Consider the following 72,089-nt stretch of genomic DNA (forward strand, 5'->3'; position numbering starts at 1 on the left):
TTAATCTTTCGTATAACCAACAGAGGGCGCTGTGTGATACTGCAGTCACTGTTATTCTTTGACATAACCAACAGAGGGCGCTGTGTGATATTGCAGTCACTGTTATTCTTCCATATAACCAACAGATGGCGCTGTGTGATATTGCAGTCACTGTTATTCTTTCATATAACCAACAGATGGCGCTGTGTGATATTGCAGTCACTGTTATTCTTCCATATAACCAACAGAGGGCGCTGTGTGATATTGCAGTCACTGTTAATCTTTCATATAACCAACAGAGGGCGCTGTGTGATATTGCAGTCACTGTTATTCTTTGACATAACCAACAGAGGGCGCTGTGTGATATTGCAGTCACTGTTATTCTTCCATATAACCAACAGATGGCGCTGTGTGATATTGCAGTCACTGTTATTCTTTCATATAACCAACAGATGGCGCTGTGTGATATTGCAGTCACTGTTATTCTTTCATATAAACAACAGAGGGCGCTGTGTGATATTGCAGTCACTGTTATTCTTTCATATAACCAACAGATGGCGCTGTGTGATATTGCAGTCACTGTTATTCTTTCATATAAACAACAGAGGGCGCTGTGTGATATTGCAGTCACTGTTATTCTTTCATATAAACAACAGAGGGCGCACTGTTATTCTTTCATATAACCAACAGAGGGCGCTGTGTGATATTGCAGTCACTGTTATTCTTCCATATAACCAACAGATGGCGCTGTGTGATATTGCAGTCACTGTTATTCTTTCATATAACCAACAGATGGCGCTGTGTGATATTGCAGTCACTGTTATTCTTTCATATAAACAACAGAGGGCGCTGTGTGATATTGCAGTCACTGTTATTCTTTCATATAAACAACAGAGGGCGCTGTGTGATATTGCAGTCACTGTTATTCTTTCATATAAACAACAGAGGGCGCTGTGTGATATTGCAGTCACTGTTATTCTTTCATATAACCAACAGAGGGCGCACTGTTATTCTTTCATATGACCAACAGAGGGCATTGTGGGATATTGCAGTCTCTCCCCAAGTGTACTGTTGGTATAGGAATGATTAAAAGTGACTGAAATCTCAGCGACTCAGGTAGGGTACCGCTGACCAGTATAAGCCAAGGTAGACTTTTTCAGCACATTTTGGATGCTGAAAAACTCGGTATTTGCTTTTTTCTTCTGATTGTTTGCTGCTTTCAAATAGGGGTCACTGACCCCTTCTTAAATTCAAATGCTCTTTAAGGCTACAAATGTATTGTTACTGTTACTTTTTATTACTCACCTTTCTATTCAGGCCTCTCCTATTCATATTCCAGCCTCTTATAATTATTCAAATCAGTGCATGGTTGCTAGGGGAATTTGGACCCTAGTTACCAGATTGCTAAAGATACAAATGGAAGAGCTGCTGAATAAAAGGCTAAATAACTCAAAAAACACAAATAATAAAAGTGAAAACCAATTGCAAATTGTCTCTACATCATACGAACAGTTATCTTAAAGGTGAACAACCCTTAAGTGAAATTTTAATATATCATAGAATGGCCAGTTCTAAGCAACCTTTCAATTGGTCTTCATTATTTTTTTTTTTTAATATTTGCCTTCATTTTTAAGGTGAACAGTCCCTTTAAGTCAAGAGTTAAACAGGAAATACAAAGAGAAACACCTCAGAGCTGAGGCATAAACAGAGGTGGGACAGGGGCCTCACAACCTTGTCCATAACAAACTGCCCCAAGGGAAGACTTCTGACTTACTCTGAAGAAACTACAACTCCCAGAAACTCCACCCCCACCAAAACTTCCAGCAGGAACCAGAGGGCTGCAGATTGGCTCCTCGTGGAGGCTGAACAGCTTCCTCGTTTCTGCGCATGCGCAGTCTTCCGCTTTCGCTCGCTACCTCACCTGTCAATCACTGCGGAGCCTTGAAAGCCACGCCAAACTCGTCGCGACGGAGTGGGCCGAATTGTCGCTGCACCCTCAGATCTATACGCGCCGTACGTCACTCGCCTTCGTCGAACGTAGATGGGCGGAGCTGCTGTCCTATCAAATATAATTTAATAAAAATGACGTAAAAGGAGGAGGTTCTAGGGGGGGTAGCGATTGACAACACGTTTCTCCAATCCGCGTTAGCTTTCTGCCGCTTGCCGCCAATAGACCGTGGGGTTTGACAAAGGAGGGCGGAGCCGTTGGTTGTGGCGAGGCTGAGGTTGGCCGGGTGGAAGAGCTGCGCGGTTCGTTGTGTGAGGAGCGGTGTGTGTGGGCGAGAAGGGAACATACGGATAACAATAATATATAGAGCAAAGGGAACAGGAAGCCGGTGCCCGCTGGCGCTGAGGGACTGTCTGTATGAGCGGGGGCTTCCTCTGCCGCCATCTTGGTTCGGGGTCGTTGTTGCGTATTTCCCCCTCCTCCTTCTGTCCAGTTAGGCCTGACCGGCCCGGGGAGCCGCCACATCTCCAGGTAATTGCACTTGCCGCCCTGTGGGTCTCTGCAGCTTAGTCTGTGCTGAACAGGCTGGGAGTTGTAGTTCAATCAATGCGAGCTTGAGACTACGTGTTACCGATATACAAGCGCGACTGGTAACTGCTTCTTGTATAGATCAGACACCTCCACTTTATAGTTATTATTATGGGACTTGTAGTTCTGCAACATCGGCCCAGACTGGACGTGGTTTCTCCCACTTCTGCCCTGAGCTCGTTTTATCACTGGAAACATTTGCTGCTGAGCTTTCTGCTCTTTAATTGGGCAACTTTCACCCATTTCATTGGACTTTGTAAAGGCCCCAAAATATCATCTGTCTGTGTATAATTGTATCAGTCCTAGACTTTGTGAAGTCCTGTAACTGTCTGTGTCTATTTCATTTCTGCACATGGGCCTGGGCTTCTCATTGGTCCAATCTGTTCCAGTTTGGTGCTGCTTAAAGGGGGAGCTTGCCCTTTAAGGGTCAGGCCACACGAGCAGATTCGGGGAGATTAGTCGCCCTAGCGAAAAATCTCCTCTTCCTCAGGGCGACAATCTCCCCGAACTGCCTCCCCCTTGCCCTCCTCCAGCTAAAATGAAAATCGCCTGCGGCAATGCTCGCGCTGCGCTTCATTTTCCGAAGTTACCCAAAGTTTCTCGTGAGGCAACTTTGGGGAAACGAAGCACCACGTGTGCGTTGCTGCTGGCGATTTTCATTTTGGCAGTTCGGGTAGATTGTCGCCCCGAAGAAGGTGAGATTTGTCACTGGGGCGACTAATCTCCCCGAATCTGCTTGTATGGCCTGACCCTTAGATAACTGTTAGTATGCCATACAATGGGCAATTCTAAGCAACTTTTTCATTGCTGTAATTTTTTTCTTTTTTGAAATATTTGCTTTCTTTTTCTGACTCCAGCTTTCAAGTGGGGGTCACTGACCCCCAACAAATGCTCTGTAAGGCTACACATTTATTGTTATTGAAGAGAGTTTTTCTTTAGAGCGAAAAGGAAAAAGTGCCCCACATGAACGAATTACTAAACAGTTGGTCACTTCAAAATCTTTTATTTCTCCCCACCTACAAAAAGTTCAAATTTGTGCGATTGGTAACGGAAAATTAGTACCCCACCAGGGTAACGGGTCTGCTCCTTGCCGTTAGTAGACCATGAATCAATACGATAAATACAGTTAATCGGTGAAATAGATACTCAACTACTCTACTAACGGCAAGGTGCAGACCCGTTACCCTGGTGGGGTACTAATTTATCAGTTGCAATCCCACAAATTTGAACTTATAGTAGGCGGGGAGAAATAAAAGATTTTGAAGTGACCAACTGTTTAGTAATTAGCTCATGCGGGGTACTTTTTCCTTTTCTCACTATAGAAAAACTCTCTTCAAATCGGTTTATACTGACCTTTGTCAGACCTGTGCTATAACTAAGTGGGTATAATTATAAACTGTTTCTACTCTACTCTCATAATTTGCTACTTTTTATTGCTCATCTTTCTATTCAGTCCCTCTGCTATTCATATTCCAGTCTCTTATTCAAATCAGTGCATGGTTGCTAAGGTAATTTGGCCCTTAGCAACCAGTTTACTGAAAATACAAACCGGAGAGCTGCTGAAAAAAATCTAAATTATTCAAAAACCACAAATAATAAAAAATGAAAACCAGTTACAAATTGTCTCAGAATTTCACTCTCTGCGTCATACTAAAAGTTCATTTAAAGGTGCACAATCCCTTTTCTAAGCCCCCAATTTCTAAGCAAGTTCCCATCGTACTTTTATGTCTATTCCTATTCTCTGCCCCTGTTATTCAACTATTGAAACAATGCAGCAAAAGCCAACAGAGCCGCGAAAAGCCATGCCTTCTGCTGTATTGCTTCAAGAGTCAGAACCTAAGGTGCAACAAGGGCTGCTTTGCATTGCCATTATTTTGCAAAAAGCACAGCATTTTTTAATGACTGTTTATTGGAGGGTTGCTTGGTTTCCTTTCTATTTTTATGTCTGTGTTTATTCTTTCTAATGCAGTTTCATATGCAGTTGGTCTATTTATCATGCTATAACGACGAGGAGATTAATGGCCACACATTGGAGGGAAGTAATTAAGCAAATCTTTTGAAACTTTAGAAACCAAATAAGTCTGAAAAGTGCCAGTACCTGCGCTGTCATGCCTAAGGCTGATGGATTAGGCTACTTTTTCCACTGTCTTGAATACAGTGCCAGCAAATATGAGCCTTATGCCATCAGCCTCACTCAAGGGAAAATTAACCCCAACAATCTATAGGAAACCGTTACTTAAGGGTAAGGCCACACTAAGCGATAGCGCGGCGATTTGACTCGCGGCGACTTTTCGCCGCGACTTTTAAACGGCAATCGCTGGCGAAACTTTGGCGCTGGCGTCTATGGGGAATCGCTGCGTAAAAACACACGCGGCGATCTTTTTTCTATTGTCGCTCGAAATCGCCTCGCTAGGATTAAAAGTCGCGGCGAAAAGTCGCCGCGAGTCAAATCGCCGCGCTATCGCTTAGTGTGGCCTTACCCTAAAGGGGTTGGTTACCTCCAAACACATTTTTTTCAGTTCAGTTTGTTTCAGAAAGTTCAGCAGAAATATACACTTTTTTTCAATTATTTTTCTACTTGTGATCGTTTTTCTAATATTTAAGTGTAAAGTTTCATTTTCAAGTTTCACCTTTTTCAGCTCTGGGAAGGGGGTTGCCAGCTCTTTAACTGATCAAAATTGATGCATTTAGTTGATACATTCGTTATCTCTGTCCCTGCTGAGCAGAATCCCTGAGCTTGGCAGCTGTTAGATGTGATTCCATAGTTGCCAATATTCCACAGATACTGCTGGGAAACTAAATGTACCCACTAAATGTACCCACTAAATGTACCCACTAAATGTACCCACTAAATGTACCCACTAAATGTACCCACTAAATGTACCCACTAAATGTACCCACTAAATGTACCCACTAAATGTACCCACTAAATGTACCCACTAAATGTACCCACTAAATGTACCCACTAAATGTACCCACTTGTAACAGTTCAGAATCTGCTCCTGGATCACTGAGCTGCCAGACTGAAACCCCAGAGGCCGGAACATTAAACTTTAAACTTCAAGTTTGGGAATTGGGAATTTTGGGAAAGCGGTAAAAAATAAAAGATGGAAAGCAAATGAAAAAATTCTTTGTTTATGGTGAACAATCTGAAAACAACAACAAAAAGTTTTTGGAAGCTGAACAACCCCTTTAAAGGAGAATTGAAACGTTTACCAAAAAATTACCCCTAACCCCCACCCCATGTAGACCCCCCCCTCCCCAGCAGCTGCCCCCCCCGGAGAAATGCCCCTAACTTTATTCTTACCCCTCGGTGCAGATTCGGGCATCAGAGTTCACCGCAGCCATCTTCCGGCTCTTCTGCAATTTCCGTCTATTTTGGCGCATGCGCAGTTATCACAACCCGGTAAATTTCTCCAACTGCGCATGCTCCAAAATAGATGGAAATTGCAGAAGAGCCGGAAGATGGCTGCGGTGAACTCTGATGCCCAAATCTGCACCGAGAGTTAAGAATAAAGTTAGGGGCATTTCCCGGGGGGGGGGGCAGTTAGGCTGGAGGGAGGGGGTCTACGTGGGTTGGGGGTTGGGGTTTTTTTTGCTAAAGGGTTGAATTCTCATTTAAGGGATCGGGGTGATGCACAACAGTTGCAGAGAATGACTGGGCTATTGACTTGCAGTGACAGGAGGGAAGGTGTGTAACTTATAGCTGATAAAATACATTTATTTACTTCCTGATAGACCTCCTGCTCCTTAGAAAAGGCTATTTTGTATGAGGCTTTAAGTAGCGCCTATTAGGGTTGCCACCTGGCCGGTATTTTACTGGCCTGGCCAGTAAAAATGATGGTTGATCTCAATGTTATTAATAGGGAAAAAAGATAAATATATAGGAAGGCCGGTATTTTTTTTTCCAGAAAAAGTGGCAACCCTAATCCCAATGTGGGGTTTGCTTCTATTGCCCATGGGATGTTTGCAGTCACACTGTCATCCAGAGCGAATCAGCAGCGGTTGAAACATTACTGTTTTTTATTATAGGAAAGAGCTGTAGTGTAAATGTATTATTCTGGACCTGAATATGTATCTAAGTGGTTTCTCATTTTGTCAGCATGTTATAGGCCTGTTTTCTTGTACTCCTATTGTATGCCCCCTCCCCCAGCCGTGTGTTTACATTCTTGGCTGACCCTCCCCTGGTGTTTTTGTGCAATGATACAGACACCAGCCCTCCTAGCCCTTCCGCTTGCTGTACATCAGTGATCCAGTGTGGCTATTGAGCCAGTTTATTTGTTTGGATTATGCACAGATTTATCCAGCAGCAAATCTCCTCTTCTTCAGGGCGACTAATCTCCCCGAACTGCCTCCCGCCTGCTAAAATGTAGAAAGTTGACTCACGAGGAAACTTCGAGCGACTTCGGAAAACCAAGTGTTCCGAGTACCATCCTGCTGGCGATTTACATTCTAGCCGTCGGGAGGCAGTTAGGGGAGATTGGTCACCCTGAAGAAGAGGAGATTTGCTGCTGGATAAATCTGTGCATAATCCAAACAAATTGGCGACTAATCTCCCCAAATCGCAGCATGTGCCCTGACCCTAAAGGTACATTTTGTTTACTCCATACTTTTAATAGACTGCAGACCTCTATACTATATGTATCTACACCGAATACATATGTACTGTGGTGCTTGAAAGTTTGGGAACCCTTTAAAAGAATTGTTCAGTGTAAAAATAAAAACTGAGTAAATAGGCTCTGCAAAATAAAAAATGTTTCTAATATAGTTAGGCAAAAATGTAATCTAATGTTGCTGGAGTGACTGGATGTCTAATAACATAACAGAACACTACTTCCTGCTTTTCAGCTCTTACTTTCCAGGCAGTAACCAATCAGTGATTTGATCGGGGGGCACATGGGTTATAACTGTTGCTTTTTAATCTGAGCTGAATGCTGAGGATCAATTACAAACTCACTGAACAGTTATGTCCCATGTGGCCCCCCCTTATAGTCACTGACTTAACTCAGAGTTAGAGAGCTGAAAAGCAGGAAGTAGTGTTCTGGCTATTATGTTACACATCCAGTCACTCCAGCCTTTATACATTACATTTTTGGCTAACTATATTAGATACATTATTTATTTTGCACAGCCTATTTACACAGTTTTTATTTTCACAATGAACTGTTCCTTTAAAATTATGAATATATGAATGTGACCTCAAGCATCATCTGATTTTTAAACAAGTCCTACAAGTAGTTAAAGAAAACCTAGTTAAACAAATGAAACACAGATCATTATATTTGGTCATATGTTATTGGATCATTTTTTTTCCAATAAATATCTTGTGTGGCAAAAGTAAGTGAATCCGTATTCAGTTACTTTTGCACAGTATTTGGTTTGACTCCCTTGTGTGGCAATAACTGCAAATATGTAGAAAGTGTCCTATTTCAGTATGATAAAACTTATATTAAAGGGCAGATTTGACAAGAGTAGAATAGTAAATCTGAATTTTGGAGGTTCAAAATTCACACATTCGAATTCTAATCCCCCTATTCGAATGTGAGATTTATCACACCTCGACCATGGAAACAGTCCTAATTCAAATATTCGCCACCTAAAACCTGCCGAGTTCATGTACAACTCAATGGCAGAGGTCCGTTGAGCCATTTGGAGATGTTAATAGCCTTCCTGATGTTTGACTTTTTTTTTCTGGAGACAATTTTGATTTGTACGAATTGAATACGATTCAAATATTTGGGTCTGAACCATTCACCCATTCGATCAAATTTTTTTCTTAAATAACCTCCCAGTTGAGTTGTGAGTCTATTCAAAAAAAAAAAAAATTCACATGAATTTGAAATTCGACCTATGATAAATGGGCCTCTATCTGCGTTCGATCTAGGGTTGCCCCTTTAAAACCGAACACATAAGGAACATACAGCCTGCATGGCTAATTAGCAATTTATTTAGATGAATGGCTGCACATAAATCAGTTCAGTCTGCAGTATGCATCTAAACAAATAGCTAATAAGCCATGCAGGCTGTATACTCCTTCTGTGTTCGGTTTTAAAGGGGTGAGGTGGCAACCCTAGTTACATCACCTTTATCAAAGTACAATTCATTGCTCTTTGCAGCATTGGACTTTTCTGTCTTCCAATGGCCAAGTTAATAAAATCAGAGCTATTAAGCCTACCTGTGAGCTGTGATGGCTTAATTGTGCATACCCCAGCCAGTGTGGATTGTGTTTATTTGATACTCTTTCGTTTGTGGCTTTTATTTCTTAAAAAGCTTGAAGGTTAGCATCAGTGTGGGAAAGTGCTTTCTGCTTTCCATGTCCAATATTGGTCCAGTCAGCAGCCTGTGTGTTGAAAAGCAGCAAAATATTTATGGAATTTATTTATAGCAGTAAACCATGCAGAGAAACAAACTTAAAGGAGAACGAAAGCCTAACTGAAGGAATAGGCTAGAAATGTTGTACATTGTTTTGTGCTTCTGTACCAGCCCAAGGCAACCATAGCTTTAGTAGTAAAGATCTGTGTCTCTAAAGATGCCCCAGTAGCTCCCCATCTTCTTTTCTGCTGATTCACTGCACATGCTCTGTGCTGCTGTCACTTACTGAGCTTAGGGACCCACTCACAATATACAGTACACATAGAATAGAAATGCCACAATATAAGGCTGATTAGTAATTAATACACATAATTACTACATGGCAGCACAGAAACCAGTGCAATTAGCATCAGAATTTAATAATCGGCAAACCTGTAGCATCATCTTATATTACAGCCACTGAAGCTCATTTTCTGCTGGATAATTAGTGACGAGCCCTAAGCTTAGCTTCTCAACAGCCAATCAGAGCCCACTGAGCATGTGAGTGTCACAGACACTTTCCAAGATGGTGACCCCCTGTGACCAGTTTGAAGTCCTGGATCATTGCTGCTATTGACAAGCTCAAACTTTAGCCTCGTGCAATATAAACAGTATGGCATTTTAGGCCATATTCATTTTAAGGGTTTACTTCTCCTTTAAAACCTTTAATTTTACTTCGTAGGTTATTTTGTGCAATTGCGAGAAGGCAGTTAATCTCCCCAGTTTAACCCGTTGTATAATTATCCCCTTTTATCTATTAACCGGATTTAGACTCAAGTTCCTTTTGATGGCCACCATTTTTTTCAGGCCCATATTGGCTCATAACAGTGGTTCCTATACAGGTGTAGGACCTGTTATCCAGAATGCTCAGGACCTGGGGTTTTCCGGAGAAAGGATCTTTCCGTAATTTGGATATTCATATCTAAATTCTACTAGAAAGTTATGTAAATATTAAACTCAATAGTCTGGCTTTGCTTCCAATAAGGATTAACTATATCTTAGTTGGGATCAAGTACAAGATACTGTTTTATCATTACAGACAAAAATGAACTTATTATTTTATTATAATGGAATCTATGGGAGATAGCAATTCCATAATTCAGATCTTTCTGGATAACAGGTTTCCGGATAAAGAATCTTTCTGTAATTTGGATATTCATACCCAAGTTCTACCAGAAAATCGTGTAAATATTAAATTAACCCAATAGGCTGGTTTTGCTTCCAATAAGGATTAATTGTCTTTGTTGAGATCAAGTACAAGCTACTGTTTTATTATTACAGAGAAAAAGGAAATCATTTATAAACATTTCGATTATTTGGATAAAATGGAGTCTATGGGAGACAGCCATTCCCTAATTCTCAGCTTTCTGGATAATGGATCCCATACCTGTAATATAAAATACTTGCATTTAAACTAACTTTTACTATGTTTTAGAATGGTCTGTTCTTAGCACCTTTGTTATTGGTTCTCTATTTATTTATTTTATTCTAATACTATGAGTCTACTATTCCTTATTTCTCTGTTCATGCCCTCTCTTACATTCTCTTGACCATTGCATAGTTAGGGTAAATTGGACCCTAGAAACTAGATATCTGCTTAAATTCCAAACTGGAGAATTGCTGTGAAACAATTTCTAAATTAATTAAAAAAAAAACTTTAACTTGATGGATATTTTATTTATTTATTTTTATAACAAAGCGGTTATAGATTGAGCTGAGATGTATATGGTACTTACATTTATGTCTTTAGTCCTTACCTTTGCTGCCCTAATAAAGGTCTTTAAATTCCTGGGAGCAGCCCTTTGCATCACTAAAGGTTGCTGCAGTAAGGAGGAGACTTGGCATTTCTGCAGGGTCACTGTCTGCAGTATTTTTCTGCCAAATTCCGGAGCTGCCCAATACCCTAAGATAATGATACTAATCTCATATGAACCCTTTATTTATCTAGATATTGATTGATCTTTATAATTTGACTTTATGTAGTGATGGCACAGTTACACATCTCTTTATCGAGATTGATCCTTGTTCACATCGGTCCGTGACCTAATAGGGAGAACATAAAAACTAATTGCAGATTAAAGTCAGAACTCCAGCTCTGCAAGACATCTCTGTTAACCATCGAGCCACCATGCTATGTTCATTTGTTCAACTTTGATCAGTGGCACCGATTAGAGTCCTGAAGTGGGGCGGGTACCTGCGTGTTAACCACAAAAACTTTCGGGTAGAAGTTCCGGGTGCGACTATAAACCCGGGTTTGTGGGTTGGGCCGCGGGTCTTCTCAATAGCGACTTCTACTCCTTTTTTCTGATCACGTCTACTTCCGATGATGTCACTTCTGGTTTACAATGACAGCACTTCCTTTTTTACTCCTTTATTTCTGACCATGCCTTCTTCTGATGATGTCACTTCCGGTTTATCTATTGATAATTATTTCCACTTATGAGATAAATGACATTTTGCGTGATACTTGTCAGTGTGTTTTATAGACTCATTATCATGCTTTGGAAGCATGTGTGCTTTTCATGCTAAATGGAACCGTTTAGTCTGTGTTATTTTAGAAGTGGTTAACCCCCCCCCCCGTATCGGAACAGTGGGACAGACACTGTTCTAAAATTGACGATTGACCCATTAGTGCTGTTTACATCAAATTTTTTACTCTAATAAATTTGAATGGGAGATTATTTAAGAAAAAAATGTAACTTCTAATATTTGATCGAATCGTGCCAACCCAAAAATTTTAATCATCTTCAAATCTAATTTTCCCTCTGGAAGAAAAACCTTGAATGTCAGGAAGGCAATTAACATATTGAAATGGTTTAACGGACCTCTGCCATTGACTTGTAAATTAAAACTCTTTCCATGGTCGAAGTGTGATACATTTCACAATCAAATTGGGGAATTAAAATACAAATTTGTGAGTTGACATAAAAAAAGAAAATTCGAGTTTGAATTAACTATTCGACCCTTAATAAATCTGCCCCTAAAAGTTCATTCTTAGGGGGAACTTCCCTCTAATTATTATTGTGCCATTCTTGATTCTTTTGCGAAAAGGATGATATAAAGTGCTGTGTGTTAACATTTAAAAATATATATGTATACACACAATTTTACATTTCCTTATTTTAAAGGTTTACTTATCCTTTAACAACCAAGCAAACTTTACATGGGCATAACTGGCTACTGGGCCTGAAAGCAAAAAACATGGGCTTATAGATTGTGCACTAATGCAATTCTTCTAATGCCTATTTGCATCGCGCATGTCTGTTGCCTTGACTTTTACCATAGACTGGAATAAAAACGATATCCCTTATAAAGATGCCCCCCAACGTCCTTGCAAGTAATGTCTTGCAAACAATGTAGGTCTCTATAAAAATATATTGCATAAAACAGCTCATATGTAAAACCCTGCTTCATGTAAATAAACTATTTTCATAATAATATACTTTTCTTGTAGTATTTGTCATTGGGTAATCATAAATAGAAAATTGCCATTTTTAAAAAATAAGGTCACATGAACCAATTAACAGACAGAGTTCTGTTTTTTGCTTCTACACTTCTTCCTGTTACAGCTGCAGTATTTCTGGTCAGGTGATCTCTTCCTGTTACAGTTAGAGCTGCAGTATTTCTGGTCAGGTGATCTCTTCCTGTTACAGCTGCAGTATTTCTGGTCAGGTGATCTCTTCCTGTTACAGTTAGAGCTGCAGTATTTCTGGTCAGGTGATCTCTTCCTGTTACAGTTAGAGCTGCAGTATTTCTGGTCAGGTGATCTCTTTCTGTTACAGTTAGAGCTGCAGTATTTCTGGTCAGGTGATCTCTTTCTGTTACAGTTAGAGCTGCAGTATTTCTGGTCAGGTGATCTCTTCTTGTTAGAGCCGTGGTATTTCTGGTCAGGTGATCTCTTCCTGTTACAGTTAGAGCTGCATTATTTCTGGTCGGGTGATCTCTTCCTGTTACAGTTAGAGCTGCGGTATTTCTGGTCGGGTGATCTCTTCCTGTTACAGTTAGAGCTTCGGTATTTCTGGTCGGGTGATCTCTTCCTGTTACAGTTAGAACTGCAGTATTTCTGGTCGGGTGATCTCTTCCTGTTACAGTTAGAGCTGCAGTATTTCTGGTCGGGTGATCTTTTCCTGTTACAGTTAGAGCTGCAGTATTTCTGGTCGGGTGATCTCTTCCTGTTACAGTTAGAGCTGCAGTATTTCTGGTCGGGTGATCTCTTCCTGTTACAGTTAGAGCTGCAGTATTTCTGGTCAGGTGATCTCTGAGGCAGCACACAGACATCACGAAATGGTGGTTCAAGGCAAGAGATGTAAAAGGACAACATTTACTTAAATATATAGACCAGTTTGGTAAGATTCTTTAATATGCCACTTAATATGATGTAAATTATCTGTTACTTAAGTATTCGTTTTGGGTGTGTAGTTTTCCTTTAAATATCTTTATTGGCAGTTGTTAATGTCAGAGCCGATGGAAATCTAAAGAGCCCAAACAAATGAATGACTTGCAGTGTACGGTAACCGCAAGCTAAACTTAGATCTCTTTGTTTCCTATGGGCCAGCCTGCTTTGCCCTTTATAGTTCACATAGGAAACAATAAAACTTATTTTTAAACGGTCATACGTTGTTCCTGTAGTTATAACTCAAAAACACTTATTTTTTTTGCTATATTTTTTTAAGCACATACAAGTTTTGGTTACTTGCCACATAAAGGTTTGTTTATCCCATACCTGTATCATGTTTACAAAGGAACGCGAGTCCAGAATTGTCACATGTATGTTTGTATGCTGCTTTTAGTGCTGGTGGCTTTTGTTTTGTATATGTGTAGAAATGTGGGATCCATTATCCGGAAACCTGTTATCCAGAAAGCTCCAAATTACGGGAAAGTTTTCTCCCATAGACTCACATTATATAGTGAATAAAGTACCCCCTCTTGTAAAATATAAGGATATTATAAGTTACCGAGGAGTTTCATGACCATATAAAAACACGAAGCCGAAGGCCGAGTGTTTTTATACAGGTCATGGAACTCCGAGGTAACTTATAATATCCTCATATTTTACAACTGGGGGTACTTTATTAATTATAATACACAAATTTTAGTGAGTCATGTGACAGAAATGACATCACTACTCACCGTTTATAACTGATGAGATCACTACTCACCGTTTATAAGGATATAATTTACAAGATATTCATGGCTTTTGTGTATTATAATCAAATACGGTAACCAAGATTTGTAAAATTGATTTCCTTTTATTGTAATAATAAAACAGTAACTTGTACTTGATCCCAACTAAGATATAATTAATCTTTATTGGAGGCAAAACCAGCCTATTGGGTTTATTTAATGTTTGCATGATTTTCTAGTAGATATGAAGATCCAAATTCAAATTGCTGTAAGATCCGTTATCGGGAAAATCCAGGTCCCAAGCATTCTGGATAACAGGTCCTATACCTGTATATACTTATTTTTTTTTTTTTTACAAGTCCTCTGAATGCAGTTTTTATATTTATATATAAATCCCCAAAATCACAGCACTCGCGATAAGTTGTCTCTCATTGCCTGGGTGCACGCCACAAGTATACATACAATCCTCCAATGAAGAAGCCGCACTCACAGGACCTATCCAAAGTATAAACAATTTATTCTATATATATATATCTCAACGATGCACACACATATAGACACAGACAGGCGCACGCACACCCGTGCACGCCCGCGCGCATACATTTACACACGCGCACACACGTTTATACGTACGCGGTTACGCTCGCTACACGTATAGGCGCGTGATACACACGCACGTATACACACACGTATATATAATTACAATATTAATTACAGATTCTATTATTTAGATGTTTGTAATTCTACCAGCAGTAAGATATTACTAAGCGAATTCTGCAAGAAACCGTCTATTTTATCTATTTTCTTCCTGTTTTCCCTTTTCTCCTAGATAAGAAGCAGATCTAAATCCTATAGCAGCAGTGGCAAAACATGTCCTCGATTTTGCCATTCACCCCACCAGTTGTGAAGCGCCTGTTAGGATGGAAGAAGTCAGCAAGCGGCACCACTGGAGCAGGTGGAGGTGAGCAGAACGGTCAGGAAGAGAAGTGGTGCGAGAAAGCCGTAAAGAGTTTGGTGAAAAAACTGAAGAAAACGGGACAATTAGACGAGCTTGAGAAAGCGATAACGACACAGAACTGCAACACAAAATGCGTGACAATACCAAGGTAGAATGTTCAGATGCCCTCTTGTGATGTGATTAAGAGTCTTTTCATGAAAAGAGAATTTAGCAGATTTTGTTTGTTGTGCGCCCCATTGTTCAAGAGACCAGGCGTTGTTGCTTTGATTACGTCATATTTATTTCCTTGCAGTTAAAAGATGCTTTTACCTAAATGCATGTAATTATGTGGAGGGGAAGTTGTACTGACTTTTGGTATGATGCAGACAATGACCTAATAAGACGATTCGCAGCTGGATTTTGTTTTTTTCTCGAAAAAAATAAATAAATAAAAAAAAAAAATATATGTATCAAAAGGGAACCCATTGCAAAAATGAAAGTTTGATATAAGCTAAATAAGAAACTTTTTAAATACAATCAATGAAATATTCTGCATCGTTTCTGAAATAATCAAGTTTATCTTCACTATCCCTCTTTTGTCATCTGTTTCACTTCATTCTCTCTTCATGCAGCAGTTGGGTGTCAGATATTCACTGACAGTTAGATCCAATATATCTTATAGGGGGGCTCCTTTCCTAGCAGATGTATTAGAGCTCACTCAAATAACTGATTCCAGTACAAACAAAATGTAACAAAATAACTGCCTTTTGCACAAATTCTGCATGTAGAGAGACATGATGTCTGGTGATTTTAATAGAGTGAGCTCTAATACATCTTCTAGGCAAAAGGAGCCCCCCCTATAAGATATATTGGACCTAACTGTCAATGAATATCTGACACCCAACTGCTGCATGAAGACAAAATGAAAAACAGATGCTGAGAGAGGGATAGTTTAAAATAAACTTGATTATTTCAGGAACAGTACAGACTTTTTAATCTATTATATTTAGAAAACTTCTTATTTCATTATGATGAAGCTCATATTAAGTTTTCATTTTCACAATAGTTCCCCTTTAAAAAAATAAAAGGCTTTACACTTTACTCTATGTATAATGAAGAATAGTAAAATATCTTATATTTTATTTTGTAATGAATAAGACTAATTACTTGGTTCCATTTACACCTTAAGTTATTCTAATAATGACCTTCCTTTGTAAAGTACCATATACTGTCAATGTGTTCGTTCTTGTCCTACTTTTGGTCAACAAAGTTGACATTTCCTTTGGTTATGGGTTGGAGCATTTTCTTTTTATTTCCTTGGTCAACACCTCAGTGGAACTTTTGTACTGAGAATCAATCTAGCCAGCATTTAAATAACCCACTAGACTGCACAGATTTGTCTCCGTTACCCCTGCAATGCTGCTCATGACACGATTGTTGATGTTTTATTTTCATTTGGGAGATTCCTGCTGTTGCAAGCCTCTGTGGGGAAAAAATGGAGAATGTGTTTCGGGTGGGTGGTTAGGTGGTATGTAATCTTGTTAACATTGTGAACATCAAGTGGGAACTAAAAGGTCAAAGGCTTTTTGATCACTGCTAAATATATAGCTGTAGTTCAGCAGCGGTGCATTTTTTAGGTGATAATTGATTAGGTGCATCACACTTAGCTCACCGTTGATTTCAGTGGGAAGTAGGTCACAGAGCATTGCAGCAATCAAGATGCACTGTGAGTAATAACCCTTATTAAAGTAAATGGAGAAGATAAGTGAAGGGGACAACGAGTACATTACAAGCCTGTGTTATATAGCATTTTATAACATACTAAAAGGTAACTTAAAGGTGACTCACCCCTTCAACAGACATTCTCTTTTACAGCTGAAAACAATGTTCTATGCGGTACAATATGGTAGAAAGTAGGGATGGGCGAATTTGACCCGTTTCGCAAAAAATTTGCCACTGGCGAAATGTCGCCAATGGCCATTAAAGTCTATGGGTGTCTAAAAAAAAAAAAAAGACGTGGGTCAATTTTTTTTTTTTGACGCACAACGCCATACAAGTCTAAGGGCGCCATTTCCGCAGCGAATCAAAGCGAAACAATTCACCCATCCCTAGTAGAAAGCTGTAAAATACAGTAACAAGGATGTATCCACTCAAAAGTTTACAGCTGTGTTTATAACACATGAGCATATATTTAAAGGGGAACTATTGCAAAAATGAAAATTTAATATAAGCTTTAATATGAGATCATGTGTCTCTACATGCAGGATCTGTGCAAATAGCAGTTATTTTGTTTGTACTGGAATCAGTTATTTGAGTGAGCTCTGATTCATCTGCTAGGAAAGCAGCCCCCCCCCCATAAGATTATATTGGATGTAACTGTCAATGATTATCTGCCACCCAACTGCTGCATGAAGAGAGAATGAAGAGAAACAGATGCTGAGAGAGGAATCGTGAAGATAAACTTGATTTTTTTCATAATCAATGCAGAATTGATTGTATTTAGAAAGTTTCTTATTTCAGTATGATGAAAATTATATTAAATTTTCATGTTCACAATATTTCCCCTTTAATAATTTACAACCATGCACTCCAGAAAGCATTCGAGGGGCTACACGCAGTATGGCAGTCTGTCTATTTTGATCATATAGGGCACAAACAATTGGCACAACAGGAAGTAAAAATGAGTTGCATCACTTCCTTATCTACAGATGCTCTGTACACTGGCCAATGGTACATTTATAAACCTGTCCGATTCCCATAGTACGTGGATATTGTTCAGGATTTGTAGGCCACCATGCGTGGATAGAGAACTGCATGAAACTTCTGTTGTATGCATTTGTGTCTGTCAAACCTTTCAGTAAACATTTTAGTGATTTTACAGTAGTTATTTGTAACTGTATTTATACGAGTATCCCGTGTTATTCCTTCCACCACAGCTTCTCCATTTAGTAGTTATGCACAAAACTCATTTGTGTCCCACACCTGACCCTTACCCACTCTCATCCAACCTGCCCACCTGTGCCATCATGATTAAATTAATCCCTCAAAATGAATACTTGAAAAATACTTTCATATTAATTGACATATTAAAGAATCTTCTCAAATTGGTATACATATTTAAGTAATTATTGCCCTTTTACATCACTTGCATTGAAGCCCCATTTTGTGTAGGTCACCTGACCAGAAATACTGCAGCTCTAACTGAAAACCGTGTCGGATCAAAAGACAGAAATCTGTCTGTTAATTGGCTCATGTGACCTAACATGTATGGTTTGTTTGGTTTGTGTGCACCGTGAATCCTATGATCCCAGGGGGCGGCCCTTATTTCTTAAAATGGCAGCTTTGTATTTATGATTACCCAGTGGCACATACTACTAAAATGTATATTATTATGAAAATGTTTTATTTACATAAAGCAGGGTTTTACATATGAGCTGTTTTATGCAATATATTTTGTAGAGACCTACATTGTTTAAGGGATATAGTTCTCCTTTAACAACCCCCATGCCCAGTATTCCCTTCTTTGACTTCTCAGGAGGACGTAGGGTTGGACAGAGCAGATGGGAGTTTATCAATCCTAAAATGTAGATAAGAGAAAGGGGCTCTGACCGGTTAAAGGCAGTTACCTGTAGAACCAAATAATGTAACGAATAACAAAGTCCAAATAACTCCAAAGGTCAAAAATAAATGTTTGAGGCTCCAAGGATTAAATGCAAATTATCTAAATGCTACAACAAATGTTCTACGTGGGGTGTTGCCTCCTTAAAGGGATACTGTCATGGGAAAAAAAAAATTTCAAAATGAATCGGTTAATAGTGCTGCTCCAGCAGAATTCTGCACTGAAATCCATTTCTCAAAAGAGCAAACAGATTTTTTTATATTCAATTTTGAAATCTGACATGGGGCTAGACATTTTGTCAATTTCCCAGCTGCCCCTGATCATGTGACTTGTGCCTGCACTTTAGGAGAGAAATGCTTTCTGGCAGGCTGCTGTTTTTCCTTCTCAATGTAACTGAAGGAGTCTCAGTGGGACATGGGTTTTTACTATTGAGTGTTGTTCTTAGATCTACCAGGCAGCTGTTATCTTGTGCAGAATTCTGCTGGAGCAGCACTATTAACTGATTCATTTTGAACATTTTTTTTTTCCCATGACAGTATCCCTTTAATCTGCTGGTCCCAAGCAGGCAAAGTCTATAAATAAACATAAAGCAAGTGGCGCTCTCCCATCATGTAAAATTGTATCCGCACCTTTAGGGTCATCTCTTCTTCGGGACGACAATCTCTCCCTGCCCTCCGCAGGCTAAACTGAAAATAGTTTCCTCGTGAGGCAACTTCAGGCAATGTCCTCAATTTTTCAAAGGTGATGGTGTGCTGTATGTATGTATGTATGTATGTATGTATGTATATGAGTGTGTGTGTGTGAATGTATGCGTGTATACAGCACACCATCACCCATGAGAAAGTCAGGAGCACAGTTAACAGACTTTACTGATGAACAATCATTCTCTGCTAAATTGTAAGTGCAATATATCTTTCTTAGATTAAATGTGCTGATACAATTTTACAATTTATATATTGGAGCCCCACTCTGCTTACTTTGGCCTGGGCAACTAAGTGGGATTTCTTATAATAGCCCTGCATTAAAGGGATCCTGACATCGGAAAACATGTTTTTTTCAAAACGCATCAGTTAATAGTGCTGCTCCAGCAGAATTCTGCACTGAAATCCATTTCTCAAAAGAGCAAACAGATTTTTTTATATTCAATTTTAAAATCTGACATGGGGCTAGACATTTTGTCAATTTCCCAGCTGCCCCTGGTCATGTGACTTGTGCCTGCACTTTAGGAGGGAAATGCTTTCTGGCAGGATGCTGTTTTTCCTTCTCAATGTAACTGAATGTGTCTCAGTGAGACATGGGTTTTTACTATTGAGTGTTGTTCTTAGATCTGCCAGGCAGCTGTTATCTTGTGTTAGGGGGCTGCTATCTGGTTACCTTCCCATTGTTCTGGTTACCCTGGTTACCTTCCCATTGTTCTGTTTGGCTGCTAGGGGGAGGGAGGGAGGGGGGTGATATCACTCCAACTTGCAGTACAGCAGTAAAGTGATTGAAGTTTATCAGAGCACAAGTCACATGACTTGGTGCAGCTGGGAAATTGACAATATGTCTAGCCCCATGTCAGATTTCAAAATTGAATATAAAAAAATCTGTTTGCTCCTTTGGGAAATGGATTTCAGTGCAGAATTCTGCTGGAGCAGCACTATTAACTGATTCATTTTGAAAAAAATGTTTTTTCCCATGACACTATCCCTTTAAGGAATGGGAAGCCCTGCTAGAAATATATGTATAGTTCTGTATTTATGCTACCTGTTTGAAATAGGTCAGACTTGGCCATAGATGCAAAGATAAACTCATACGAAATGAAGATTCAAATAATTTTCATGTCATGTGTGGAATTGCCCAACATTTTTCGTGTCATGGCAATCGGTCATTTAGGGGCACATTTACAAAGCTCGAGTGAAGGATTCGAATTAAAAAAACTTCGAATTTCGAAGTGTTTTTTGGGCTACTTCGACCTTCGACTACGACTTCGAATCGAAGGATTCGAAGTAAAAATCGTTCGACTATTCGAGCATTCGATAGTCGAAGTACTGTCTCTTTAAAAAAAACTTCGACCCCCTAGTTCGGCAGCTAAAAGCTAGCGAAGTCAATGTTAGCCTATGGGGAAGGTCCCCATAGGCTTGCCTAAGTCCTCTGATGAAGCGCCCAATAGCGCGAAACGCGTCAGGAGGGTGTGGCTAACAGGTAGGCAGACTGGGGGGGAGACACTGCTTTGTGGTGTGTGTGAATTGAATATTGATATGTTATTTTTTGTGGTTTATATGCACCAATAAATGTTTTTAAGCGAGAAACTGTGCATGTTTTTGATATTTACCTAAGTTTTTTTGATCAAAGGATATTCCTTCGATCGTTGTATTAAAATCCTTCGAAGGATTTAATCGTTCGATCGAAGGAATAATCCTTCGATCGTTCGATCATAGGATTTGCGCTAAATCCTTCGACTTCGATATTCGAAGTCGAAGGATTTTAGTTCCTAGTCGAATATCGAGGGTTAATTAACCCTCGATATTCGACCCTTCATACATCTGCCCCTTAGTCAATCAGACAGGTTTAAAAGTTTATATCGGCTTCCCAATAATTTCTCTGCATGTATTGTCTATCTGACGATATCAATAGGTGGCTGTCACTTCTATTTGTAGGACATAACTTTTGTACGATTGTCTGTCAATTAATGGGGCAGAACATCGTACGATTGGTTATTTTTCCTACTTATTTTAATCTGAGTGGTTAATGGTAGATCGTTAGACTGAAACAATAGACTGTACAGAGAATAAAATCTGCACATCTATGGCCATCTTTTGTGATGAATTGCTCTTGAAAAGAGAATTTTCCTGCCATTTGACTTGCGTGCACAGTCGTGGGCTCTGCTCTCCAGCATGATAATCCAGACCAGGGTTCCCCAACCTTTTTTACTCGTGAGCCACATTCAAATGTAAAAAGAGTTGGGGAGCAACACAAGCATGAAAAATAAGGGCTGTGATTGCCCATTTGGTAGCCCCTATGTGAACTGGCAGCCTACAGGAGACTCTGCTTGGCACTATACTTAGTGTTATGCAATTAAAACATGATTCCAAGCCTGGAATTCAAAAACAAGCACCTGCTTTGAGGCCACTGAGAGCAACATCCAAGGGGTTGGAGAGTAACATGTTACTCACGAGCTACTGGTTGGGGATCACTGATCCAGACCGTGAAATGCTGAAACAATCTACAAATGAATGTATTTTTGTGGTTTTTGAATTATTTCAGTACCTTTCCAGTTTGGTATCTTACATAATATTGTAGCAGATAGTTGTCGACCCTCCATCGCCTATGTCTGTCATTCCACGTTGTGTAATAGTGTCTATTTGATTATCTTGTGTTTGCGCTGTGGCTGCACAGATATTTAATAGGAATGCCAGGGGTCCTTATATAACTGTTTTCTAAGATTCTAAAGTCAAATTATGTCACAATTATTGTTAGTTTGTATTTGTAGGGCAGTGTTGTGCAGCTCACACGTTTTTTTTTTTTTTTGGCTAACATAAATTGTATCTTACTAATAACACTGGTTTATATAAAGTGCTAACATATCCTGTATAATATATAGATGGGCATAATACACTGCTATTCTATATTTCTTCATTTCTTTCATAAATCTGCTGTGAATTACATTAAGGAGATGTAAAGCCATTTTTAAATCATAGGTTTTTTTTTGGGTTTTTTTTCAAAGGAGAAGGAACCCTGTAGACCCCCCTCCCCTCCTCCCCCTAGGGAAATGCCCCATACTTTATACTTGCCCCTCGGTGCAGATTCTGGCAGCGGACTTCGCGGCATCCATCTTCGGGTCCTCTGTAAGCTGACTGGGAGATCAGCAATCTCCGTAAATTTCGGCATATGTGCCGTTGTCGAAAACCGGCAAATTGCTCCAACTGCGCATGCGCCGAAATACCGATCTCCCAGTCAGCGTATCAAGGACCCGGAAGATGGATGCCGTGAAGTCCGCTGCCAGAATCTATGACGAGGGTCAAGTGTCAAAATGTGTGGGGCATTTAAAGCAGTTAAAAAAAACAAACAGGCTTATTAAATGTATAAGGTTGTAATATAGTATATTTTAAGACCTTTTCCATTCCATTTTGGTTCTGAAATGTCTGTTAGCTGCTTGTGTATATATTACCTTCTCCAAGTGGGTCTTTAGCATGTGGTTGGCTGTTTGGTACCATCAATGCCACCTGCCATTGACTTGAATGTCAACCAGCATTTGGGCAAAATTTAACCTGAATTTTTATATTCAACTAGACATCGGGAGGTTGCAGTACATGCAGATGGGCTGCAGAAGGCAGATAATTGTCCTCTGGCAAAAAATCCTGGCCATACATGGGCTGATAAAAGCTGCCAACAGACCGTGGCCCATGTATGGGGCCCTCCCACTGACTTCCTCCTCGATATGTGGCCGATAGTCAGGCAGATGTCGATAGGACGAAGAACCCGTCGGATCGTGGACCACATCTGTTCGTTGAAGCGGTCCCGCGATCCGACAGCCCTTTTACCCAACGCTATGATCCGATCGTTGGGCCCTAGGGCTACACACACACACACACACACACACACACACCCCCACACACACACACCCCCACACACACCCACACACACCCACACACACCCCCCCACACACACACCCCCACACACACCCACACACACCCACACACACCCCCCCACACACACACCCCCACACACACACACCCCCACACACCCCCCCCCACACACACACACACACCCCCTCTTGCGTATAATTGGATTAATGTAACCGGGTCTCTGCCCTCAGGCCCTGAATTCTATGTGCATTATTCCAGGACTGGGTTTCATTCGCAGGCCCCATAGAGTTTTAGTCCTACTTGCATTCTAATACTTTCTTGTGATTAAAGGGTTACTGTCATGGGAAAAAAATGTTTTTTACAAAATGCATCAGTTAATAGTGCTGCTCCAGTACAATTCTGCACTGAAATCCATTTCTCAATAGAGCAAACAGATTTTTTTATATTTAATTTTGAAATATGACATGTGGCTAGACACATTGTCAATTTCCAAGGTGCCCCTAGTCATGTGACTTGTGCTCTGATAAACTTCAGTCACTCTTTACTGCTGAACTGCAAGTTGGAGTGATATCACCCCCTCCCTTTCCCTCCCAGCAGCCTAACAGAACAATTGGAAGCTAAACAGATAGCAGCTCCCTAACACAAGATGATAACTGCCTGGTCGATCTAAGAACAACACTCAATAGTAAAATCCAGGTCCCACTGAGACACATTCAGTTACATTGAGTAGGAGAAACAACAGCCTGCCAGAAAGCAGTTCCATCCTAAAGTGCTGGCTATTTCTGAAATCACATGACCAGGCAAAATGAGCTGAGATGCACCTACACACCAATATTACAACTAAATACACTTGTTGGTTCAGGAATGAAATTTTATATTGTAGAGTGAATTATTTGCAGTATAAACAGTGTCATTTAGAAATAAAAACTACATCATAAAAATCATGACGAATCCCTTTAACTGTTGGAACCATAAGCACCATGACTTGTATATGTTGGCTGTGTTCCGCTTCATTGCCATCCGGGGGGGGGGGGGCTTGTTGGCCGCAGTATTTTGAGCTCCATATAATCACAGTTCCTCGGTATTCAACATTCAGCATTTCCATAGCTTTACCTGGTCACCTGTTCCATTGACTCACTTCCTTTGCACCGGTGATGCCATGCTTTGTATCTTACATGTGAAGGAAGTATTCTGTGCATTTTCCCATGTTTTGCATCATGGTATATCTCAAGTAACCATGCTTCCATGTTCACATCAATTTTTTGTTTTTCAATTTATGCACAGCACTTGCTCTGAAATTTGGGGACTGAGTACACCAAATACCATAGATCAGTGGGATACCACAGGCCTTTACAGCTTCTCTGAACAAACCAGGTGAATATTTTGCACTCTGTCTCACCATAGAGCTCTTTGGGGAGAAAGAAGTTAGGGGTCGGGGGGCTGCTGTAGTGAGATATTGTATTGCAGGATGCTTCTGAAACAGCCCTGTGCCAATGTGCCAAACATAAACTAGATTTTAGCTGATGTTTTGACCAAAGAAATCAACCAATTCAATATTTTCCCCCCAAAGCAGCCATAGTTTGCAGCATAGAACAGTTTCAGCAGAGCATGCTATATACAGTAGGTCATGTGAGCCATTCCACAATTCTGTTTTCAGTCATAATGTCTTCATATTAAAGGATAAGTAAACCTTTGAAATAAGTGAATGTAAAACTGATGAGGGGGCTATTCTTGGCACTTTTGCAATTTACATTCATTATTTATTTTGTTTTTATTCCAAGAAATTAAGGGAAATGTGTACTGTTAATATGAATGAATTTTTGTTACAACAGCGCCACCTGCTGGTCAATTTCCCACCAGTCTGACCACCAAGTAGTCAAGAAAGTTGTCAGGAGAAAGAAAGAGGCTGCTCTGATGTTCTTCTGCTTAGGAAAGATTTGAGAAAGGTTTCTAATTTTATTCCTAAGCAGAAGAACATCAGAGCAGCCTCTTTCTTTCTCCTGACAACTTCCTTGACTACTTGGTGGTCAGACTGGTGGGAAACTGACCAGCAGGTGGCGCTGTTGTAACAAAATTCATTCATATTAACAGTACATGTATCCCTTAATATCTTGGAATTAAGAATACATACATAATGAATCTAAATTGCAAAAGTGCTTAGAATAGCCCCCTCATCAATTTTACACTTGTTTTAAAGATTTACGTATCCTTTAAGCTACAGTCCCACTCTTCTAGGCTTCCTGGTTTGTCTTTTTATTTTCTTTTAATTTCTGTCTTTTGATCATTTCACAATCATTTACATCTGCATTTGTGTATATACATATGCAGTTAGTCTCTGGTGGTGAGTACCGGCTGTACGTTTGTGTTTAACGGAGCCCAAAATTTGAATTCACTTTATTTTATTTTAAGATTTTTTTTTTTTTTTAATTTTTAACTATTTTATTTTTTTGTTTTGTTTTACTGCTTCATAACATGCTTCTATCCAGTGGCAGCTTCTGGCTGATAGATTTGTGCCTTCAGTCTAGCGTTTAGGTCCAGTCTCGTTACTGTCCAGGTCAAAAGCATCCAATGTAGAGCAATGCAGGGAGACAGACATTAATGCTCCTGTTTCTGCTTTAATAAGAACCCTGCTGCTTTGGAAAGGCCCGCAGAGCATTTTGGTGGGAGCTGCTCTTGATTTAGGTTAAATGTTAGCGCCTTGCTCTGTGGCTTGCTTCTGTTTCTGCTCCTTCCGTGTTCCTGCTCTCTCTTTTTTTTGTTTTTGCATGACAATATTGCGTTTAATTGCATTCTCTGTATGCCTTAGTGCAGTTACTGTGTATTTATGTCCTTCCTACCCCCTTCCAAACTAGTTTTACTTCTCAACTAATTTTCTCTTGGCAGGTGTGTAGAGTTTAAAGGGGAACTATCGTGAAAATGAAAATTGAATATAAGCTTCGGTTTACAGAAATAAGAAACTTTCTAAATACAATCATTTAAATATCCTTTACTGTTTCTGAAATAATCAAGTTTATCTTCACTATCTGTTTCTCTTCATTCTCTCTTCATGCAGCAGTTGGGTGTCAGATATTCATTGACAGTTAGATCCAATATATCTTATAGGGGGCTCCTTTTGCCTAGAAGATGTATTAGAGCTCACTCTATTAAACTCACCAGACATCATGTCTCTCTACATGCAGGATTTGTGCAAAAGGCAGTTATTTTGTTAGATTTTGTTTTTCCTGGAATCAGTTATTTTAGTGAGCTCTAATACATCTTCTAGGAAAGGAGCCCCCCTATATTGGATCTAACTGTCAATGAATATCTGAATGAAGAGAAACAGGTGCTGAGAGAGGGATAGTGAAGATAAAATTGATTATTTCATAAACGATGCTGAATTTTTAATTTGTGTTTAAAAAGTTTCTTATTTCAGTACGATGAAGCTCATATTAAATAAAATTTTTTGTGATAGTTCCCCTTTAAGTTCCAACTGATCCCTTTGTCTCCAGTGTGTACCTACCTGTGTGTGGCTGTCAATAAAGCTTTGCTTTTTTTATCGTGTGTTGTCCTCCGCTGTGAAGATTCCTCCTTCTTTCTCCTGCATTGGTGTTATTTCTTCCCTCTGACTGAATTGTTGGCACTGTATTAATTATTTTTTATTTTTTCTCTAATATCCTCATTTCACCATGTAGGTCTCTTGATGGTCGACTCCAGGTGTCTCACCGTAAAGGATTGCCCCACGTTATCTACAGCCGGCTGTGGCGCTGGCCAGACCTGCACAGTCATCACGAACTGAAAGCAGTCGAAAATTGTGAATATGCTTTTAACCTTAAAAAAGATGAAGTATGTGTCAATCCTTACCATTATCAGAGGGTAGAGACACCAGGTAAAAACAATATTTCATTACTTCATTAAACAACCAAAAGATCATTACTAATGCCGTGTCGCATTTAAAGGGGAACAATCGCGAAAATTAAAATTTTATATAAGCTTCCACATACTGACATAAGAAACTTTCTAAATACAATCAATTAAGAATTCTGCATTGTTTCTGAAATTATGTTTATGTTCACTATTCCTCTCACAGGATCTGTTTCTCTTCATTCTCTCTTCATTCAGCAGTTGGGTGTCAGATATTCATTGACAGTTAGATCCAATATATCTTATAGGGGGGCTCCTTTTGCCTAGAAGATGTATTAGAGCTCACTCAATTAAAGGGATGTCATGGGAAAAATTTTTTTTTTTAAAATGAATCAGTGAATAGTGCTCTTCGAACAAAATTCTGCACTGAAATCCATTTCTCAAAAGAATAAACGAATGATGTCCTCCGCACTGCCTTTTCAATCTTTTTTTAGGAATGCATCGATCCTCGCTTGGGTAAACCGCTATCCCAACCAGTGACAAAATTTCAAAAAATGAGGAGAGCACTTCTCAATAGGGGCCAGACATTTTATCAATTTTCCAGCTGCCCCTGGTCATGTGACTTGTGCCTGCACTTCAGGAGAGAAATGCTTTCTGGCAGGCTGCTGTTTTTCTTTCTCAATGTAACTAAATGTGTCTCAGTGGGACATGGGTTTTTACTATTGAGTGTTGTTCTCAGATCTACCAGGCAGCTGTTATCTTGTGTTAGGGAGCTGCTATCTGGTTACCTTCCCATTGTTCTTTTGTTTGGCTGCTGGGGGGAAAAGGGAGGGGGTGATATCACTCTAACTTGCAGTACAGCAGTAAAGAGTGATTGAAGTTTATCAGAGCACAAGTCACATGACTTGGGGCAACTGGGAAATTGAAAATATGTCTAGCCCCATGTCAGATTTCAAAATTGAATATAAAAAAATCTGTTTTCTCTTTTGAGAAATGGATTTCAGTGCAGAATTCTGCTGGACCAGCACTATTAACTGATTCATTTTGAAAAAAAAATTTTTTCCCATGACAGTATCCCTTTAAAATCACCAGTCATCATGTCTCTCTACATGCAGGATTTGTGCAAAAGGCAGTTATTTTGTTAGATTTTGTTTGTACTGGAATCAGTTATTTGAGTGAGCTCTAATACATCTGCTAGGAAAGGAGCCCCCCTATAAGAAATATTGGATCTAACTGTCAATGAATATCTGACACCCAACTGCTGCATGAAGAGAGAATGAAGAGAAACAGATGCTGAGAGAGGGATAGTGAAGATAAACTTGATTATTTCAGAAACAATGCAGAATTTTTAATTGCTTGTATTTAGAAAGTTCCTTATGTCAATGTGATGAGGCTTATATTAAATTTAGATTTTTGCCATAGTTCCCCTTTAACTCAGACTGAATTTGTATTGTATTTGTTCAAAGTTTGTCAAATTACAACTTGACCTTCAGGCAAGGTGAAAATATTGGTGGGCAGTTGCCCCACCCCCCTTGTGTGAAATGTTGCTCCTTTTACTACTTAAGTCCCTAAACATCAGCCCGATATGTGAAAAACTGACAGCTGCCTATTTATCCTTTATTTGTGTGCAGTAAATTCAAAAAAGAAGCAAATGTGCACCTTAGCAACTGAAACTGGAAAGACCTGTCTTTCATAGGCTTAGAAATATTGAGAAAAACTGGTTTAATTTGTTAAAATAATTAAAGCCATGCCTTGCAACCTGCCTTGCCGTTATTAGTTTGCAGAGTTGTCTTGTCTTTGTCTTTGTAAAGCCCTAGATCAGATCTGATCAATTAGTTTAAAAAAGCTGCTGGAACATCCTTTCTGCATTCAGTTACTGGGATACCTTTTTTTTCTTTTTACACAATTTAATTTTTGCTTTATTTTGGCCAATGTTCTGTTTTATGCTAGTTTTCATGTATTCCATGGGTCCCTAATATGTAATATGAAGTCTTGCATCACAAAGCTTTCCGATCTGTTTTTATTTTCCACATGGCTTACTGTGTGTGACTCCTTTCTACATTTTTAAAAAAAAAAAAAAAAAAAATACATCAGTTATTTGCGCTGTTGCAGCAGAATTCTGCACTGAAATCTGTTTCTCAAAAGCGAAAACAGATTTTTTTATATTTAATTTTGAAATCTGACATGGGGCTAGACATATTGTCAGTTTCCCAGCTGCCCCCAGTCATGTGACTTGTGCTCTGATAAACTTCAATCACTCTTTACTGCTGTACTGCAAGTTGGAGTGATGTCACCCCCCCCCCTCCCTTTTTCCCCCAGCAGCCAAACAAAAGAACAATGGGAAGGTAACCAGATAGCAGCTCCCTAGCACAAGATAACAGCTGCCTGGTAGATCTAAGAACAGCACTCAATAGTAAAATCCAGGTCCCACTGAGACACATTCAGTTACATTGAGTAGGAGAAACAACAGCCTGCCAGAAAGCAGTTCCATCCTAAAGTGCTGACTCTTTCTGAAAGCACATGACCAGGCAAAATGACCTGAGATGCACCTACACACCAATATTACAACTAAATACACTTGTTGGTTCAGGAATGAAATTTTATATTGTAGAGTGAATTATTTGCAGTGTAAACAGTGTCATTTAGAAATAAAAACGACATCATAAAAATTGACAGAATCCCTTTAAAATTGCTTTATTTTAGCAAATGTTCTGTTTTTTGCTAGTTTTCATGTATTCCATGGATCCCTAATATGTGCATCACAAAATAAATATAAATCTATCACTTTCCGGTCTGTGTTTATTTTCCACATGGCTTTTATTTTCCACAACTGTGTGTGGTTTATTTATATATCTTGGCAATCTGTTTGACGTGATCATTAAACATCTGATGCCTCTTCCCTGGATTCTGTTTATCGGTCACTTCCACTCATGTATTAAATGATATGCTAATTAAATCTTGCTTCCCAAGGTTTAAGACCCCATTTGTAATAAAGTATTGTAAAGCGCTGTGTAACTTGCTGGTGCCATATAAATAAATTAGGGATGCACCGAATCCAATTTATATTTTTTTGATTCGGCCGAACCCCTGAAACCTAAGCGAAAGATTCGGCTGAGTACCAAACTTAAATCCTAATTTGAGTATGCAAATTATGGGTGGGAAGTGGCAAACATTTTTTACTTACCTTGTTTTGGGACAAAAAGTCATGCCATTTCCCTCCCCACCCCTAATTTGCATATGCAAATTTGGATTCGGTTCAGCCAGGCAGAAGGATTCAGCCGAATCCTGCTGACAAAGGCCGAATCCCGAACCGAATCCTGGATTCAGTACATCCCTTAAATAAATAATGATGGGTAGGAGGCAATATAATGATGTCAGATCCAACCCATGCACTTGTGAATATTTGACAAAATATTTTTTTATGGAGATCATCAAATAATCTTGTATAATTATGCATCATGGCCAGTTGTATTGAAATCATACAGAGATGCTTATGGGGCATTTTAGGGGCCACAAATCCCTTGGCACTTTTAAGGTGCCATAAAAATCTTTCAGAAATGCATGTGTATGGCCAGGGCATCTGCTTGAAAAGGTTCCATGCTATTGATATCCAAATTGTGGCCCTCAGAGCCGCTGACAGACGTCAGACTAACATTTATAATTGTGTTTTTTTCCCTCTAACTCCGTTGTAACTTGAATACATGAAACTTGTTTTTGTGCTGTGTAACCAGTCTCCCGTTTCCTACCCACAGTTTTACCGCCGGTATTAGTTCCACGGCACACAGAAATCTTGACAGAGCTGCCACCTCTTGATGACTACACGCATTCCATTCCAGAAAACACTAATTTTCCTGCAGGAATTGAACCTCAGAGCAATTATATTCCAGGTAATTCTTTTTATCTGATGTCTATCCATTGGGTGATGCTAATAAAGGGCAACCTCCATTAGTTTTACCTAGCCTTAGACATTCCACGTTGGTCTGCTTATGTGGGTACAGACTCCACCAGTCACACTGAAACCAAATACCATTAATGAGTGGTGGAACACCGCAAAATCTCCTTCACATCAAACAATTAAAAAGAAAAAAAATCTTAACAGGACATGTAAAGCCTACATTTTCCTACCATGTATATAAGTTGGGCATATCTTCCCCACCCACGCCACATCATTTGTACTGCATATACCCCTCCATTTGTCAGCACCATCACATTTTCCTAAAACAAATGGCAGCTTTCACCTGGCGTCCATTTTCCCTCTGACACATTATCAGTAACACTGACATCTGCAAACAGGACATGTTTGCTGTAAAGTTTATGCAATGCAGAATGCAGGCTTACACAGGCACAACATACTTTGATGAAAAGTTCTGCTGGGGTTGAACACTGTAATGGTTAAGCTAAGCCCAGGAGAGGTGGTTAGGAGAAAAAAACAAGTTCAGACAGCTAGAGCAGAGTTTCTATGGGTACCAGTAATGCTATCTCTTCATTGGCTGTTGGACTGGAGGGTGTGATTAATGAGCTGAGAAGAACAGAGCATACTTATATGCCAACAGCCAAAGGAAATTCCTGAGGGAGGGCTGAGTGGGTTAGAGGAGAAGAAGGTTTTCTAAGTAATTAAGGGGATGCTGCAGTCTTACTGTAACAACCATAGTGGCCGTTATATAAAGATTTTAAAGAGGCTGTTTCTGATTACAATTTTGTGGAGGGGGTTTACATGTCCTTTAAAGTTAGAGCTGTCTGGTTTGGCCAAACAGTGTTGCGATCTGCTTGTCCTGTGACCCATCCTTGCAATCAGATCTTTTCATGTTTGGTGTAAGATTTCATTCTCACGATGGAGTAGTTCAGGAGACACATTTTTAATTCTAATTTTTGCAGAAACACCACCTCCTGGATATATTAGTGAAGATGGAGAAACTAGCGATCAGCAACTTAACCAAAGCATGGACACAGGTATGACTCTATGCTTTTCATTTCTATGAGAATATTGATATGGATTCACAATTGCTGCCATATGAATAACAAAGTATATGGTTTAAAAAAAAAAGAAGAAAAGAGGCATCAATTATGATTATGATTGTAGCAGTGTGTAAAAAAGGATTTTTTTTTAAAGTAAGTTCTCACTCTGAGAAGTGCAGGCCAGCTAAGTTGTAAGTTCTGTCAAATCAAAACCCAGATTTTTGCCGTCCTATGACAAAAGGGCATTTGCCCATTGGGGAAAGCTTAATAATAGGGACGCACCGAATCCACTATTTGAGATTCGCCCGAATCCTTGGGGAAAGATTCGGCCGAATCCTTGGGGAAAGATTCGGCCGAATCCTTGGGGAAAGATTCGGCCAATACCAATCCGAATCCTAATTTGCATATGCAAATGAGGGTCAGGAAACGAAAAAGTGGGGAAAAAATAAGTCACGTGATTTCCCTACCCGCCCCTAATTTACATATGCAAATTCAGATTCGGTTGGGCCAGGCACAAGGATTTGGCTGAATCCTGCTGAAAAATGGCAGAATCCTTGCCGTATCCCGAACCGAATCCTGGATTATGTGCATCTATACTTAATAATAAATGGACAGTGATTGCAAATTTCATTTCAAAAGGGAAAGTAATACCCTTAGCAAATATTGAAAAGATATGGGGTAAACATCCAAGAGACGTGTGGTGTTACAACCAAATAAACAATTTTATGAATGCATTACGATTAGGAAAAGTGAAGAGCGCATTAATTTGGAGGGAAAGTTTAATATCAGTATCTCTCTAAAACAAAGAAACCACTTTCAACTATATATAATCTCCTGGTTAACAAGGTGTTACCAGAACCAATTTGGCAAAGAATTATGATGTCACTACACAAAGGCTCTATGGCTTTAAAGACTCAAGAAACAAATGATAAATTAATGGGTTGGTATTAACACCTTCAAGATTGTATAAAATGTTTCCGCAACCAGATAAAATGTGTTGAGATGCCGAGTGAGTGAAGGGACCCCACTACATATTTGGTTTGAGTGCAAAGAAATAAAGATCTTTAATAATATTCAAAAAATAACTCCCTTTTCAAAGGAGCCAGATATTCCTGCTTTAGTGGCCCTACGCTATGATTCAACCAAGATTATTAAAAATCATTTAGGGATGCACCGAATCCACTATTTGGGATTCGGCTGAATCCCCGAATCCTTAGTAAAAGGCTCAACCAAATACCCAACTGAATCCTAATTTGCATATGCAAATTAGGGCAGGAAAGGAAAAAGTGGAAAAGCTGTTCTTTTGTGACAAAGTCATGTGATTTCCCTACCCGCCGCTAATTTACATATGCAAATTAGAATTCGGATTTGGTTGCGCCAGGCAGAAAGATTCGGGTGAATCTGAATCCTGCTGAAAAAGGGAGAATCCTGGATTCGGTGCATCCCTAAAATCATTTGACACTCTTTATGTTGCAGGCAGCAAAAGCTTTAATTCCAAAAAAGTGGAAATCCTCGATTATTCTATAATAGAATGGGTTAACGCTATGGAAGAGATTAAACATTTGAGGAAATAGCTGCTATAAACAAAGGGAAAATAAAGAAACTTCTGGAGAATCTGGTCACCTTGGAAAAACCTGAGGATAATTGTAGGATACATTTTTTTATGACACCCCATCTCAAACAAAAATGCAAGAACTACCAGGAAAGCAATATCCCCCCCTTGTTCTTTTTCTGTCAATCTTTTTATTTAAGTGATATTTTACCTTATTCCACTTCATTGTGTTTAATAGGCGGAATGGTACAGATATACATTTTGATTTAATGTAAAACTTTTCATAAATAAAGAATTAAAAAAAAAAAAAAAAAGAGTTGTAAGTTCTGGTTACAGTAGTGTGAAATCGAATTGATAATCGAAGTTATGAGCTGCTGGACCAGACTACTTTGCCTGTGTTTCTACAGAACCCTAAATTAAGTTATTTTGTATACATATAAACCACATTATGTCAAAGTAACCCCTGTGTATTTCATTTTCTAAACGTACAGGGTCGCCAGCTGAGCTGTCTCCGAGTACGCTTTCTCCAGTCAACCACAATCTCGGTGAGTTTTTGAATCTTGTATCATCTCACAGAATGTAAACTAGGCCTGGTGAAATAAAAGTAGCTGTACTATGCAGCGTCTGGTTGTTTCCTAAAGGGCAACTAGAGTCTAAAATAGAATAATGTTAGAAATGCTGTGTTTTGTATACTAAATATAAACATGAACTTACTACACCACAAGCCCAATGAAACAAATGATTTATGCTTTTAGAGTTGTCACAGGGGGCTGTCATCTTGTAACTTTGTTAAAGGGGACCCGTCTCCCAAAAACATTATTCATAATCCTATTTTATCACATCAGTCAAGCAAAATCAACTTTAATTACGCTATATAAATTATTTGAATCTTGTTTCCTTCAGTCTGGGAACTCATAATTATAACAAGCAGGCAGGAGCCATTTTGTGGACACTGTTATTAAGACTAACCTTGTATCATCTCTGAATCAGAATGCCCTATGCCCTGGTTACACAATTAAATGGTGAAGAGAACGGGGGAATAACGGCAATTTGTAGGAAGTGCTGAATGGAAAGTGAAAGTAATTGTCTGCCCCGCCTCTATGCCGCTATGAATGCTTTAATAAAAAATAGAATTTGGATTTCATGTTTAATTTGAAAAGGACATTTATTATACAGCTTTTTGTGTCTGGGTGACAGGTTCACTTTAAACATCTTTGCAAGACCAAGACTACGCACATGCTCAGTGTGGTCTGGGCTTCAGTTGGGAGGTTAAGCTTAGGGATCGTCATAAATTATCAAAACACAAGTCAAATAATATCTGCCAGAAGCCGATACAGCAAGACTGATTAATAATCAGAATATACAGACTGCACTGGGTCTGTGGATACAAATCTACACAGTTGTTACAGGGAAACAAACAAAGCTGCTTGAGTTCTGGGAAGTAAGGTGGGGGAGAGGCCCCCCTGTTGTTTGAAAGTATGATCGTTTCCGTGGGACGTCTGATGTAGGGATGCACCGAATCCACTATTTTAGATTCGGCTGAACCCCTGAATCCTTTGCAAAAGATTCGGCCGAATATCAAACCAAATCCTAATTTGCATATGCAAATTAGGGATAGGAAAGGGGAAAATATGTTTTCATGTTTCGTGACAAAAAGTCATGCAATTTCCCTCCCCACTCCTAATTTGCATATGTAAATTAGGATTCGGATTTGTTTCTGCCGGGCAGAAGGATTCTCGGAATCCTGCCCAAATCCCGAACTGGATTCGGTGCATCCCTAGTCTGAAGTTTCCTAACTGCAGCTGTCGGAGCAAGTGAATTGAAGGGAGAATTTCGCTGCATACAGTCAGGTTTCTTATAAAAACGGCGCACGTTGTTTAATTAAAGTATATTGGAGATAATTTCTTTTTCATTAAAGAAAGTAAAAATGGGATTTTATTTTTTTCCCTTTACATCCCCTTTAATTTTTGGGGCACAAAAAAATCAAGCTTTTATTGAGACCTATATTCTGGAGCTTCATAATATATTCTGGTTTCTCCAGTAGACTTTAGTGCACAGGCATTGGATGTTTAAATATTGCGACAAGTATCCTCTGTCCCTGCCATTTCTTATTGATAGGAAAAAATAGTTTTGAGTCTGTAACAAAAGAATTGCATTTTTTTTTTTAAAGATTTGCAACCTGTCACCTATTCGGAACCTGCTTTTTGGTGCTCTATAGCATACTATGAACTGAATCAGCGAGTGGGAGAAACTTTCCATGCATCGCAACCGTCTCTTACCGTGGACGGCTTTACAGACCCCTCAAACTCTGAAAGGTTCTGTTTAGGTTTACTCTCAAATGTGAACCGGAATGCCACGGTGGAAATGACCAGGCGTCATATAGGTATTCTTATTTATAGTAAAATTTCAATGATCTATGTATTTCTGTATTAGTTCAGAAAAATAGCACTAAAAAAAACATTAGTTTTAGTATATGTTGTACATAACAATAAAACTTAAGAGGAACAGTAACACCAAAAAAATTAAAGTGTTTAAAAGGAATGACAATATAATGTACTGTTGCGCTTCACTAGTGTGTTTGCTACTGCTGTGTAGCCATGAGGGCAGCCATTCAAGCACAGGATACACAGTAGATAACAGATAAGTACTGCTATAGTTTATATAAACAAGCTGCTGTGTAGCCATGGGGGCAGCCATTCAAGCACAGAATACACAGTAGATAACAGATAAGTACTACTATAGTTTATAGAAACAAGCTGCTGTGTAGCCATGGGGACAGCCATTCAGGCACAGGATACACAGTAGATAACAGATAAGTACTACTATAGTTTATATAAACAAGCTGCTGTGTAGCCATGGGGGCAGCCATTCAAGCACAGGATACACAGTAGATAACAGATAAGTACTTCTATAGTTTATATAAACAAGCTGCTGTGTAGCCATGGGGGCAGCCATTCAAGCACAGGATACACAGTAGATAACAGATAAGTACTACTATAGTTTATATAAACAAGCTGCTGTGTAGCCATGGGGACAGCCATTCAAGCACAGGATACACAGTAGATAACAGATAAGTACTACTATAGTTTATATAAACAAGCTGCTGTGTAGCCATGGGGGCAGCCATTTAAGCACAGGATACACAGTACTATTATAGTTTATATAAACAAGCTGCTTGAATGGCTGCCCCCATGGCTACACAGCAGCTTATTTATATAAACTATTGTAGAGTTCTAAAGCAAATACACCAGTTTTACCAGTACAGGGAAACCCTACATTCGATTGTCATCCTTTAAACACTTCAGTTTTTTGGTGTTATTGTTCCTTTAATCAAATGTTGTTTAAGCAGATCACTGACCGTAAACCCCTGTAATAGTGAACTTCTTATCTGTAATCCTGAAACCGCAATTGGAGTTAGTGAGTTGCTCATACAGAGCTCACTATCTTTTGGCATTAAGGCCTACAAACAATGCTTTATAACTTCAAACCAAGATAAATTGCACAACTCCTTTCAGTGGACGTCCTATTTATTTGGCTTATGCTGAACATATGTCTTTTTCTGTAACTGTTTACTTGCTATTCTATTATCCTTGCTAACGATCTCTGTTTGGCTGTTGTCCTGTGTAGGAAGAGGAGTCCGGCTATATTACATCGGTGGAGAGGTGTTTGCAGAGTGCCTAAGTGATAGTGCTATTTTTGTCCAGAGTCCAAACTGTAACCAGCGGTATGGTTGGCATCCAGCAACTGTATGTAAGATACCTCCAGGTCAGTGGACATTGGTGATGTGCAGGTCGGCATTTCCCTGACCCGCACCCGACCCTATCCCACCCTACCTCGGCCCGCATCCGACTTCCGGGTTGCTTTTATAGACCCGCAACGCCGATGACGTCACAAAAGGGGCGAGGCGAGCAGGCGCATTGTCTATAAAAGAAGAAGTCGGAAGCCGGCATTTGACGGTGGTGGGCAGGGAGAGCAGAAGAAGAGCTCAACTTTACAGTCACCATTTTGATGGATTTATACTCTGCACCTGCCATATCAATATATTCAAATATCAATAACTGCTGCATCTCCTGTCCATAGAACCCACAGATTCTCCATAGCCCACATCTGAACAGCAGCCAAAGTGTGTTTGTAGTCTGTACAGAAAGCCTTAGTGGAGGCAAGCAAGTATATAGAATAAGAATTTTAGAAGTATATAAATGATCCCCTCATGATTTATGAACTTTTTAATGGAAAATATATGGTCGGTAAACCCTACTAAAAATTAGGGATGCACCGCATCCTGGATTCAGTTTGGGATTCGGCCGAATCCTTCTGCCCAGCTGAACCAAATCCTAATTTGCATATGCAAATGAGGGGCAGGGAGGGAAATGGGTGACCTTTTGTCACAAAACAAGGAAGTAAAAAGTTTTCCCCTTCACACCCCTAATTTGCTTATTCGGTTCGGTATTCAACCGACTTTCGCAAAGTTTGGCCGAATCCAAAATAGTTGATACCTACTATAAATAAGTATATTTATTATATATGTAGGGGCAGTTTAATTCTTCTGTTCAGACCCTTGTACATTTAGAGGCTGCTGCCTAAAAAAATAAACCTCAGCCTGTCTGTTTTTTTTTTTTTTTTTTTTTTTTTTTTTAATTACTACTTTTTTTATAGCAGGTTCTGTCAATCCTTCCTGTCCCCTAGTTAATCCCTCCAATTATTGTCGCTGTTTTTTGTAATTACACCAGCACCCTTTCTGAGAACACAGTTGATCTGACTTCATCTTGGTTTGCAACAAAAATAAATATAGGGTGCAATAAGTTTAACCATAAAAAAAAGAATGATTGCAGCTAACGACAAACATGGGTATTATGGGCATACCTTACCCTTAGATGGGATTGGAGAAAACTTGGTCTGTTTTTAATAGTTAAATGTGAGGAAACGGTATCAAGATATTTTTATTTAAAATATTTGCAACAGCACAGGGCTTAAAAAAAACTTACTATTTTGTGTTCTGAGACCATTTGCAATTGGTTTTCACTTTTTATTAATTGTGGTTTTTGAGTTATTTAGCTTTTTATTCAGCGGCTCTTCAGTTTGCAATTTCAGCAATCTAGTTACTAGGTTCCCAATTACCCTAGCAACCATGCATTAATTTGAATACGAGACTGGAATATAAATAGGAGAGGCCTGAATAGAAAGATAAATAATAAAAAGTAGCAATAACAAAAAATGTGTAGCCTTACATAAATAATGAAGACCAATTTAATAGTTGCTGCAGCCTTGCTATTAACCTTTGAACAACCAGAGTGGCAGGTATTTAGTGATAACAAAAGAGGCTCTTGATTGATTAAATTTACATGTCCTTTAAAAAAAATGTAAGGATCCCGTTTGACGGCAATGTTTTTATAAAATGAACATCCAGTGAGAATTTATTTCCATGTGAATGCTTGCTGTCCATTAGTATTTACTTTTCCTGTAGAGATTGAAACGTATAGTAAATGAGTATATTCTTTCTCACAGGATGCAATCTGAAGATTTTTAATAACCAAGAGTTTGCTGCTCTCCTCGCTCAGTCGGTGAATCAAGGCTTTGAAGCAGTTTATCAGTTAACGCGAATGTGCACCATAAGGATGAGCTTTGTAAAAGGCTGGGGTGCTGAATACAGGTAAATCTCTCGTCCACCCTACATTTTCATAAGTGATCACCATTTTAAGCACAGAACATATAATTACCCACATTTTTATGGGGTGTTTTATTTCGAGTTTGGTTTATACACATTTTTAGCTAAATTCTGTCCTACTCTCTTTGTTACAGTCATCCCTTGTATAGTAAAGTACAGGCAGAGCATTCTGTCCCAGTGGCTGCACAGATCCTATCTGATCCCCATTGTAAGCAGCAGTCCTGTCCTGCTTTATGGCAGCTGAGATTCTAGCTATCTGTATAACAGAACATTCTGTCCCAGTGGCTGCACAGATCCTATCTGATCCCCATTGTAAGCAGCAGTCCTGTCCTGCTTTATGGCAGCTGAGATTCTAGCTATCTGTATAACAGAACATTCTGTCCCAGTGGCTGCACAGATCCTATCTGATCCCCATTGTAAGCAGCAGTCCTGTCCTGCTTTATGGCAGCTGAGATTCTAGCTATCTGTATAACAGAACATTCTGTCCCAGTGGCTGCACAGATCCTATCTGATCCCCATTGTAAGCAGCAGTCCTGTCCTGCTTTATGGCAGCTGAGATTCTAGCTATCTGTATAGCATTGTGGCACAGATCCTGATACCAATTGTAATCCAGCATTACCCTGCTTTGTCGCTGAGATTCTACTGTGCCTTTTAAAATTCTGTGTGCATGAGCTTAACCCTCCTCTCTTTGTCTGTAGGCGACAGACCGTTACAAGCACTCCATGCTGGATTGAGCTTCACCTGAATGGACCTTTGCAGTGGTTGGACAAAGTGTTGACACAGATGGGATCCCCTTCAGTCCGCTGCTCAAGCATGTCCTAATGGTCTCCTCTTTTATGTATTACCTGTGGGCGGCAACTGAAGTCCCAGCAACAGACTCGATTCAGTTTGTCTGTCATAGTATTTGTGTGTGGTCCCCATGAACTGTTTACAATCCAAAAAAACAAAAAAAAGCGAAAACAGCACTTGAGGTCCTATCAACGTAAAGCACCTTGTTGGATTATGTTTCTGATACTCTTAAAGTAGATGAAATATTCGTGTATAAATGACTCCTACCAGGAAACGGGACACTTTTAAAGGACATTTAGCGGCGTATTATTGGGCAAAGCGTTTAGTGTCCCGACGGTTAAACACGTGTAGTCCTTATGTACATGTCCTGTATATTGTTCTCCAGTTACTCTATTGTGCAGTTATACATTTTAGTTACAGCAAATAGCGTGCCTGCTTCCTACTTTTACTTAGTCGTTTCAGAATCAAAACCGTTTGAGTTTTGTCATTATTATTATTATTATTTTTGCCCTCTTATATTTGTATTTTTTTTTGACTACTTGCTATTTTTATAAGTTCTAATGAATGAAACATCTGTCCCGCTTCCTCTCTCCTTGCGAATTTTCCAAAAACATATCGCCTGAATTGGTGTTAATCTGGTAAAACGGTGATCAAGTAACCATGGAGATATTTTTATCACCCAGCCGTGGTTCTGATATTGGATTGATCACAATCTGTACCAGTTGGCAGCCATGCACTGGAGCCTTCGTCGTTTTGGGCTCAGAAGTGTAACCAGCAGAGGAAGGGTTATTTTTTTTTTTTAAGTGCATGTTATTGTGAAACCTTGGACACTACATTTGGAAACCTATACAATATTTAGAATTCTATTCTATGGATGTCTGAGGATAGGGAAAGGGTACTCTGGCTTTAATATGTACATCTTACTAACCATTTTGTTCTCTTGCTAACTGTCAATCTTCTCTAATTGTGGCAGTTTTGCCTTCTCCTCTCGGCTATAAATTTTTACACTAGTCGTGTACTTTGTGAGTACAGCTAGTGACTACTCCTTGGCTTTCTGAACAAACAATAAACCAATAAAAAAAAACAAATGTGGACAGTGTTGGGATGTCTCCTCATTCAGCAAAATCACGGAGAATGGTCATCTCTTTTATCGTACGCCATATCGTTTAGAACATAGAGGTAATCGCAGAGCCTACGAGTCGGAAAGCTAAACCATTACAGAAGAAAACGTAATTGGCAAATTAACGTTTGTGAACTAGTTTTACCAGTAGATTTGTGTATTGGTAGAACTTGTGAACTAAAGACATAAGCTTTGTGCGTGTTGCATTTGCCGAATATGTGAATACACTAATAAAAGATTTCCTTCTTCCTGTTGTGACTCTTCTTTTGTCCACTGTTGGACCCCCTATTGTGCTGTTTAGTTTATTTACACCCAAGTATATACAGTGGTGTGAAAAACTATTTGCCCCCTTCCTGATTTCTTATTCTTTTGCATGTTTGTCACACTTAAATGTTTCTGCTCATCAAAAACCGTTAACTTTTAGTCAAAGATAACATAATTGAACACAAAATGCAGTTTTTAAATGAAGGTTTACGTTATTAAGGGAGAAAAAAAACTCCAAATCTACATGGGCCTGTGTGAAAAAGTGATTGCCCCCCTTGTTAAAAAATAACTTAACTGTGGTTTATCACACCTGAGTTCAATTTCAAAGGTTATAAAGCCATTTCTAAAGCTTTGGGACTCCAGCGAACCACAGTGAGAGCCATTATCCACAAATGGCAAAAACATGGAACAGTGGTGAACCTTCCCAGGAGTGGCCGGCCGACCAAAATGACCCCAAGAGCGCAGAGACAACTCATCCGAGAGGCCACAAAAGACCCCAGGACAACATCTAAAGAACTGCAGGCCTCACTTGCCTCAATTAAGGTCAGTGTTCACGACTCCACCATAAGAAAGAGACTGGGCAAAAACGGCCTGCATGGCACATTTCCAAGGCGCAAACCACTTTTAAGCAAAAAGAACATTAAGGCTCGTCTCAATTTTGCTAAAAAACATCTCAATGATTGCCAAGACTTTTGGGAAAATACCTTGTGGACCGACGAGACAAAAGTTGAACTTTTTGGAAGGTGCGCGTCCCGTTACATCTGGCGTAAAAGTAACACAGCATTTCAGAAAAAGAACATCATACCAACAGTAAAATATGGTGGTGGTAGTGTGATGGTCTGGGGTTGTTTTGCTGCTTCAGGACCTGGAAGACATGCTGTGATAGATGGAACCATGAATTCTACTGTCTACCAAAAAATCCTGAAGGAGAATGTCCGGCCATCTGTTCGTCAACTCAAGCTGAAGCGATCTTGGGTGCTGCAGCAGGACAATGACCCAAAACACACCAGCAAATCCACCTCTGAATGGCTGAAGAAAAACAAAATGAAGACTTTGGAGTGGCCTAGTCAAAGTCCTGACCTGAATCCTATTGAGATGTTGTGGCATGACCTTAAAAAGGCGGTTCATGCTAGAAAACCCTCAAATAAAGCTGAATTACAACAATTCTGCAAAGATGAATGGGCCAAAATTCCTCCAGAGCGCTGTAAAAGACTCATTGCAAGTTATCGCAAACGCTTGATTGCAGTTATTGCTGCTAAGGGTGGCCCAACCAGTTATTAGGTTCAGGGGGCAATTACTTTTTCACACAGGTTTGGATTTCTTTTCTCCCTAAATAATAAAAACCCATTTAAAACTCTCATTTAAAAACTGCATTTTGTGTTTACTTGTGTTATCTTTGACTAATAGTTAAATGTGTTTGATGATCAGAAACATTTTGTGTGACAAACATGCAAAAGAATAAGAAATCAGGAAGGGGGCAAATAGTTTTTCACACCACTGTACATAGGGGCACTCCACATACAGTCTGTGACCTGGGTGCCAAGTGTCTTTACCTTTTGATGTATACAGTTTTGTCCATAAATCTTTGGGCAGAGACAACTTTTTTCTAAGTTTGGTTCTGTACATCACCACAATGAATTTTAAATGAAACAACTCAGATGTAGTTGAACTGCAGACTTTCAGCTTTAATTCAGTGGGTTGAACAAAAAGATTGCATAAAAATGTGAGGAACTAAAGCCTTTTTTTTTTTTTTTACACAATCCCTTCATTCAGGGGCTCAAAGTAATTGGACAATTGACTCAAAGGCTATTTCATGGGCAGGTGGGGGCAATTCCTTCATTATGTCATTATCAATGAAGCAGATAAAAGCCCTGGAGTTGATTTGAGGGGGGGGTATGTGGAACAGACAACATGCGGTCAAAGGAGCTCTCCATGCAGGTGACACAAGCCTTCCTTAAACTGCAAAAACAGAAAAGACCCATCAGAGAAATTACTACAATATTAGGAGCGGCAAAATCTACAGTTTGGTACATCCTGAGAAACAAAGAAATCACTGGTGAACTCAGCAACGCAAACAGACCTGGATGTCCACAGCATACAACAGTGGTGGATGAATCATTTCCATGTTAGAGAACAGGCCCGGACTGGCAATCTGTCCGTTTGGGAAAATGCCAGAGGGGCTGCTCTATATTTTGCTCAAGTGGGCTGCTCCTCTTGCGCAAGTTAAAATTAAAAGGCCCAAGGATAAAAGAAAGGCATTTAAAGATAACAGGCCGAGCAGAACTAAACCCTGTCCACCCACAGTGTATGGCTCCAGGGGGCTTTAGAAGCGATGAAAGCTCCAGGTGCTGGCGAACCGCAAGCTTTGGGAGAGCCGCAAACTATCTGCACACAACCCCTTGCAGAGACACACCCCCTTGCAGAGACACACACCCTTAACTCCAGGTCTCTCGCCAACGGCTAATTGCTATCGACATTACCCTCTCATGGGTTCACTACTTAACTTCAGGGACGTTTGTATACCCCTTTGCCACCCTCCATGCTTACCTTCAAGGGTTTAGTTGTGGGTCAAGGTGGGCCCGGATCGCTAGTGCAAAGAGCAGAATTCTGCCTCTTAAAGGACAAGGAAAGTCTAAAATAGAATAAGGCTAGAAATGCTGTATTTTGTATACTAAACATAAACATGAACTTACTGCACCACAAGCCTAATCAAACAAATGATTTATGCTTTCAAAGTTGGCCACAAGAGGTCACCATCTTGTAACTTTGTTATACATCTTTACAAGACTAAGACTGTGCGCATGCTCAGTGTGGTCTGGGCTTAGGGATTGTCATAAACAAAGCTGCTTGAGTTCTGCATGGCTGGGAAGTAAGGCGGGGGCTCCCCCTGCTGTACATAAGTATGATTGTTTCCCTGCTCAGCAGTTAGGGACCGTCTGACAATTCCTATCCACAGCAGTAAATGAAGGGTGAATTTCACTGCATACAGTCAGGTTTCTTATAAAAACGGTACACATTTTTTAATTGAAGTATATTGGAGATAGGTTTCTTTTTCATTAAAGAAAGTAAAAATGGGATTTTATTTTTTTGCCTTTTTAGCAGGATCCTTTTTTGCCAAACCCTAGTTAACTTGCGTGTCACTGCTGCCCATTGCGTTTTTACAGCCAAACAAGTGAACACCAGTCTCCAGGAGGTAGAGTCTCCATATCCAAGTCTACCATAAAGAGAAGACTGTATGAAAGTAAATACAGAGGGTGCACTGCAAGGTGCAAGTCACTCATAAGCATCAACAATAGAAAGGCTACATTGGACTTTGCTAAAAAAAAAAAACAAAAAAAAAAAACATCTAAAAAGCCAGCAGAGTTCTGGAAAAACATTCTTTGGACAGATGAAACCAAGATCAACCTCTACCAGAATGATGGCAAGAAAAAAAGTCTGGAGAAGGTGTGGAACAGCTCATGATCCAAAGCATAGCACATGATGTGTATAAAAGATTTGGGAGGCAGTGTGATGGCTTGGGCGTGATTGGCTGCCAGTGGCACTGGGACACTAGTGTTTATCCATCATGTTTTATTAAAGACGAGAAAAGTTAACTCTTAAAGTATATACTGTAAATACCCAGCCTCTCCAGACACTCAAGGAATATTTATCTGAATTTTAAAAAAGAAGAAAGAGAGAAAGAAACCTTGTCTGTGACGGTATAAACTTCTCCAAACCTTTTATGCTTGATACACACTTTCCTTAGTTATGTTTATCACAATTACGATTGCTAATTGGTTCTGGTTTATCAAGTTGTTATTTACTTGCTTAACAAGTAGCTCTTTCTGCCTGGGATACCTAATTGATACTTTGCTGCAAAACTCAAGGGTAAGCTAATGACACTGGATTACATGAACTACCTGATATAACAATGTTGCTTAATGTGAAATTACACTTGATTGAGATACAGCTAGCTGTATAGTGAATAATAAGAAGTGCCACGTGCAGCATTCACCACGTGGATTTCAAAAAAAAACATTTTTAAAATATCTCATTTGTTTGTTTCTTTTATTCTAAAATGTTTTTAACGGCGCCGCAAACAACTGACAACGCTTACAAATTAACCATTAATTCTTTAATACTGATTTAATCACATTTATTACTGCTAAGTAGCGGTACTGTGTAAAGCTCAAATTAATTAGTAATTGTATATATTTGCTCAAAACATCTCCATGATTTTACTAACTAATTTATGAATTAAAAAGTGACTTATGCAATTAATTACTTTCACGGTTTGGGTATAAATATATAAATAGTGCACAGTATATAAAGTGACTTTGTGCAATTGATTATATTATTAATTTCAAAAAATAAATTTACTGTGTTTTCTTATATATTATAAAGTGACTTGGGCAATTAATCAATTTAGGGATGCACCGAATCCCAGAGTCCATCTTGGAAGAATTGGCTGAATACCGAACCGAATCCTAATTTGCATATGCAAATTAAGGGGTGGGAAAAGAAAAAGTGTAAAAAAATTGGTTTGCTTCCTTGTTTTTTAATAAAAAGTCAAGTGAATCCTGCTCTCCCCACAATTTGCATATGCAAATTCGGTTTCGGTTCAGCCGGGCACAGGGATTCGGCGGAATCTGAATCCTGCTGAAAAAGGCAGAATCTTGGCTGAATCCTGAACCGAATCCTGGATTCTGTGTATCCCTAAATCAATTCAGCAACTTGAATGTACATAGGATATACAATTTGAAAAGTACTTGTGCAATTTATTGATACTGGTAGTTAAAAGGTTACTTAATCCATTGTGATCTTGAACATAAACGCAGAATTTAATCCTTCTATGAAGATAAGGAAAGGTGAAAAAATTGTATAGAGGGTGGAGTTGCTCCTAAAATCTAGTTTTTTCTAATCCCTAGGAGCACCACAAAGATACTTTGATGTTGCAACATCAAAGTATCAATTAGGTATCCCAGGCAGAAAGAACTACTTGTTAAGCAAGTAAATAACAACTTGATAAACAGGAACCAATTAGCAATGGTAATTGTGATAAACATAACTAAGGAAAGTGTGTATCAAGCATAAAAGGTTTGGAGAAGTTTATACAGTCACAGACCAGATTTCTTTCTCTCTTTCTTCTTTTCTATCCATGATGTGACACAGGACAGAAGCACAAGAATGAATTGTGAGCTCTTCAGAGACACTGTCTGCTCAAATCCAGCTAAATGCACTCACATTGATTGGCGTTTCATAATGACCCAAAACATAGAGCCAAAGCAACCCAGGAGTTTATTAAAGCAAAGAAGTGGAATATTGTTGAATGGCCAAGTCAGTCACCTGATGTGAAGCCAATTGAGCTGCATTTCACTTGTTGAAGACTAAACTTGGGACAGAAAGGCCACAAACAAACAGCAAGTAAAGCGGCTGCAGTAAAGGCCTGGCAGAGCATTAAACAGGAGCAAACCCAGAATCTGCTGATGTCCATGAGTTCAACACTTCAGCCTGTCATTGCCAGCAAAGGCGTTTTAACCAAGTATTAGAAATAAACATTTTATTTTTAGTTTTTTAATTTGTCCAATTGCTTTTGAGCCCCTGAAATGAAGTGATTGTGTTAAAAAAAAGTCTTTAGTTCCTCACATCTTTATGCAATCTTTTTGTTCAACCCACTGAATTAAAGCTGAAAGTCTGTAGTTCAACTGCATCTGAGTTGTTTCATTTAAAATTCATTGTGTACAGAACCAAAATTAGAAAAAAGTTTGTTCCTTAGGTGAAATGTGCATAATGAGCAAGTTGTGGCACTCTCTAATTATCCACTCATTATGGAACTCTCTCCCGTTGCAGGTGTCTATTTTTTATTTTAGATTTAATAGGTTGGTCGGTTACATTTAAAGTGACCAGGTGCAGTGCCCATATAAAAAATCCATATAGAAGGTCCTTTTAATTATCCTTATAATATCCAAAGAGTATCACTTTAAATTTACATGTGAAAGATACCTATAAGAAAAGAAACCTTTCTATAATCAATCTTTATGTGTAAAAAGAGTTGGGGATCTGCAGAAGCCTGATAATGTTCCTGGATGGTGCCAAATAAGGTTGTGATTGACCATTTGGTGGCCTCTATGTGGTCTGGCAGCAAACAGTAGACTGGCAGTGCAACCTGGTTTTTATGTAACCAAAACAGCACCTGCTTTGAGGTCACTGGGAGTAACATCCAAGAGGTTGGTCGAGTAACCCCTTCCCAAACTGAAAACTTGTTAAGCTTTGCCCTTTTAAGCAGTGCAGCAAGATAAGGTTGTTAAATTGGGAAAGTTTTGCCAAATCTCCCCCTAACTGACCTTCAGACTGGGCCCCCTTAGCTCATAACAAGGTTACAGATATATAGAAACATTGGGGTAACAGTCACCCTGCTATAGTTCCAGGGGTACCCAGGGTACAAATAAGCACTCACCCCAAATCTCCCCCTAACTGACCTTCAGGCTGGGCCCCCTTAGCTCATAACAAGGTTACAGATATATAGAAACATTGGGGTAACAGTCACCCTGCTATAGTTCCAGGGGTACCCAGGGTACAAATAAGCACTCACCCCAAATCTCCCCCTAACTGACCTTCAGGCTGGGCCCCCTTAGCTCATAACAAGGTTACAGATATATAGAAACATTGGGGTGTCACCCTGCTATAGTTCCAGGGGTACCCAGGGTACAAATAATCACTCACCCCAAAACTATCTCTAACTGGCCTTCAGACTGGGCCCCCTTAGCTCATAACAAGGTTACAGATATATAGAAACATTGGGGTAACAGTCACCCTGCTATAGTTCCAGTGGTACCCAGGGCACAAATAAACACTCACCCCAAATCTCCCCCTAACTAACCTTCAGGCTTGGCCCCCTTAGCTCATAACAAGGTTACAGATATATAGAAACATTGGGGTGTCACCCTGCTATAGTTCCAGGGGTACCCAGGGTACAAATAATCACTCACCCCAAATCTCCCCCTAACTGACCTTCAGACTGGGCTTCTTAGCTCATAACAAGGTTACAGATATACAGAAACATTGGGGTAACAGTCACCCTGCTATAGTTTCAGGGGTACCCAGGGTAAAAATAAGCACTCACCCCAAATCTCCCCCTAACTGACCTTCAGACTGGGCCCCCAAAGTATTCAGTTTTATGGCATTATGAAAAGCATTTTAGAGCAATACCAGTAGGTGGCACTGCCTTCCAAGAAACAATGAGAAGGATTGTAAGGTTGAGATCCTAAACCCTTTCAGCACCAACCATTTTTTTTAAAATTTGCCCGTGCTGGTTTTTTTTTTTATTACGTTTTGTGGTTTTTTTTTTCCAGTTTTTCAGGTGCAATTTAGTTTGTATTGTTTCAGGATGACATAAGATTTCTAAATATGCTACAAATTCATATTAAAATGTAGAAATATTCAGACGCCAGCCACTTCCCGCAGCTTTGACCATGTAAAGAATATCCATGAACTAAAACGGAGACTAGTTTTCACCATGCTGCCTTAAGAACAAAATATGATATGGATTCATGATTCCTCTTATGCCGTAAATGTATTTCCCATCCCCCTTCTCTGCCTGCAACATGTATAACATAGAGATGGAATATGAGTGTATTAGTAGAACAAACATGGAACAAGCCAATGATAAGTGAGTAACAAGACAAAAAAGACACCCATAAAGATATGCAACCAGATAATATATAAGCCATAAAGCAATGCCACCAAGTGGAACACAACTGATGAACATGTGCCACCATAAAAGGCAGATAAAATGTGCTACAAGATGGAACATGACCCACAAAGAAGAGCTGCATGATGGAATGTAATCAATGAAGATGAGCCACCAGATAGAATGAGACCCATGTGTATGAGCCACCAGATAGAATGAGACCCATGTGTATGAGCCACCTGATAGAATGAGACCCATGTGTATGAGCCACCTGATAGAATGAGACCCATGTGTATGAGCCACCAGATAGAATGAGACCCATGTGTATGAGCCACCAGATAGAATGAGACCCATGTGTATGAGCCACCTGATAGAATGAGACCCATGTGTATGAGCCACCTGATAGAATGAGAACCCTGTATGAGCCACCAGATAGAATGAGACCCATGTGTATGATCCACCAGAGAGAATGAGACCCATGTGTATGAGCCACCTGATAGAATGAGACCCATGTGTATGAGCCACCAGATAGAATGAGACCCATGTGTATGAGCCACCTGATAGAATGAGACCCATGTGTATGAGCCACCAGATAGAATGAGACCCATGTGTATGAGCCACCTGATAGAATGAGAACCCTGTATGAGCCACCAGATAGAATGAGACCCATGTGTATGATCCACCAGAGAGAATGAGACCCATGTGTATGAGCCACCTGATAGAATGAGACCCATGTGTATGAGCCACTTGATAGAATGAGACCCATGTGTATGAGCCACCTGATAGAATGAGACCCATGTGTGTGATCTACCAAATGAAACATGATCCATAATTATACACCATCAGATGGAATGTGAAGATGTGGCACTGAATGGAAAACAACTAATGGCAAAGGGATAATTTGTCAAACTGAAAATTTGCCATAATGTAAAACTTGCAGTTCTTGAATTACACAGGGCCCGACTGGAGACTTGGGGGCCCACCAGAGTTGCAAAATGAAGGGCCCTCCTGGCAGTCCCTGGGGCCCCCTCCAGACCTTCAAACTCTGATCACTGTCGCACGCGAATGACACACAAGTGACAAGTTGCACCGTGAGCAACAGCTGTTTTTTATGGGGCAGCCAAGGGAGCAGGTCTGGGCCGGTCCAGTCCGACCCTGGAATTACATAATGGGGGTTTTAGAGCTTGCGTACCTTATCAAGGAGGCAGTGGTTTCTAATTTGGAATAGATGCCTAGGATAGCAATATATACATGGTCTTGTGGTCAGATTTCCATGAATGAGAGTTATTTTAAAGGAGAACTAAACCCTAAAAATTAATATGGCTAAAACTGCAATGTTTTTATATAGTGAACTTGTTGCACGAGGCTAAAGTTTGAGCTTGTCAATAGCAGCAATGATCCAGGACTTCAAACTTGTCACAGGGGGTCACCATCTTGGAAAGTGTCTGTGACACTCACATGCTCAGTGGGCTCTGATTGGCTGTTGAGAAGCTAAGCTTAGGGCTCGTCACTAATTATCCAGCAGAAAATGAGCTTCCCTGGCTGTAATATAAGCTGATGCTACAGGTTTGCTGATTATTCAATTCTGATGCTAATTGCACTGGTTTCTGTGCTGCCATGTAGTAATTATGTGTATTAATTACTAATCAGCCTTATATTGTGACATTTCTATTCTATGTGTACTGTATATTGTGAGTGGCTCCCTAAGCTCAGTAAGTGACAGCAGCACAGAGCATGTGCAGTGAATCAGCAGAAAAGAAGATGGGGAGCTACTGGGGCATCTTTGGAGACACAGATCTTTACTGCTAAAGGGCTGTGGTTGCCTTGGGCTGGTACAGAAGCACAAAACATCATGTACAACATTTTTAGCTACTTCTTTAGTTAGGCTTTAGTTCTTCTTTAAGGGGAGGTAAACTTTCAGCATGTTGAGTACATACCTTTGCCTTCTTTACTGCCTTCCTGTAACCTAAAATGTAAAACTCTTCTCATTGTCTGGCTCTGGATAGTTCTACATTTAGGGCTAAACTCCGCGACAAGCTTCCGTCTGATTCGTCACTCTGCGATGACACGCATGCGACAAGTCAGATGTGCAGAAGATAATGGAACTAAATGTGGAATCATGGGTACAAACTATATGTATCCGACAGTCAGATGAAAACGCAGCGCGCCGCATCCGCGGTCGCACGAATCAGACATAAGCGTGCCTTGGAGTTTAGGGTGCTAATCTTTTTAATTGTTTATTCCCTTAAATGCTATTCAAGAATATATGTAGTTTCCTTTTCCTTCAAATGATATCCCTGATTCTTCATGTTATTCCTGTAAACTTGTTAAGCTAAGGGGGCCCAGCCTGAAGGCCAGTTAGGGGGAGATTTGGGGTGAGTGTTTATTTGTACCCTGGGTACCCCTGGAACTATAGCAGGGTGACACCCCAATGTTTCTATATATCTGTAACCTTGTTATGAGCTAAGGGGGCCCAGCCTGAAAGTCCGTTAGGGGGAGATTTGGGGTGAATGATTATTTGTACCCTGGGTACCCCTGGAACTATAGCAGGGTGACTGTTACCCCAATGTTTCTATATATCTGTAACCTTGTTATGAGCTAAGGGGGCCCAGTCTGAAGGTCAGTTAGGGGGAGATTTGGGGTGAGTGTTTATTTGTACCCTGGGTACCCCTGGAAATATAGCAGGGTGACACCCCAATGTTTCTATATATCTGTAACCTTGTTATGAGCTAAGGGGGCCCAGCCTGAAGGCCAGTTAGGGGGAGATTTGGGGTGAATGATTATTTGTACCCTGGGTACCCCTGGAATTAGCTCATGCTTATTGGGCCCCCTTAGCTCATGCTTATTTGTGCCCTGGGTACCCCTGGGACTATAGCAGGGTGACACCCCAATGTTTCTATATATCTGTAACCTTGTTATGAGCTAAGGGGACCCAGTCTGAAGGTCAGTTAGGGGGAGATTTGGGGTGAGTGCTTATTTGTGCCCTGGGTACCCCTGGAACTATAGCAGGGTGACTGTTACCCCAATGTTTCTGTAAATCTGTAACCTTGTTATGAGCTAAGGGGGCCCAGCCTGAAAGTCCGTTAGGGGGAGATTTGGGGTGAGTGTTAATTTGTACCCTGGGTACCCCTGGAACTATAGCAGGGTGACTGTTACCCCAATGTTTCTATATATCTGTAACCTTGTTATGAGCTAAGGGGGCCCAGTCTGAAGGCCAGTTAGGGGGAGATTTGGGGTGAGTGCTTATTTGTACCCTGGGTACCCCTGGAACTATAGCAGGGTGACTGTTACCCCAATGTTTCTATATATCTGTAACCTTGTTATGAGCTAAGGGGGCCCAGACTGAAGGTCAGTTAGGGGGAGATTTGGGGTGAGTGCTTATTTGTGCCCTGGGTATCCCTGGAACTATAGCAGGGTGACTGTTACCCCAATGTTTCTGTAAATCTGTAACCTTGTTATGAGCTAAGGGGGCCCAGCCTGAAAGTCCGTTAGGGGGAGATTTGGGGTGAGTGTTAATTTGTACCCTGGGTACCCCTGGAACTATAGCAGGGTGACTGTTACCCCAATGTTTCTATATATCTGTAACCTTGTTATGAGCTAAGGGGGCCCAGTCTGAAGGCCAGTTAGGGGGAGATTTGGGGTGAGTGCTTATTTGTACCCTGGGTACCCCTGGAACTATAGCAGGGTGACTGTTACCCCAATGTTTCTATATATCTGTAACCTTGTTATGAGCTAAGGGGGCCCAGTCTGAAGGCCAGTTAGGGGGAGATTTGGGGTGAGTGCTTATTTGTACCCTGGGTACCCCTGGAACTATAGCAGGGTGACTGTTACCCCAATGTTTCTATATATCTGTAACCTTGTTATGAGCTAAGGGGGCCCAGACTGAAGGTCAGTTAGGGGGAGATTTGGGGTGAGTGCTTATTTGTGCCCTGGGTACCCCTGGAACTATAGCAGGGTGACTGTTACCCCAATGTTTCTATATATCTGTAACCTTGTTATGAGCTAAGGGGGCCCAGTCTGAAGGTCAGTTAGGGGGAGATTTGGGGTGAGTGCTTATTTGTGCCCTGGGTACCCCTGGAACTATAGCAGGGTGACTGTTACCCCAATGTTTCTATATATCTGTAACCTTGTTATGAGCTAAGGGGGCCCAGACTGAAGGCCAGTTAGGGAGAGATTTGGGGTGAGTGCTGAGAAGGCGACAAAAGTGCAAGAAGATGAAGGCAGAGAAAGATGAGGACTGTACTGTATATTAGTGGTGCCCAACGTGTAGTGTTCCCTTGCAGTACACAGGGAGGATGCAATATAATAAGCTCCATTTGTAGCAATGATCTGCAGCTGGACAGTAGGGTTGCCACTTGACCAGTTGTGACCCAGATAACGTTTTTTAGAAGGGTTGCCAATCCGCCCTGTTGCATCACTGACGCCCCTGTGATGTCACTGTCCCACCCCCTCCCTGGGTTGTGAGTCACTGAAAGGTGGCAATCCTACCGGGCAGCCCTGATAGATCATCTGATATTTGGCAGTATTTTAGGCTCAAGAGGAATTTCCGTTTGAGTGAAAAAACATAATATTGTACTTATTCTCATAGGTACTTATTCTCATTTTGTACTTATTCTCATACTTAGACTAAAAAGGGACATTTGGCAAAGTAAATCCTAATCTTCAAGGCCAGAATTTTATCCTGCTCTCACTTAAGCAAAGGCCCTTCCCTTATTTACACCAAAGTCGTCTTCTCAACTTCCACATCCACTGCCCTTTCCCATCTAAAACTTTCCTGTCTCCCATTTTTCTTCTGGAATGTCTTCCCTTAACTTAAAGGACTCAGCCTTCAGAGACCTGTTGCAATCCCTTTATTTGAAGATTTAGTCTGTTTTATGCACTTTGCTCCCTGCACATAATCAATGACCCCTTGCAGCACAGCTGAGTTGTTTGCAGCAGTAAAAGAAATGAGTTGGAAGAAGCTCACTTGTAAGATATTAAAAGTCTCAAAAAGAATAAGAAAAAAGAAGTCTGCTGGATGAAATGATTTGTTACCCATCTACTATATTTTTCTCCTTTATAAATATTAGTGAAAGTCCTCCTGCATCGTGATTGGACCAAGACACTTCAATTTAAAGCAACGCGTTTTCTTTTTGATACAGTACAACACAGGCTTTCTCCTTCAAAGCACACATTCTCCTAATAATTAAAGTCCAACAATAGAGGGCGTGGTCATTTATTAATTGTTAATTAGAATATTGAAACATTCTACTCCTGACCTTCCTCTCAGCACAATGCACTGGCCTCCCTTCTTTGTGTGTCTTCTCTTCATTCCGTCAGTGTCAAATGTTGGATATAGGGAGGTTGCCTTTCCTTGTACCTTTGTCACACTTGTGGCCTGGTAATTCGAGGATATTCACCGACGTCAGCCTAATTAGTACAAAATTAATTTTCCGCTTCTCCGGATCGAGGATAACAAGGGCGCCTTAGAATAACTGAGGCTTTCTAGAAAGAAATACATGAGTAGAACTAATCAAGAAGAAAACAGATATTGATATTTTTTGCATAAGCCACTCATCCCAATATATCTTATTCAACAGGGAGGCAAGGTTGCTAATGAGCTTCCAGCTTTCTAGGGTTCATAGAATTCTGTATTGTTGTACAACAGGAACTCATTAATAAATAAGAATTCTAAATGCTGTAAGAGGAGAAATTAGCAAAGAGCCTTACAATTCCTTCCATTGTTCTAGGACTATACATACTAAATGCAAGGGTTGCATTGATACTTAAACAGCTGGTTACAGGTAATGTACATCATTATAGAGGCTTCGGATTGCATTGCTGCCATTTATCACCTACATAAAATATTACTGTAGAAAAATGGTTCAAGCTCCCTTTAACGCCAACATTTTCCAAGTACTCCTTTATCTCATATCAAGGTTTGAGATGTCTGAAAACATTGTTGTTACAGGTATTAGCCATTTAGCCATATCTAGGGCAGCAAATAGATTTTCATGCAAAATCTTGTTCTAATTGACCTTTAAGATTGGATTCAAGGAGTATCTAGAAAAGTAAATAGGTATTCTTCCAGGAATTTGACCCTAACTGGCCTTCACCCTATGTTCTAGACCTTACTTGTGAACCTATATGTTCACCCTAAAATCTTGCTCTAACTGACCTTCAAGAAGAGATTCAAGGAGTATCTAGGAAAGAAAATAGGTGTTCTCCAGGAAATATGTCCCTAATCGGCCTTCACTCTATGTCCCCCAGGAAAGGCTCTAGGTATTTCTAGTGAGCCTATATGTTCACCCTAATTCTTGCTCTAACTGACCTTCAAGGTGGGATTCAAGGAGCATCTAGGAAAGAAACCAGTCCTTCTCCTGGGAATATGTCCCTGATTGGCCTTCGCCCTATGTCTCAAAGGAAAGACTCTGGGTTTTACTAGTGGGCCCAGGCCTGGACTGGGAGTCAAAATAGGCCCTGCCATTCCAAGTACACAGAGGCCCAAACAGCCCCCTACCAGCCCAAACAGCCCCTACCAGCCCACTATATGGTAACTTTCTATGGAACGATACAGCAGCCCCTCTGGCATTTGCCAGAACCCACAGATTGCCAGTCCAGCCTGAGTGGGCCTATATGTTCACCCTAAATCTTGCTCTAACTGACCTTCAAGATGGGATTCAAGGAGTATCTAGGAAAGAAAATAGGTGTTCTCCAGGGAATATGTCACTAATTGGACTTCATCCTATGTCCCCCAGGAAATGTTCTAGGTATTTCTAGTGGACCTATATGTCCACCCTAATTCTTGCTCTAACTGACCTTCAAGATGGGATTCAAGGATCATCCAAGAAAGAAACAAGTCCTTCTCCTGGGAATATGTCCGTTATTGGCCTTCAGCCTATGTCCCCAAGGCAAGGCTCTGGGTTTTACTAGTGGGCCTATATGTTTACCTTAAATCTTGTTCTAAATGACCTTCAAGATGGGATTCAAAAAGTATCTAGGAAAGAAAATAGGCATTCTCCCTGGAATATGTCCCTAATTGGCCTTCACCCTATGTCCCCCAGGAAATGCTCTAGACCTTACTTGTAAAACTATATGTTCACCCTAAAATCTTACTGACCTTCAAGATGTGATTAAAGGAAGGGATGTATTTACTCTTTGTTTAATTGTGAACTGACCATGAAATAGTGGATCTCCATAGCTCTGATTAAACAGTAACATGGGGACATCACTGGGGGTGGTGTCATAAAACTGCAACCCATGGCAACCAATCACTTTTTTGCTTGGATTAGTCGGTCAACCCATCAGAGCTATGTGTGTGTTATAACTATTTCTATCCATGAATTTCAGGTGCCATTAGGTGAACATTTTGGGAACAAGTTGTATTGCTCTAGTCTAGAACGTGCTTAGGGGAAGGAGAATGTACAACTCAACAAAATGTTTCATATTCACTGTTCTTGTTTCATGTATACTGGCTTATTTTGAAGCCATTCTGGTTGTCAGATTGTTATAGAGGTCATGGTTACATACTATTAGATTACTATTGAGATTAGAACCTTCTTCAGGTTTAGGGCAGAGACACATGGAGATTCGGGGAGATTTAGTCGCCTGGTGACAAAACGCTCTTCTTCGGGTGACTAATCTCCCCTAACTACCTTCCCGCCAGCTAGAATCTAAATTGCCAGCTGGATGGCACTCGGAGCGATTAGATTTCCCGAAGTTGCCTCAAGAGCGACTTCGGAAAACTCTGGGGGATAGAAGTCTCACAGTTATAAAGCTAATGTGATACTGGGGTGGAAGTCTCATATACAAAGACTAAAGGTAAAGGCCCCTCTTTATAATAGGTACTACATTGACCCTGTAACTCATAACAACTAGACATTTGCTCTTATTATTCTGCAGAAACGTGAGTCTTGCAAGAGAAACCATGAGTGTAGGCATTCCTTTAAGCAAAATCCTACAGAACAGGAGCCCATTAATGTCTCTGTTCAGATGAAGGTACAATTTGATTCGCATATTCCCATTGGTCATTTGAGATCCTCTGTAAAATGCCAGAGAAATTGTCAACATTAAGCCTACAATGGTGACGCTCCGTCTCCGTCCGAAGCCTTCCAGGTAGCGATACTGCCGCTGCCATCTGTAATTTTGTTTCTCTGTGGTTAGTTGTAAGGCAAGTTGTTCTACACAAAGAACCATTTCTTGGACAGCGCTGATGAACCAATAAAACCCAGATCATTTCACAGTAGAGAAACGACAGTAACGGCACAAAGAAAAGAGGGGAACATAGGGAGAAGGGAATCCCTGACTGCAACACAATAGCAGATGTTGTTTGTTTATTTTAAACTCCAGTGCCCCTCTGTACATTGCATTATATACAGCTTTCCCTTTTCCCTCTTTATTACATCTCGCTTTCCTTTGTACTCGGGGGAACATGCAAGGAGGTTTGGAAGAAAGAACATAAGGAGTCAAGTAATTGGATTAAATTAAGTTAAGAAATAAGTAAAACACAGAAACCACATAAAGTATTTAGATGTTGCTAAACGCAGAACCAGAGAGATGGGGGCTCAGCTTGGGGCAGGTCAATGCAAAGAACTTAACCCTCAGTTTTCCCCAGCTGTAAATTCTTCAATGTTTTCATTTCTCCACCAGTTCACGGCAAATAACAGTTGGTTTAAATAAAACTCTAACCCTGTAGATGTTTTAATGTTCTGATTGGCCACAAATTGGTCTAAGTACCCTATAGATGTTCTAATCTCTGATTGGCTACAAGTTGGTTTAACTTGTAAATGATCTAATGTTCTGATTGGCTACAGGTTGGTCTAAACCATGTGAATTTGGACTGGCTATTGGACAGTCCAAATAGAAAGGTTATAAATATTCCAATGCTTTTCATAATATGAAACTTTTTGCATATGAAACTCTGGTAAATGTTGAAGATGTATATAATTTTCTTTTTGGGTTATTACCCTATTTAGGGGTGTTCACTCACCCCAAATCTAACCCTGACTGGGCCCCCTTACCTTTTAACAAGGTTACAAATATATAGAAACAGTAGGGTGTCACCCTGCTATAGTTCCAGGGGTACCCAGGGCACGAATAAGCACTCACCCCAAATCTCTCCCTAACTGACCTTCAGACTGGGCCCCCTTAGCTCATAACAAGGTTACAGATATATAGAAACATTGGGGTAACAGTCACCCTGCTATAGTTCCAGGGGTACCCAGGGTACAAATAAGCACTCACCCCAAATCTCCCCCTAACTGGCCTTCAGGTTGGGCCCCCTTAGCTCATAACAAGGTTACAGATATATAGAAACATTGGGGTGTCACCCTGCTATAGTTCCAGGGGTACCCAGGGTACAAATAATCACTCACCCCAAATCTCCCCCTAACTGGCCTTCAGACTGGGCCCCCTTAGCTCATAACAAGGTTACAGATATATAGAAACATTGGGGTGTCACCCTGCTATAGTTCCAGGGGTACCCAGGGTACAAATAATCACTCACCCCAAATCTCCCCCTAACTGGCCTTCAGACTGGGCCCCCTTAGCTCATAACAAGGTTACAGATATATAGAAACATTGGGGTGTCACCCTGCTATAGTTCCAGGGGTACCCAGGGCACAAATAAGCACTCCCCCCAAATCTCCCCCTAACTGACCTTCAGACTGAGCCCCCTTAGCTCATAACAAGGTTACAGATATGTGGAAACATTGGGGTAATAGTTCAACTGCTCCATTTTTTTACATCTATCTATCTGTCTCTCATATGCCTCTCTCATTACTTTTTATAGAGATTCATTATTGTTCAAAATGTGAACACTCCAAATACATAACATATATTTACCCAACAATTAACTCACCTTAAGTTGATTAATGTGCCATGTATATTCTGTTCAAAACAACAAAGAAAACTATTTAAAATAATGAAATAAAACAACAAAGGGACCTGTCTGGGCTCAGGAGAGTGTTACTTATTCCAGATCTCTATGTGGCAGTGCCAGGCTGTAGTTCTAATTAATGGCCTGAAGATGGCAGCAGAGGGAGGGGTAGCTGGGCCCTGAGCAGCAGCTGTGTTTCTAGGGTATAAGCACACTTCTCTGCTAGGAGACTAATTTAGAACAATTACAACAATTATTATTGCTTTTCTAATTAGTGTTTTTCCTACAGAATTAGCTGAGTGTTTATTAGAAGTCGCTGGCTGCCAACAGCTTAACCGCTTCACGACCGCATCGCTGTTTCAGTGTTATTTGCTTCCTCCCCCTCCGACAAATGGTTTATTATTGGCCCTTTGCATAAAAGCATCAATTAAATATTTATTTTCCCTCTTACTTTCTCCATTAATTTTTAACTACTTTTATGTCTTCCTTAAAACGCAGAGTGTTAAATCCTTTCCCGGAGTAAAGTTTTTTTCCTTTCCAAAACAGGAATATCAGGGGGGGGATTAAGGAAGCCGGTCACTAAGGGGCAATAAAACCACAGCGGAAACTCTATTTAAACACTGTCCAGCCTTGGTCTTAGCTGAGGTTGAAACTACAATTCCCATGATACTCAGAAAACCACAGAGTAGAAAATCTATTATTGTTCATCTGCAACTTGTAATCTAACTCCCCTGTCAGCTCCATGACATTAGTATAATATAGAACTGCATTACAAAATATTCAATTTAAAGGTAATGCTCTTGAATAAGTCAAACAACACCAGTTACGCTCTCCCCCTTTGACTGCCCTAAGCTTTCCTGAAAAGAAACCAAATGCTTCTTTATAGACATTATAAGTAGTGATGGACGAATAAATCCACCAGGTCCAAACTCGTGGCGAATTTCCATGTTGCGCCACCGGCAAATAAATTTGCGAAGCTGGCACGAAAATGCGCCGGCGTCAAAACATTTTGGGCACAGGCCGTAAAAGTCGCTCTCAACTAAATCGTTGTGTGTCACATTATTCGGATGTCCAGTAACGTTAAAAAATTTACGCGAGTGTCAAAATTCAGGTTTCGCGAATCACACAGGAAATTCGTGTTTTGCAGATCTTGCAGGAAATTTGCGTTTCACGAGTCTCACAGGAAATTCGCAAATTTTTCGGTGAAGAAAAACGGGAAACATTCATCCATCAATAATTATAAATTCTCCAATGGAAAACGTTCTATTAGTATCCTCCCCGAACAAACTTTCACCCTCCTCCCCTGAGGATCCAGTGTAGGACTGGACTGGTGGGACACTTGGTAAAACCCAGTCGGCCCCGGGCCTTCATTTGCACAGGTGACCCCGGCCCACTCCACTGCATAATCCAGTCCCACTCCTGCACCTCACGTCCCTTCTCCCGGCCTAAATTATCCGCTTTCCCTGATCATAGGAGGAAAGGGAGGTAAAAACATATGGCATGAAGTCACATTTGAAGAAGGGATGCCCCGAATACACTTTTTTGGATTTTTGCGAAATCCCCAAATCAGCCGAATACCGAAATGAATACAAATATAAATTTGCATATGCAAATTAGGAGTGGGAAGGGGAAACAATTTTTTACCTCCTTGTTTTGTGATAAAAAGAGAGGCAGGAAGTAGTAGGTGGGAGACAGGGAGTAGGAGGGCGGAAGGTAGGGAGTAGTGGTGGGAGGTAGGGAGTAATGGGAGGGAGGCAGGGAGTAGTGGGTGGGGGGTAGGGAGTAATGGGTGGGAGGCAGGGAGTAGGAGGGTGGGAGGCAGGGAGTAGTGGGTGGGAGGCAGGGAGTAGGAGGGTGGGAGGCAGGGAGTAGGAGGGTGGAAGGCAGGGAGTAGGAGGGCGGAAGGTAGGGAGTAGTGGAGGGAGGCAGGGAGTAGTGGGTGGGGGGTAGGGAGTAGTGGGTGGGGGGTAGGGTGTAATGGGTGGGAGGCAGGGAGTAGGAGGGTGGGAGGTAGGGAGTAGTGGGTGGGAGGCAGGGAGTAGGAGGGCGGAAGGTGCCTGGATTTTTCTGTGTTTTTTTCATGGCCTATTTCAATACATTTCCATGGGCACTTTCTACTTACTGTTAGGGATGCACCGAATCCACTTTTTTGGATTCGCAGCATACCGAACTGAATCCGAACCCTAATTTGCATATGAAAATTAGGGGTGGGAAGGGGAAAACATTTGTTTTCTGACAAAAAGTCATGCAATTTCCCTCCCTGACCTTAATTTGCATATGCAAATTAGGATTCAGGTTTGGCCAGGTAGAAGGAATCGGCCAAATCCAAATCCTGCTTCAATGCTGAATTTGGAAGAACTAAAATAAAAATTTGGAAGAACTGTGGAGCAGGGGAGCTTGTTTGCAGTTTTGGCTGAAGGTGCTCAGATTTTAGAAGGCCTGATCTTGGTTGTGCCTGTGCCGATATCTATTGTCACAAGTAGATTGTAGGTAGGGATGGGTGATTTTTTTCGCCTTGTTTCGCCGTGGAAATGACGCCCATAGACTTGTATGGCGACACGCGTCAAAAAAGTTGCTCTGCGCGTCAAAATAAATTTGACGCCCATAGCCGTCGGCAAAACGAAATGGGTCAAATTCACCCATCCCTAATTGTAGGCTTATCTGGTGAGAGAAGCATTTGTGGGGTGATAGAGCCCCTTAATACCCCACGTTTTTTTTCTATTGGAGCAGAATTCCATATTCAGCATCTCAATGTGACTTGAATGTGACACATAAACAAATACATCCCCCCCCCAATTACCTTCAGTATCTGATGAGATCAAAAACTAATTAAAGGTTTCCCAGTATTCCCTGTAGTCATTTACTGCAACACCCAAAGTTCAGACTTTCCATTTCTATTTCTTGTTCCTAAGAATTCCAGTTCATTAGTCTCTGACGACTGCTCATCGGGGCCCCCGGGGGGGACTGCTCTGAATGCAATTAATAATTCAGCAATGATAATAGCTAATTGTTAAAATAATCTTCCCCTTATTTCATGGCCTACTTTCAACTGTCCCTTTTCTTAAATAACAGCCTGGAAATCTAGTTCATATTACACTTCTCTAAATTAAACATCTTGTATTTACAGCATTTACATGGGGGATCGGGAAACAAATTACGGTAAATGCCAGAAAGAAAAAAAGAAACACTGACCTACTCCCCATACACCCCACATAGTGACTGAGCACAGGCATCTACTGTATGTAGGGAGAGATGGTGTCTATAGTAACAGTGGATAATAGTCTCTGGGAAGGGAGTGTGACTGTGGGATAGCAGTTATAGTAGGGAGAGATGGTGTCTATAGTAACAGTGGATAATAGTCTCTGGGAAGGGAGTGTGACTGTGGGATAGCAGGTATAGTAGGGAGAGATGGTGTCTATAGTAACAGTGGGATAATAGTCTCTGGGAAGGGAGTGTGACTGTGGGATAGCAGGTATAGTAGGGAGAGATGGTGCCTATAGTAACAGTGGGATAATAGTCTCTGGGAAGGGAGTGTGACTGTGGGATAGCAGGTATAGTAGGGAGAGATGGTGTCTATAGTAACAGTGGATAATAGTCTCTGGGAAGGGAGTGTGACTGTGGGATAGCAGGTATAGTAGGGAGAGATGGTGCCTATAGTAACAGTGGATAATAGTCTCTGGGAAGGGAGTGTGACTGTGGGATAGCAGGTATAGTAGGGAGAGATGGTGCCTATAGTAACAGTGGATAATAGTCTCTGGGAAGGGAGTGTGACTGTGGGATAGCAGGTATAGTAGGGAGAGATGGTGCCTATAGTAACAGTGGATAATAGTCTCTGGGAAGGGAGTGTGACTGTGGGATAGCAGGTATAGTAGGGAGAGATGGTGCCTATAGTAACAGTGGGATAATAGTCTCTGGGAAGGGAGTGTGACTGTGGGATAGCAGGTATAGTAGGGAGAGATGGTGCCTATAGTAACAGTGGATAATAGTCTCTGGGAAGGGAGTGTGACTGTGGGATAGCAGGTATAGTAGGGAGAGATGGTGCCTATAGTAACAGTGGATAATAGTCTCTGGGAAGGGAGTGTGACTGTGGGGATTAAGCAGGTATAGTTAGGGAGAGATGGTGCCTATAGTAACAGTGGGATAATAGTCTCTGGGAAGGGAGTGTGACTGTGGGATAGCAGGTATAGTAGGGAGAGATGGTGCCTATAGTAACAGTGGGATAATAGTCTCTGGGAAGGGAGTGTGACTGTGGGATAGCAGGTATAGTAGGGAGAGATGGTGCCTATAGTAACAGTGGATAATAGTCCTCTGGGAAGGGAGTGTGACTGTGGGATAGCAGGTATAGTAGGGAGAGATGGTGCCTATAGTAACAGTGGATAATAGTCTCTGGGAAGGGAGTGTGACTGTGGGATAGCAGGTATAGTAGGGAGAGATGGTGCCTATAGTAACAGTGGATAATAGTCTCTGGGAAGGGAGTGTGACTGTGGGATAGCAGGTATAGTAGGGAGAGATGGTGCCTATAGTAACAGTGGATAATAGTCTCTGGGAAGGGAGTGTGACTGTGGGATAGCAGGTATAGTAGGGAGAGATGGTGCCTATAGTAACAGTGGGATAATAGTCTCTGGGAAGGGAGTGTGACTGTGGGATAGCAGGTATAGTAGGGAGAGATGGTGCCTATAGTAACAGTGGATAATAGTCTCTGGGAAGGGAGTGTGACTGTGGGATAGCAGGTATAGTAGGGAGAGATGGTGCCTATAGTAACAGTGGATAATAGTCTCTGGGAAGGGAGTGTGACTGTGGGATAGCAGGTATAGTAGGGAGAGATGGTGCCTATAGTAACAGTGGATAATAGTCTCTGGGAAGGGAGTGTGACTGTGGGATAGCAGGTATAGTAGGGAGAGATGGTGCCTATAGTAACAGTGGATAATAGTCTCTGGGAAGGGAGTGTGACTGTGGGATAGCAGGTATAGTAGGGAGAGATGGTGCCTATAGTAACAGTGGGATAATAGTCTCTGGGAAGGGAGTGTGACTGTGGGATAGCAGGTATAGTAGGGAGAGATGGTGCCTATAGTAACAGTGGGATAATAGTCTCTGGGAAGGGGTGTGACTGTGGAATAGCAGGTATAGTAGGGAAGAGATGGTGTCTATAGTAACAGTGGATAATAGTCCTCTGGGAAGGGAGTGTGACTGTGGGATAGCAGGTATAGTAGGAGAGATGGTGTCTATAGTAACAGTGTATAATAGTCTCTGGGAAGGGAGTGTGACTGTGGGATAGCAGGTATAGTAGGGAGAGATGGTGCCTATAGTAACAGTGGATAATAGTCTCTGGGAGGGAGTGTGACTGTGGGATAGCAAGGTATAGTAGGGAGAGATGGTGCCTATAGTAACAGTGGGATAATAGTCCTCTGGAAGGGAGTGTGACTGTGGATAGCAGGTATAGTAGGGAGAGATGGTGTCTATAGTAACAGTGGAAATAGTCTCTGGGAAGGGAGTGTGACTGTGGGATAGAGGTATAGTAGGGAGAGATGGTGGCCTATAGTAACAGTGGGATAATAGTCTCTGGGAAGGGAGTGTGACTGTGGGATAGCAGGTATAGTAGGGAGAGATGGTGTCTATAGTAACAGTGTATAATAGTCTCTGGGAAGGGAGTGGGACTATAGGATAGCAGGTATAGTACATGGATAACATAAATTAAATAAATAAATAAATAAATAAATAATAACAAGCAGCCTGACATCCTTTATATGAGGGGTCAGCGCTGGTTTCCAGGGAATATGGGGCCCAATCCTTTTTCAAAATTTTTATGAAAACAAAACTTACAATACTGTGACAAAACATGAAAGGATTGTTATGGGGGGAGCAATATGTATAAGCAACAGTTGTACATAGATTACTGTGGTCTCAGGTGTTAGATTTATATATTCTATGAATGCAATTAGGGAAATATAATTTATTGCTTCTGATTGTATAGAATGAGCAATTTCTGGGAAGATTGGAAGGTGTCACATATGCAACATTCAAGGAGGGGGAGAATGTATACTATAAGGTCGTTATTTTTTGGACAAAGAGTATTTTTCAGATTTGCGCAACCCATTCCAGGCTGGACATGGAGATTTTATACTGATCTACTTTACATCACTATGTCTTGTGACCCATAGTAACTGGTTTGTAGCGATTAGTGGTAGTAATATGTTTTCTAACCAAGAAAAGAAGGAATTGGTTAATATCTACAACACTTTGTTATGAAATATAGGTATAGTTAATATGGTTCCCCCACATAGGGGAATTTTCATGGCCTCAAATGGAACTTCTGGTCTTGGGTGAGTATTGTGAGTGGGACTTAAGTGATGTTCCTTCTTGACACCAGTGTGTTTCCTAAAATGATCATCCTGTAAGTCTATAAGTAATTCTAGAGTAACTGGACTTACTGAAGACGTTTCACTACTCATTCGAGCAGCTTCTTCAGTTCAACTGACGGGAAGTCCCGGGCATATAAACTCTTCCACTTAAATATACAATGATAAATGAATATCTTCATAGTCATCATCCTCTAAGGTTTTCATTTTATGTCAATCACTGTAAACTATAGGTGGAGCCCCACATAGAAGCAGATTTAGTTTAGGAAAAGTATCATACAGCAATTAATGCAGGACAAGATGCTGACAGTAGGACAATATGGAGATAGTAGTGCAAGATGGGAAAAATAGGTCAAAATGGCCAGAGACCATAGAGAAAGATGGACATGGAAGGATAAGTTGGAGTTAATACAAAAACAGTAGGGCAATTTGTAACAGTAGAACAAGATGGTACAGTGGGGAAAATAGTAAAAGTAGGGCAAGTACTACAAGTTGTAGATAGCAGGTCAAAATAGTAGGGCAATATGGCAAAAGTAGGACAAAATGGAAACAATAGAACAAGATGGCACAGTGGGGTAAATAGTAAAAGTAGGGTAAGATGAAGAAAGTAAAACAAGATGGGGACTGTAGGAAAAGATGGTGACAGTAAGGCAAGATATAAACAGTGGGGCAAGATGCTGAGAGTAGGACAGAATTGAAAGAGTAGGGCAATACACAGTGACATTTCGGCTGAGTTAGTGAAACCTGGGGCATTGTGAAAGTTTATAGATTTGCAAATGCAGTTTTGTACTATTTATTGAAAACCAATTGTGGGTGGAAAAATGTCATCACTTCAGCAACAACCTGTTGAGATGCTATAGAAGTTTATGGGAAGGGCATTTTCAATATTTTTTCACAACTTTATGCGATTATGATGAACTTATTTGGGATTTTTATACAAATATAAATTTCTGGAAAACTCATGATACGGTTCCTTTGTATTATTAGTGCTGATTTGAAGTACAACTCCTTGTAACCACTGACATCTGGAGGTTGCTGGTGTATGGGGCCCCTTTTAAGGCTATTTTGACCTTGAATCCACCTTAGATAACAATTGTCCTAATTCCCAAGCCAAAGCCAAGTGACCCAACTCCAAAAATGACCCATGACAAGTCTTCTGTAGATTCCCTCTGACTGGAGCAACATAATAACATAACGATATCAGTGTTTCCTCAATTCTTTCTACCCAATACCAGTCCTATTTTTACAAGAAACAAAAACAACCAAGGTGGGACAGTCCAGGGCCAAAACTAGGGGTAGGAAGAAGAGACATGTGCCTGGGGTGCAATGAAGTGATGGAGCCAATCATGTACCTTGTCTCCAGGGAGCTCCTGGTGTCCATGCCTGGTCACAGTGGATGTACATGAGCCTTTATACATGCGCCAGAGAGGGGGCAAGGTAGCAGGCCTGGTTGATTAGGGTGCTGGCCGGTTGGCCTGAGCCTGGGAAATTCATTGATAGCCTCATTAACATGCAAACACTGATTACTACACTTAACAAGCCATTGCTATCTAGTAACTAGAGTTTTATTTTTTCACAGCTATACATCTTTATACAAAAATACATCTTTACAGTATTTATTTTCCCTTTAAACTTCTTGTAATGACAGGTACAACATTACTAGCCCTAGCTTAGACCTAGGAGTACTTACTCAGGGTGCAACTTTGCACATAATCCAGTGCTTCATAAAAGGATCTGTTTAGCCATGACTTCCCTGTACTGCAGCTCCCTGATCTTCCAGGAAAGGTGATGGGTGAGGTCTTGGGACCTTGAGATAAAATTACTCCTATGACAAGGTCAGAAAGATCCACTTAAACAAAGGAAAGGAAGGAAGGTCCTGGCTCAATAGCATTAGCAGCTAATGTTGGTAAGTAGTGTTATTCCCCAGGCACAAAGCCCTAAACAAATCAAATATTCATATCATTTATACATAGATAGTTAAGGTAGCTCATGGTAGGTACTAAATGATGGGCTTCTCTCAAAATAGGAATTATTGTGTTAGTCTGAGATAGTTGAGCATAAATCACTTCACTTTTCAGGATCATATACTTGTACTAGAGTTGCCACCTCGTCTCTGTTTTCCCGGCCTGACTGGTAAAAATGACGTTTGATGCCAATGTTATTGAAAAAGAATGAAGATAAAAATATATTGAAAAATTCAGGCCGGTATTTTTTTTCCAGAAAAGGTTGCGACTGTAGCAGTAAATATATCGGCACATGGAGGTGGCAGTTTATGACAGAGGGAAATAGTTATGGCTGACATGTTTTTTTTTACCAGGGCCCCATATTCCCTAGTCCTGTGCGGAACCATTTTGTTAAACCCGAACCCACACCCGGACCCGCAACCTGCATCCGTAAGTACCTTATCCACAACCAGAACCGCGACCCGCTGACCATCAAGAAACAGGAAGTGCTGTCGTAAACCAGAAGTGACATCATTAGAAGTTGGCATGATCAGAAAAAAAGGAGTAAAACTCGCTATTGAAAAGACCCACCACCCGCAAACGCAGAGAACCACCAACCCACTCTCGAAACTTCTACCTGCAACTCGTAGGGTACCGCAGGTTTTTGCGGGTAACCCATGGGACTCTACTAGTCTACTAGACTCTACCCTAGTCATCACATGTCTCTACTTTTGAGGAAAGAAGGACCAAAACCAGCCCTGATTTATTTCAGGGTATCTAGTTATCCACTCACAAATAAACATGTGTTTTACAAGGCTTAGATGGAGAGAGTTGAATTGTCCCCAGTTCTGCATGAGTCTCCGGCTGTCTCTCCAGTGTAGGAGAAATCCAGTTATGGCAAGGAAGGAACCTCAGAGGAATATGGATTTGAGACCCAATCTGAAGGTAACTCCACTAGAGAGTTGGTGCAACCTAGACTGGTCAGTGGAGCTCAGGAGGTCTTTTTGAAATTGGCCAGGAGTTGAGGCCTGGAGCACAGAGAGTATTACCTACTGGCTGCCAAGCTACATGATGCCCAAGTTATGACCTGCCCTTCCTATCACCTAATTTGGGAACTTATTTTCTAGTGGCACCTATTAGGTGTGGGCCCCATACTGTAAAGTTCTAGGCTTCCCAGTCTCTCCTACCAATATCTCAGAGGATTCCCAGCTTTGCCTGATCACCAAGAGGCAGGTGTTTTGCATATGTTGGAGTGTGATCCTGCCAGGAAAGAGTTACAAGGACACATTGAAGGGTCAGTTGTTCTTCATCTGAAGGTTTCTATTAATATTTGTAGCTCTGCTATTGACTAAGGCTGAGAGATCTGAGGAATAACACTTAACAAAAGCAAAAACTCATTTAACCAAAGTTGGCAAATACAAGTATAGGACCTGTTGTCCTGGAGTTTCCCAGATAAGGGATCCTTCTGTAAATTGGATCTATATATTTTAGATCTCCTTAAAATCATTTGAACTTCCTCCAATAAGGATTAATTATATCACATGTACAGTGACAGCCCCCTGATTGGGTGTCAGATTGCTGTGTGGGAAGGAGCAGATGCTCAGCGAGATTCAGCCTATTAATCTACACATTAGAGCAACAGATGCTTCTATTTCTATTTCCAAATAAACACAACTCGCCTGTTTTCCCTGGACCGTTAGCGAATAATCCCCTTTATTTATTTACTCTCATAAAAACAGATATGGGATCCATTATCCGGAAACCTGTTATCCAGAAAGCTCTGAATTACGGAAAGCCCATCTCCCATAGACTCCGCTTCATCCAGATAATCCAAATTTTTAAAAAAGTGATTTTCTTTTTCTGTGTAATAATAAAACAGTCGCTTGCACTTGACCCCAACTAAGATATAATTAATCCTTATTAGATACAAAACAATCCCTATTGGGTTTAATTGAAGTTTCAATGATTCAGGGGGCCTTATTTATCAAAATCTGAATGATTCTAACTATTTAAATAAAAAAAAAGTCAGACCAAACTAGAATCCATGATTGGACCTTATTTATTATTTAAAAAGCACGATTTCAGCGGACTGGGGACAAACACAAAAAAATTTAGTGAAAATTATTTTTTTCTCGAATCACTCAAGCTTTGTCCTGAAAAGCCCAAATTTTTAGGATTTTTGCCCAAAAAGTGCAGTTTTTCGGGCTAATTCCAGTGCAGACTTCTAATATACTGCCAAATAGTATAGGGACCTCTCCCATTGACTTATATACAACCTCCGCAGGCCTGAGATGCTGGATTTTTGGATTTTGACTTTTTGCAGCCTGAATAAATCCAGAACAATTTTTTTTCTACTAAAAATTCTGATTTTTATAATAAAAAAAACTAAAAATTTTTGAGTTTTTGGAATCCGACTTTGATAAATAACCCCCTTAAAGTATGGAGGTCCAAATTATGGAAAAAAATCCTTATCCAAAAAAACCCAGGTCCCAAGCATTCTGGATAAAAGGTCCCATACCGGTACTATGGATATAGTAAATGGGTCCGCTCACAAGTAAAGGATGGGAAATTAATATCAGGAGAATTGGGTTGGGTTTTGCTCTTTTCTTTAATAGGAATTTCTGCATTTATTGCTGCCCTGTCCTCTCTAGCAGCAGTGTCCGTTGAAGGATTCCAGGAGAACGTGGGCTGTAATGAGTTTGACTTGCAGCAGAGAAATGGCCACTGGCGATGTACAATGTCTTCTTCACATGCCGGTTCCTCAGCCACAGGAACAGAGATCGTTATTGATGCCTTTGCCTTAGGGATGGAAGCCAATAATGGATGTGCAAGAGGGGCTACGCTTTTGTCATCAAACGAGGGGCCTGAAAGATGGCTCGCTGAAATATTATCAGTCATCCCTTGATCAAGATGTAATACTACCGGCCTGTCCTTCTCTTTCTTTTTCTTTAATGCCCCAAAAGTAACTGTTTTACAATAGAAAAAAAAGCCTCAGGCAAATAACATCACATTTTGTCTTTAAGATGCTCAGAGAAAGGAACCCTTTGAGTCCCTGCATTTGCATTGTGCGTCTCCTCCATGTCGTTCGGGGTATTCTTACCCACCCTACTGTTGTGATTTTGCCTTTCTATTTTGCCTTTGTCTGCAAACTGACATTTAAAAAGGCTCTATGGTTACTGAGGTCGATGACCCTAGCAACAAGATAGCCGTTTAAATGCCACCAGGGAGCATTGCAGAGCAAAAATGGTTAATTTAAAAAGCTCCAATACTGTCTGCACATGGGTTTGGGTTACCAACCTGAACAGCAACACAGACAAGGCTCATCTTTTAAGGTTGTTGTCTACGTTGGCCGCTCGTCTGGAAGACGGAATTGAAAAGACAACCTTCTACCATTCGACTAAGTTTAATATCATTTTTCACTTTACCGAAACGCCCAATCAATGTCCAGTTACTGAAAGCAGTTGCATTAGTTCTGAAAATGTCAAAGTGGGATCAATCTCGGGTTCCTACCCAGGATTCATAGCAATCGAGGGGCAACATACACTATATGGCCAGAGGTTTGTGGGCTCCCCTTCTAATGACTGCAATTGGCTATATGAAGGACAAGGAAAATGAAAAGAACTTTGGGTGTCAGGACTTGAGTGATTACAACTTCTTCACTTGCTCTCTCGCCAACATTGAGCAGAGATGCCATACTGGATCCGAAGGGCTTTGGTTGTGCCTTGGCCAAACCTGCCCTGGCTCATACCCCCATTTGGCGGTAGGAATATGTGCTGAGGGGGTGACAATTGTAATTGCTGGGGTGGGGAGAGGTGCTTGCCAAATAGCACCTCCTCAGTGATTTTGGCTTTCCATACCCTTTAAACCTCATTGCTGGTACAGGGGCCACTAAATCATTTTGCTGACAAGTTTGTGATTTCTATTTTGTGGAACAGTTTGTGGAACAGTTTGGGGGTAGGCTTTTTATTGTTATAGAATAAATAATGCCACGTCGGCAGTCAATTGGTTTGCTAAGACTGAAGCGGAAGAACTTGAACTATGCAGAACCCTGCTCTCAACCCAACTGATCCCCTTTATATCCGGACTGTGGCCCAAGCCTTGTCCCCAGCATCACTGGCCAACCAGGTATGTAGGAAAGGAAGCAAATCCAACCGACATTGTTGCAGCATCTAGTAGAACCTTCCCAGAAGAATAGCGTCTGTTATAGAAGCAAAAGGAGTAACAACTCCATATGAATCCTAAACAAACAAGGGAAAGTTGTGCTCACCACTATTTTTTAAAACCATTAGGCGGGGGTGCAATGAGGGTGTGACCACAAAATACATATAGTCAAATACAAGATTCCTCTACACTCAACCCATTATCAATATATTTAAGACAGAGATATTTTGTGCATACTGCTACTGAAAAATGCCTTACCCTTTAAACAAAACAGGGATTGTTTGTCCATATATTGCAATATATTTAAGCTGAACAACTACGTCAAAGTCATCCCATATCTGGCCAGTCCTATGCTCAATTTTCATCTGATTCATTAAGAATTCTGTTGCTTCATTATACATTTTACAAAGGGACTAAGTTTTACCTGCAACTTACTTGCTGCTTTCAAAGTAAACCTCCCAAACTTGGCTGCCCTTTTATTAGACACCAGTGGGATCACCTGACTATAGCTGGGAGGGGTGGGAGCTACAACATAGAGCTGGTCACTGCTCCTGTATAACTATAACACACAAGGGAAAGTTGTGCTCACCACTATTTTTTAAAACCATTAGACGGGGGTGCAATGAGTCCCTTTGTAAAATGTATAATTAAGCAATTGAATTCTTAATGAATCAGATGAAAATTGAGAGTAGGACTGACCAGATATGGGATGACTTTGACGTAGTTGTTCAGCTTAAATATATTGCAATATATGGACAAACAATCCCTGATTTGTTTAAAGGGTAAGACATTTTTCAGTAGCAG

The 72,089-nt window shown here is 40.5% G+C and overlaps 1 protein-coding gene across 4 annotated transcripts; it reads left to right on the plus strand.

The window, feature by feature from the left end:
* Window positions 1–2,099: 2,099 nt before the first annotated feature.
* Window positions 2,100–41,284, plus strand: smad2.S (SMAD family member 2 S homeolog). 4 transcript variants are annotated; one of them, XM_041574880.1, is made up of 11 exons: window positions 2,105–2,458; window positions 14,820–15,096; window positions 24,399–24,488; window positions 26,786–26,979; window positions 30,707–30,841; window positions 31,830–31,904; window positions 33,954–34,007; window positions 35,633–35,845; window positions 37,090–37,227; window positions 38,968–39,112; window positions 39,826–41,284. In XM_041574880.1, the coding sequence occupies exons 2-11, from the start codon at window positions 14,861–14,863 to the stop codon at window positions 39,947–39,949; spliced, it is 1,404 nt and encodes a 467-aa protein (XP_041430814.1). In that variant the 5' UTR covers window positions 2,105–2,458; window positions 14,820–14,860; the 3' UTR covers window positions 39,950–41,284.
* The last annotated feature ends 30,805 nt before the right edge of the window (window positions 41,285–72,089 follow it).

This window comes from Xenopus laevis, chromosome 1S (assembly GCF_017654675.1).
Source record: "Xenopus laevis strain J_2021 chromosome 1S, Xenopus_laevis_v10.1, whole genome shotgun sequence".
In the NCBI taxonomy this organism is placed as follows: Eukaryota; Metazoa; Chordata; class Amphibia; order Anura; family Pipidae; genus Xenopus; species Xenopus laevis.

What these genes read in the sequence shown, in the direction of transcription:
- smad2.S (XM_041574880.1), top strand. Translation starts at nt 14,861, where the DNA reads ATGTCCTCGATTTTGCCATTCACCCCACCAGTTGTGAAGCGCCTGTTA. An exon ending in TCAGAGGGTAGAGACACCAG is followed by an intron (nt 26,980 to 30,706) that starts GTAAAAACAATA and finishes TCCTACCCACAG; the next exon opens with TTTTACCGCCGGTATTAGTT. An exon ending in GGCTGGGGTGCTGAATACAG is followed by an intron (nt 39,113 to 39,825) that starts GTAAATCTCTCG and finishes CTTTGTCTGTAG; the next exon opens with GCGACAGACCGTTACAAGCA.